At 44.8% G+C, this 72,089-nt stretch overlaps 1 long non-coding RNA gene across 1 annotated transcript; it reads right to left on the bottom strand.

The window, feature by feature from the left end:
- Positions 1-49,338: 49,338 nt before the first annotated feature.
- Positions 49,339-55,845, bottom strand: LOC119087612. The gene is made up of 2 exons (XR_005091092.1): positions 55,102-55,845; positions 49,339-53,068 (listed from the first exon to the last, which is right to left on the bottom strand). It is a non-coding gene; the product is annotated as an uncharacterized LOC119087612 (long non-coding RNA).
- Positions 55,846-72,089: the final 16,244 nt, after the last annotated feature.

The following is a 72,089-nucleotide window of genomic DNA, read 5'->3' as shown; positions in this document are numbered from 1 at the left end:
ATAGTTATTATCTGTCAATTAAAATTGTGCTTTTATGTACATGGACTCTTTCCTCACCATCTTGGATTCCTACCTGATAACACTGCTTCTAAGTGAAAATTTATTAAATAAAAAGTATTTTTCTTGTATTTGTAGATTTGCTTTCCCTTGGTTTCAATTAAAAGATTTTAATATTTGTGTACATACGTTTCTGTGCATGACTTAGCTGACATGCATGGTGGGGGTAGAGGACAACATTTTCTTTGAAGAAAAATTAGTCTATTTCTTTAGGAATAACTTGTATTTCATTTTTAAAAATTATTTATTTTATTATTGAGATTATAATTACATCATTTCCCCTTTCTCTCTCCTCCCTCCAAGTCCTCCCATATACCCCTCCTTGTGCTCTTTCAAATTCACGGCCTCTGCTTTCATTAGTTGTTGTTACATGCATATATGTATATGTACACCCTTAGAGAATCCTAAATACAACCCGCTCAGTCTGCATAATGTTATGTCTGTGTATAGTTCCAGGGCTGACCATTTGGTACTGGATAAACAATTGGTGTTTCTCCTGTTCTCAGCATTTCTTAGTTCGTTGTGTAGGAATGAGGGCCCACGGGCTCCTCCCCACCCCCATCCTATCCACCTTAGGATGTCTGTTGGTGTCATCTTTGTCCGGCTCATGGTTAGGCAGTCATGTCGGTGAGACTTTATGGGTGTAGCTTCTGATACTCCTAGAAGACTCAATCTCCCAGTAAACTCTCTGATCCTTTGGCTCTTACAGTCTTTCCTCCCTTCTGAAATGATCCCTGACCTTTAGGTGCCAGAGTTGTTTTGTAGATGTATCCACAGGACTGGGTTCCACAGCTCTTCGTTTGATTGGTTGTGCTTTTCTGTAACGGTCTCTGTCTGAGGCAAAGAGAGGTTTCCTTGATGTGGCATGAAGACCACGTCTACTATGGGTATAAGGACAAATATTTAGAATGTAGCAGGGATTATGCTGCTTTGGTAAAGTGGTGGTGGTAGGCTTTCCTCCAAGACCCATGACTTCTCTAGCCCTGGAGAATTGGCTAGGTTTCTAGTACAAGTGTGGTTTCTCCTCTTCCCGAGTGGGTCTTAAGTTTGATTAGAGAGCCTTGGCGGTGCCAGGGCAGGCATGTCCCTATTGCACCCTTAGGCTTATCTTGCCATGCTTGCCATTGTTGTGGTTCATAATCATCAGAGCTGGGTAGAGCTGTTGGTGGCTTTCTTCATCTGGAAGCTTACATGGCGGCTCCTGGGACCATGGAAACTAGTCCAGAAGCTAACTTTGGGGAGACAGTTCTCTCCTCCTTTCCTGTGGGTTTCAAGGCTGGAACTCAGGCCGCCAGACTTGGTGGCAAACACTTCAATCCCCTGAGCGATCTCACTCAGCCTGTTTTAGTCTGCTTTGTTGTGTTTTGAGATGTGGTCTCACTGGCTAACCCAGGCTAACTGAAATTGGAGATCCTCCTGCCTCTGTTTCTGGAGTGCTGGGACTACAGGAATAAGCCACCACACTGTGCTTCATCCAATTTTAGTGAAATATAAGATTAATTTAGCCTCAATTCAAGATATCTAACCAATGTCCACAGATGAAAACACGTCAGTTGGATGCTTAAGGAAGATTTATTTAAGTGATACACAATTGGAAAATTATAAATGCAATTTGTCGATAAAAAGAGACAACAGGAAGGGGAAGGGCTCTCGGAAGGTAGTGTAGGTAGGAGGGGCCGCGGTGTAAAAAGTGGGGACAGTGAGTGGTTGACTCGGAAAGTGATGCTTCTGGGCTCATGAGTGCATTCAAACCACACTGAACAGTGAAGAAGAAACACAGGAAACCCTCTTTGGGGAGTTCAAAGATGGTTCTGGAAAACATGCAAAAACTTCACATGCACATCTCAAATTGAGAAGCCAATGCCTGCACTGCCTGTCTGTTCCAGCACCATGGGTTTGCACACAGGCAAATATTTGGGGTCCATCCAAAGGGCACAGTTCAAATCCGTGACATATGGCATTTGCTGACTGACTAGAAACTGTTGCATCAAGTGAACAGAGTGAGCCCTCAGATAGATACCAGAGCATCAGCATAGGATTTCTCATGGAGTGCTTCATTGCTGTTGTTATTATTATTATTATTACTATTACTATTATTATTTTTATTATTAGCAAAAACCATTAGGCCAAAAATTAAATAAAGACGTGCCACTGTCTGAAAAACAAGTTGAACTTTCCAAGACATTATGGGGAACTATAATTCATTAACTGGAAGTCTCTCTGTCATGTTAGCCTGCACAAATATGCCAGCGTCTGGAATGTGGTATGAGTTGTTCGGAAATGAGGAATGTGGTTTGGGATGTGTCATTTGTATGGGTCATTTCACTTTCCTGGATAAAGTCCAGGATTTTTTCATAATGAGCCTGCTTTTTAATTTTTCTAATTTTAATTTCCATTAAAGAGACAATTTACCGGTAGCTAAAAGATTTATGTGAGCACAGGATGGGTTTAAGATAATTGTGGAATGTGGAGTGAATACACAAAAAGGTTACAGAGAAACAGTGCGGCCATGGCACGTTCTCAGGACCAGAGGAGTCTGAGGATGCAGCAGTCATCCGCCGGTGTGCAGTCCCTTTGTGCATAAGAGCTCGGTTGTATTCACAGGCATTTACATATCTGCAGGCATTCAGCATTCCATTTTGTTAGAGCATGGGAAACTTTTGACATTAGGAAATGAAAATGCCTTAGATGTGACTTGCTAATTGCTTGGCCTTAGCTGTTAAGCACTCAGCAGCATCTTCTGAGAGGGAATGAGGGAGAAGGCTGAATGCTGGGCTTCCCCAACTCTCAGTAGACCAGACTACCTCTGCCAGAGAGCAAACACTGGGTGCTCTCGTTTCTGAGTGACATTGCTGTACGCTTAGCATCTCAGCCAAGTCGGAGTGAAGTGGCAAAGCATAATTTTAATTTTTGCCATCAAGTATGTGGGAAATAGGAAACAATACATTTAAGAAAATATCTGACTAGAAAACAGCAGAGAGGCTCTAAAAATAAAGCACTCTTTTTGGAGTTCTTTAAACAGCCCACTGACTGAACCCAGAGCTCAAAGGGGAAGAAACCTTCGGTGATTTGTTTGATTTCTTTTCTTTTCTTTTTTTTTTTTGGCTGGCAAAGGTGGGGGCTAGAGGAGAGCATAAGGCAGGCCTGTCTCCCTCCTCTGCAGTTCTACTGTGGATTTATCGGCGGGGTGCTTGCCTCTCCGTCATACATTATGCACTCCCTCTAGTGTCAGAGTTTGTATATGATCCCAAACCCAGTTTGACAAAGTGCTGCTGTAGACATTAGAGCAGGGTTCAGGCTCCTAATTATGCCATATTTCAAAGATATTAAAGGCCACCCAATAACACAAAGAACAGCCCTGTGTGAAGTCTCCCGGGCTCAGAAAGGATGCATATTTTAACCTGTGCTAGAGAGAGACTCTCCATAGTTCTTCCTTCCTCCTCCACCCAAGTGACTTATAAATAAGCGTAGCGCTTTATTAAGGTTTTAGAGTCCTTTAATAAACTGAAGTATTTATTAAATCCTAAATTCTCCGACAAAAAGAAACCCCTGCACAAAATCAAATAACCCACCACACATGAAAGAAAGTCTCAGTTAGGAAGTCAAGCCTGTGGAAATGTGAAATGCGTTGTCAAGATTTTGTACATGTGCCGGGCGTTGGTGGCGCACGCCTTTAATCCCAGCACTCGGGAGGCAGAGCCAGGCGGATCTCTGTGAGTTCGAGGCCAGCCTGGGCTACCAAGTGAGCTCCAGGAAAGGCGCAAAGCTACACAGAGAAACCCTGTCTCGAAAAACCAAAAAAAAAAAAAAAAAAAAAAAAAAAAGATTTTGTACATGTTCATTACCCAGCTGTTTCCCAGGCCTTTCAGGAACCAGGAATGAAGCTGCACATCACACAAACACTGCTGCTGGTTGCCTGTCCACTCTAGGTCCTCTCTTTCTTCTCCCTGGCTCTTCCAGCTTTTTCCATCCAATGCAGAGGCCTGTAGGAAGGCTGATATCAAGTCTCAGCTGCAGGGTGGCCCTGAGTGACCTCCAGGGAGTCCCACTGTCCTTCCTCCTGGGGCTTAGGAAGAGACATGTGGCCCAATTCTGACCAATGTCATGCATCAAGGAAAGTCTTCATTCTGGGCAAGCCTCCAGAAGTGACACTTTCAGACACGAGTGGAGCTTGGACTTCGACAGAAATCCTGTCACTCAGTATGAGGATGAGATGGGCACTGTGTTTGTGTGGGTGGAAGAGGCTGCTGGGCTAGAAGCTTCTAGAAAAAATCATTTTAGAGCTCACCTTATGGCTAGGGTTATAGGTATGGGGCTAACACATGTTCAGGCCAGCCTGAGACTTTTTATTGCTTGTAGTTAAAATTAGTGCCATATTGTTATCATATTTAAGTAAGCCATCTTCTGATATTGAAGACCCAATTACATATAAACACAATTGCACATTCCCCCTCATGCTGTTTCAGAAAATACAGTAGAATACAATGGTTAGTTAGGGCAGGTTGTGTCCATTATGTACTATTATTTATGAATTACCCAAACTCAATAGCTTAAATTGTTGTAATTAACATTTATTCTCTCACAGTATTTATGTGGATCTAGGACTCAGGAGCTGCCTGGCTTGTGTGGTTTCTGTGAAAACATCCACAGGGGATGGGTTTATCTGACAGCTTGTCACTGCTGTTGGGGGGTCCCCAGGACATGACAACTGGCTGCCCGCAGAGTTGAGTGATCCATCCAGACAGGAGCCATTCTCTTCTGGTCCAGTCTTCAGAAACCACATGGCCTTGTTCTTTACTATATTCCACTCACTAGAAGAGAGTTTCTGAATTTGGAGAGGAGAAGAATATATTTTTTGTTAGTAAAATTTTAATGTAATTAATAATTTAAAATTATTTTTAATTATCAAATTTTATTTTGGAAGCATATTTAGGTTTACAGAAAAGTTAATCACATGGCACACAGCCTCCATGAACCCTCTGTTCTCACACATAGTCTCTCCTACCACCAGCATCCGTACCTGGGCAGCTTATTTACTGTAATTGATGAACCTTTCCTGATGCATCATTATCATCCAAAGCCTATGGTTCACATTGGGTTTGTCCTGTAGAGTCCATGGCTTTTGATGAGTGTATGACATTTAGTCACCATTTGCCATTGTAATATGATACAAAATAGGTTCGTTGCCCTAGAAACATCAACTCTGCCTCAGTATCCCTTTACATCCCATAACCCTTTTTGATCTTTTTACTGAGTCATCGTTTACACCTTCCCAGATGGTTGGCTGGCTGGCTGATATTAAACCATTACTATTCTTCTTCTCATGTTGGCTTCTCTAGCTTAATAATATGCATCTGAGTTTCTGCTGCATCTTTTTCCTATATATGAGGTCATTCCTTTATATGAGAAACACTATCCATTGGATGAATGCACCACAGTTTATTTATCTATATATCTACTGAGGAGGCACATCTGGGTTGCTTCTTAGGGACTATGTTAATTTTGTAAGAAAGAGCCAAATTGTCTTTCAAAGTGGCTGTGTCTTCATTTGGAGTTGAAAGTGGTTTAGATTTGGACATTTTTAATAGTGCCTAGCTGTATTTCATTCTTTTAATTTGCAATTTTCTCATTGCACATTATGTTATAGTTGCCTCATTTGCTTACTTGTTGGCTGTGCATATTTCCTGGGGTATCTGTTGAGGTGCTTTTATGGGTTTTTAATTGGTTTTAAATTTTTCCTATTATTGAATTTTAGGTATTTTCTGAATATTATGGAAAACATTTTTAGTTAGTTCTTTTATTTGTTGCTTTTGGAGGCAAGAGTCACTGTGTAGTCCAGTTAGCTCCAAACTCAAGCTCCAAACTGTAGCTGTTGGGGTTCCCCAGTATGGGCACTAGAGTGGTCTAATGCCATTCACAGCTTTGGAATATGTCAGATGTGTTCTTTCAAGAAAGTGTCTCTCGCAGCCTGACCCTTGTTTTCTCATTGTTTTGACACTGCCATTTCCAAAACAGAACTTTTCAAGGAAGTTTAGCTTCTCACTTCTTTAATAGAAGTCATTTCTGCATCCACGGCCATTTAGGATTTCTGCAATATCTCCTAGCATTTTTACAGTTCTGCCCTTATATTGAGGTCGATGATGCTTTCATGTTCATTGTCCAGATTTATCTCTGTGTTTATTTAACCATGGGTGCTTGGCTGTTTCAGCACCATTTCCTGAAGAGGCATCTTTTCTTCATGGTATTGGTAGTTTCAGATATCAAATACAGACTCTCTTTACCCAAGAGATCTACTAGTCTCTTCTTTTACTAACTTTGAGACAAAAGAGTCCTGTTTGGTTCTAAGATAAGGTCTGAGTAACAGGAAGCTCTGCATTTTTGATAACTGAGATGTGGAGGGCAGTAGAAAATAATAATAATAATTAATAATAATAATAATAATAATAAAACCCATGTGTTTATTTTGGAATGGGTTAAATTTGAGATAGCTAGCTGGGTGGTGGTGGAACACAACTTTAATCCCAGCACTCAGGAGGCAGAGGCAAGTTGATCTCCATGAATTTGAGGCTAGGCTGGTCTACAGAGTGAGTTCCAGGACAACAAGAGCTACAAAGAGAAACCCTGTCTCAAAAAAACATAAACTAACAAACAAAGAAATGAATGTATAAATAAATAAATTTGAGATAGCTGCTATATATCCAAGTAGAGATGTGTCAATGACTGTTGGCTACAAGCCTGGAGTTGGGCTATAGAAATGTTGTTTTGGTACAGTGCTGTGCATATGATATTGAAAGCCTGAGGACAAGACAACCTATTGGGAAAGTGAAGACAGGGAAGAGAAGACATATTATTAAAGAGGGGGAAACAGAAGAAATCTGAAAACAAGACCATGGAGTGGCTGAGGAAGAGAGTGATGTCATACAGGCTTTATCAACATACTTCACAGAATGTTTCTTTTAGGAGGCTGAGTTAGCAACTAGTTGACAGAAAGTAGTCATAGAGCATCAGAGGGCCTCTGGAAGAGACAGAGAGAGGCACCAGAAGTAGTAGTAGGGATTTGGAATAGGGTGGCTTTTTTTGTTTTGGTGGAGTGGAAGGATGCAATCTTTTACAGAGGCCAGCAAGGAGAGAAGGTCAGCTAGTTGCTACTCAACCTTTCTGAGCTAGCGGGTTTTCACCCCAGCCTTTGAATCGCGAGTCTTATTTATAAATAGAATAATAGAGATTCCATTAAAGCTAACTTTAGCAGCAGCAGCAGAGCCAGTGCCTGCAGGAGCAGAATTCATGCCAGGCTGTGGCCTAAGCCGCAGGGCTGCTGCCAGAGAAGCAGGTCTGTAACTGCAGAGTCACAGTTGCTGGCTGAAATAGCAATAGATTAAGTTACAGCCACTGTGCCAAAGACAAAGCAACCATTTTCAATGAGTTTGGTAAAATGGGGTTCCTTGGAGATCCCTGACGATTTGGTTTCAGTTGAGTGGAGAAGACAACAGCCTGATTGAAGTTAATTCAAGAAAGAAACAAGAAAATCTGAACACCACCCACCCCCACTCTGTGTGTGTGTGTATGTGTGTGTGTGTGTTGTTTGTATACATGTGGAGGGCAGAGGTTGATGTCATTATCTTCCTTAATCACCATTTTCTACCTTATTTTTTTTGAACAGGATCTTCCTCTGAAACTGGAGCTCATTGATTCTGCCTGACTGGACTGCTGGCCACTGAGTCCCTGGGGTTTACCTCCCACTCCTGAAAACACACACCAAGCTCTGGGCTTACAGATGCATGCTATGCCTCTGCTTTTATGTGAGTAATAGAGATTTGAACTCAGATCCTCACGCACTCATGATTTGAATCAGTCACTTTAACTGATGGTGGTACCTACATACCTCCAGGTCAGAGTTTTGTGGTCCTGTTTACAATGATGCTGATCAGCACAGTTGTGTGTGTTCCTTCAGCTATATCCAATGGCTTGGGTGCTAGTGAGAAGTGGGTTGAGGACCTGATTCAGCCAGGGTTGTATTTTCAAGGAATGAAACAGTAAGTATGAAGATGAGCCAACGAATGTAAGCTAGCAGAGAAAGAAACTGAGGGTATAATGATAAAGGCTAGGTGGGCAGTAAAAAGTAGTCAACAGAGTAGCGGTCTGATAGGACTGGAGAACTGAAACAGATGACCGTGGAGGAGATAAAAATATGGGAGATGATAGTTCAAGTGGTAGGAATAAAATGGAGATGATGATGAGAGTGTGTTCATCGAGGAAGATTCAGTCCAAACCACGTCCACAGCAATGGCTAGGCTGATGGTGGAGAGTATGGGCCAGTGGTTCTCAACCTTCCTAATGTTGTACCCCTTTAGTACAGTTCCTTATGCTGTGGTGATCCCCCACCATAAAATTATTTTCATTGCTACTTCGTAACTGTAATTTTACTACTGTTATGAATCATAATGTAAGTAGCTAATATGCAGGATATCTGATATATGACTCCTGTGAAAGGGTCATTTGACCTCCCAAAGCGCCATGACCCACAGGTTGAGAACCACTAGTATAGACAGTCCTGGCTGGTGTGGAAATCAAGGATGAGAAGTCAAGGTTTTTCAAGAATCGTCTATATGGATTCTGAAGCCACCAATATTAATAAGGAATCATGTTGAGGAGGAAAGAGTGGATCAGATGCTAAAATGGGATGAGAAGTGGCCTGAAGGTATGTGGTGACTGTGACAATTTTACCACAGTCTTTAAAGGCAACAGTACATGAAACGCGAGTCTCAGCGTAGAACTGTAGCTCACTTAACGTCTGCAGAGGCGGTGAGGGAGGTCATTTATCTTTGCTGGCAGATAAGCATAATAGCTCTTTTATAGATATAGTTAGTGCAGGGAACCATAATACCCTAGAATTTCCTGGAAGTGCCTGAGGGACTCAAACAGTAGGGGTGATGCAAGGAGGTTTGTCTTGTGAAATGGGGAATGAAAGATGGTCTCCAAGTCCACCCAACCCCCAAATCTCTGCTTTTAATTTTTCTCTTCAAGGCTAACATATATATATGTAATATATATATATACATATATATACATATATGTAAAAACTTTGATTATATTACAATTCTTCATATACAGATATACATACATCTAGTGTGTATGTATGTTTAGCATGTGTGTCTTGATGCTCACATGTGGAAGCCAGAGGAGGATGTTCTCTGTCATCCTGAACTGTGCTCTATCTCATTTTTTGAGACAGGTCTCTCACTGAAACTGAAACACACAGTTTTGGTCAGGTTGGCTAGTCAGTGAGCTCCTGGGATCTGCCTCCCCCAATGCTGGGGTTACAGACACTCATGGGTGCTGGGGATTTGAACTCAGATCCTTTTGTTTGTGTTGTATACAAGTGCTCTTATCTAATGAGTAATCCCTCCAGCCCCACACAACTCTTGCAAACTTTTCTGTTTGTAAGGTTAAGATACAAAGATGATTCCAGACATGTCCATTGCAGCTACATCCAGTTTCCTCTATGGGTTTTAATCTTGAAGAACAATTATGATAAGGTGCCTATGGCTTCAATCATGACCTATCTGTAACTGTGAAATAATGAGTTGGGCTATAAAAATATTCTAGTCTATTTCAAATAAACTTTTCATGAATTCCACTTTATTGGGAGCAATTTATCACTCCCATTTCATTTGCAAATGGAAGTTTCCTTTGGTTTCAGCAGAGGAAACTGAAGACGGAGGTGTGTAACACAGCCAGACAAATATAGCCACTGACTCCTTTTCCTTGTTTTTCGATGATTTAATTTTATTGTGGCATATGTTTTGTCAAGATGTTGTGACATTACCTCGGGGTAGGCTGACACATTATTCTGACTTTACAGTCTAAATGTTTTGACTCAGAGAATGTCTCCTTCAGGACAAACACTGAATGCTGGCAAATCCTTTTGCTAAAATGCCTCCTGGATTAGGTAACGTTCATCCCCAAAGACAAAGTCTGACCGCAGAAACCTTGGTTTTTGTTGGCTTTAAATCGTAGAGAAAGGCTTGCGTTTTATGATCGCCTCTCTGTGTGCGAGGTGAAAAGATCAATCTTGTTCTATGGACTTCTCCTGGGACTGTGAATCTTGTCTCTCTTAACAACAACTTCAAAAGTGTCCAGGAGAAGAAATTGATCGAATACCAACCTCCCTGCTCCAGCGAGCTGTGTGCAGGGAGCAAACAGGCTTGGTTTGCCCAATATTTGCGCAAATTTGCTTGGAGATAATGTTATTGGTCTGGCTCTCTGAAGTTCGAGCATGCCAGGGCGTCACATACTCCAGGGACCTTATGCTGACTGGATTTGACCTCCCTGTAGCTGGATATGCAGAGTGGCACATTGAAGATGAGCAGGCAGCTGATTTGATTCATGTGGCACTCTGGATCAGCTGTGTGCTGTTGATCCTTCCCTCTGTTTCCTGAAGAAGGTTCCAAAGAATCTTTGGTGCATTTGTGTGGGAGTTGGGCTCCATAGCCGAGAAGCTGGACAGTGGCTCAGGTCTCTCTTCCTCGGCTGGCATTAATGAGGCTTAGTTGCCAGCTCCCACCAATGCAGCTCGTAGTCTCCATCCCTGTGGGTCTCGTGGCCATTCTCTGAGCTTGTTGACCACTGTGACTAAGAAGGAGCTGAAGATGAAGAAGGATAGACATTTAGGCCCGAATACCCAGTCATCTTGCACAAACTACCTCACATAAGTGTATGTGTGGTGGGAGCTATCTTTATTCAAATAGGGCAGAGCAGAACTCCCCTTACTCCATATCCAATAAACACAAGCGTGACAGGCCACTTCATAGGCACAGAGCAGCTGGACACTGTATCTGGAATAGAAAGATTTCAAGACCTGGCTCGGCACTAACCGTGCGACATCAGACCAGCACTTAACTTACATGAGTTTCAACTTCCATCTCCCCACAGCAGGTGGGAAGTCTCAAGTGGAACGTTCGATGGCTGATCAGATGCAAAAGTTACTGATTATGAAGGCAATTGTGTGTACCGACAGACACTCGAAGATCACTGTTTTTACAGATGAACAGGTGCTGAGTGCTTCCTATGGGATGAGCTCACTTTGATGTGGGCCCTTTGTTTTCTTCTGAATTGGTTCTAAACATGCTCAAGGACAGTCATGGGTCTTGGTGTGCTGGGAATGCCAACCAGTGCTGGTGCTCACTTCGGTGAATGACTGAGAATGTTCTCTGAAGACATGTATAGCCATCAGTGTTCTCGCCACACTTGGGGAAAGAGGATTTACTTCAAGTTCAGCACCTCAAGTTCTTACTCCTAGGATATAGAAGGCCGGAGTGTCACCCCATCTAACAGATGAAACGTTTCATAACAACAAAGGCATAAGTGTTGAAGTCATTAGAAATGGACAACCTAATGGTCTGAAATCCAAAATGAGGCAAAGCCTTCTAGGGAGAAGTGGGAGGATAATTCCTGTTGGGCTGAGGAGAACCAGGAACACACAGTGAGCATGGAGTCACCTAAAACTTTGAACAATTACAAAGGCCAAATGTGGATTAGAGTGGCACAGGCAGATTGCTCCATATCACCCACCAGATACTCAATGAACCCAGGCACTGTGTAGAGACTGGTCTGGAGGAGGGAAGGATCGCCTTCTCTAGGAGGTAGAGTTCAACACCTTCCTGTGAGGGTGACTGGCTTTTGAAGGAACAGAGAAAGTAAAATTGCAAGCCACCATGGAGAAAACTTAGAAGTCATCGAGCTCACCATGACAATGTAGACGTGATGGTTTGATGCTATGGCAAGGACACCTCACCTCTGTGGCATTTATCCCCCAAGTACATAACCCCAATCTCATCATAAAAAAGGTAAGGAAAGCTCAGACTAACGGTAACACAGAATAGCTTGCTAGGAACCTCTATTACAAAGTTCAAAGGTCATGACAAAGGAAGATCCCATCATGGAAGCATGGTGACTAAATATCAGGTAGGATTTGTTGCTGGAACTGGACCAGAAAAGCTGTCATTAAGGAAAAGTTTGTGAAATGTGAATAACGTCTGCAGCTTACTTGATGGCGATTTTCTGACATCGATTTCTTAATTTTGTTACGTACACGGGCTTATGCACAATGCTAACCTTGGGAGAACGTGGTGAAGGATTTATGAGCCTCTCTCAACTACTTTTGCAAATTTTCTGAAAGCTCGAATTGTCCTCAAAAAGTCAAACAGAAGCAAAAATTTTGTGGTTATTGGAAACTGAGTGTGGGTGTGTAGAAGGTTTGATCCTAAAGGAGAGGGGATGATTTCAAAGAGATAGAAATGTGCCGTGTGACTAGATGAGTTTGTCAAAAGTTATTGGATTGCATCTTTAAAGATGAATGGTAATGCACAACTGATGCACTTTAAATTACATCTAAAAAACCTTGACTTTTAAACTGTTGTGTGTCAGGCTGGCAAGATGGTCATGGGCCAAATGTTTGCCTTGCAAGTGTGAAGACTGGAATTTGGGTTCCCAGATGCAGTGTGCTCCTATGGCAGGATGGGAGGTGGAGAATCCATGGAAGCTTGCAGGCCAGCCAGCCTGTTTTATGCATCTATGCATGCATGCATTCGTCATGGTCTGTGCATGCCGCACTAACACATACACAAAGATAAAAAATGCTATATATCATTATCAGGGACTTGACAGAGAACAGAAATGAAAGCCTACTAATGAAGTCACCATGCCCTTGTCCTCCTCTACCAACAACACTTCAACAGGGAAAAAAATCATATTTATTTCAAATTGGTTCTGTAACAAAATACAAAATATGAGAGATGACCAAATGTTCACACTTACTGATATAGTGGGGATATTTCTAGAATTCTCAGCAGTTTGGGCACAGCACACAGGGCCAGGGAGCTCACATGGCCACAGAGACTCAGTGGGGTGAAGGTGGGCCAGGTTCTTCTCAACACAGATGGTTCAAAAGCTTCGAAAACTTCTCCTGTGGATTCCACTTTGAAGAATATATCACAGTAAAAGCCATCACAGCCCCCTATTTTGTCTTTTTCACATCATACATACAGAGCACATCATACATACAGAGGCATCATACATACAGAGTGCATCATACATACAGAGCACATTGTACATACAGAGCGCATCATACATACAGAGTGCATCATACATACAGAGCAAATCAATACCCTATGCGAAGAACTGACTTATTTGGGGAATGTGGAATTGGTATTAGTCTGGGTCTTCAAAGAGCAATACAATATGACAAGGCAATACGACAGATAGATAAGTGGATAAAAGATAGTAGATAGATGATTAGATAGATGGCAGACCCATTAGATAGATAGGTAATTAGATAGATAAATATATTCATCTATTTATCTTATCTATATAGAGAGTGAGAGGGAAGAGAGAGAACTGGGTGGATGGGTGGATGGGTGGATGAGTGGATGGGTGGATGGGTGGATGGGTGGATGGTGGATGGGTGGATGGGTGGATGGATGGACAGATGAGGGGGCATTATTACGGAAGTTGACTCACATGTTATGGAGGTCACCTTCAAGCTGGAACCCCCAGAGTGCTGCTAGCCTGTTTCAGCCCAAGTCTCAGGCTCATAGCCAGGGAAGCTAGTGGTTTAGCTCTTAGTTTAAGCCAATGACCTGAGAACCTAGGATCTACTAATGTAGGTTCCTCAAATCTGCAGTTCAGGGATAGGAGGAAGAATAAATCCTAGTGTGGGAGGTAAATAAAGAGTTTCTGATTCATTCTCCTCGGCCTGGGTGATCGGATGGTGACCAATGGGCACAGTGAGCGTGGGCTTCCTTGGTCCTTCAGACTCACAGACTAGTCTGTTCCTGAAAAACTAACTTCTCAGATGCTCTCCAAAACATGCTGTGCTGGTGCTCCTTACTACAGGCAGGTTTTTTCACCCAACGTTGACCATCACAGAGGTCCTGACAACACACTGATGCTAGATCATGATTTATTTAATTTATCTCTTATAGCACCCACAGTGTTTCTCGGATTTTGCCTAGTAAATTCCTGCGAACATACTCCTTGGGAAATGAGTGGGGCTGTTGCTTATTTTGACAGATGTACAAAATTGTTCTTCCTAGTCAGTGTAACGGCGTTTACTTTGCACTTTGACACCTGGCATGGTTCTACTCTTTGATGTAGGAAAACAACTGCTGAGGGTGATGGGTTTTGTCCTTTGGACGCATGAGCAGTGAACGGTGCCTTTTCTACATCCGTCTGCTCCTGCTCTAGTACGCTTTTCTTCCATTGCTGATTTTTGGCTTCTTGGTTGTAGGAACCTTCATCTATTATCTTCTGTGCTATCTGTCATGTTTCTGTGGTATTTATCTTTAACTTATTAGCTTGGGCCCATTCAGAAAATTTTCATTTCCATGCAATAGCGCTTATTATAGTTCTGTTATAGAGTATGGATTTGGGATTGCATGTGGCAAGGCATTGCAGACTTCCAATGATCTTTACTGCTTTCTCTCATTCTTTTACATTTTGAATGGAATTTATTAAGTTTAAAACAGTAGGGACAGGCGTCCAATTTCTCCTCTTCCTGTAGCAGGTCAGGTATTGCATGAAGTGAGTGATCCTCCATGTCCCTCTGTTTAGAAGTGGCGACAGGCTATTTGGTGAACTGAAAGGATCCCAGAGGACCTTCAAATCTTCCTTTGCCACAGTTCTTACCTCAAACATGGCTTCCTGCACTGTGTGGAGTAGGAACCAGGCCTTCGGGTGAGAACTAGAAAAGTAAGTTTTGACCATTCTCACGACCCCAGGGAACCAGCCTGAGCATCCAAGACCTTGCCATGCTGGTGAAGAAGCTGTAGGCCTGTGTTCTCCTTAGAAGTTTCTAAACATACTGTTTATCCAGAAACAAACCCTTCTCTGGGATATTTCCACTAGAGGCGCTTCAGCTATGCATATTTACATACGGGTAAGTAAACAAGACTGTGAGGGCCGCACATGCATGCTAAACAGCTAGCTTGTCCATGAACTTCTGTGCCACAGACCTACAACTGACTTCTCTTTCCCTGCATTTCAAAGGACTGCCACAATATCCTTCCTCTCTCAAAACCAAGGGTGTGGGGCTGGAGCTCTAGCAGGATGGGAACACTAGGAATGCTGGGAAGCGGGGGCTTATGAGTTGGATTTGTGCTTGCTCTCTTCCCTGGAAGACACTTTTGGGGAAGCCTTGGGTTTCTCCAAGGATTCTAGGAAACACGGGAAAGCGATGGCTAAATCTCAATGAAGTACATATAGGGAAGGACTCGAAGTTCTAGCATTCCTATGTGTAGTCAGATGCAGCTGTGAGGGATGCTACTAAAGTGACCAAGTGTCCCTGGGCTGTGGGAAGTGGGGTGAAGGGATGGGAGTTGCTGAGTCAACCACTTTGTAATAGGAATCATGGGAGAGAAGCTGAAGGATTCAGATTCTAAGAGATGAGCAAAAGAATTGCAGAAATGAGTTTAAAAGATTGATTTTGTCCAGAAAACTCCAAGTAGAATAAATGACAATCCAGGAATCAGGGACTTGGTAATAAAGAGCCTGAAATAGTATGAGATAGTGATGGACACATCTTACAATATTTGAGATAAAGACAAAGCATAAATCTAATGAGGTAATAAGCGGCACTGTTACAACATTTTGCTGAGCAGACAGTCACAAAACTTCTGTTGTCTGGGGACAGGAACCATACATAAGCTTTTGGTTTGAAGTTTTCAGGTGCTTCTATTGCATAGCCAAGGTCAAAAGCCATGGCCTAGATCAATGGCTCTCAAACCTAAGCGGAGACCAGAATCACTTGAAGGACTTTGAGCCTATATTTGGGCCAGACCCCAAGTTTATGCTTCAAGGGTCTGGGTTGGGGCCCAACAGGGGCTGAAATGTGGTTAGTCTTCATTGAGATGTATGGTAGATGGTTTGAAATACACAACAGACTCAAAAACTGTGTGGAACACCTTTGTAAAGTTATCTCAGTATTTTATATTAATTGTATGCTAAATGACAGTATGCTGTCATTTTAGTGGCTGTAACAGTACTTTCTTGTTGAGACCACCAGCTCACAAATAACAACATGGAGACTTATTATCAATTATAAAAGCTTGGCCTTGCGGGCGGTGGTGGCGCATGCTTTAATCCCAGCACTCGGGAGGCAGAGCAGGCGGATCTCTGTGAGTTCGAGGCCAGCCTGGCTACCAAGTGAGTTCCAGGAAAGGCGCAAGCTACACAGAGAACCCTGTCTCAAAAAACAAACAAACAACAAACAAAAAAAAAACCAAAACCAAAACAAAACAAAAACAAAAAAGCTTGGCTTAGCTTGGGCTTTTTTTTTTTTTTTTTTTTTTTTTTCCTAACTAGCTATTACAACTTAATTAACTGTTTCTATAATCATGTTTTATCACATGGCTCAGTTACCTTCCCTCTATCTGTCTATATGTCTGACTTGTTCCACATCCCATTGGCTTCTCCGAGTGCCTAGTTTCACCCTCTGACTTCCTCTCTCTCTGCTAGAATCCCACCTATCCTTTCCTGCTTAGCTATTGGCCATTTAGCTCTTTATTACAGCAATCACAGCAATACATATTCATACAGTGTACAAATATCCACAACAGTGGGCTAAGCAAAATACATCATTTGAGTTTATTTCATCTAGTTCTTTTCACTGTCTAAAATGTAAGCACAAAGATTATAAATTACACGGGATTACACCGTATTCTAGCTACTTCACTAGTTCATTGACTGACTTTGTGACTTTGACCCATGCTAGGTGTGCACTCTACTGTGGTACTACACTCTCAGCTTCTGTATTGGTTCAGAAAAGGGTTTCACAAAAGACAACACACACACACACACACACACACACACACGCCACCTACACGAGAAATACCTGGAAGGCCTGTGTGTGTTTACTTGTGCATGTGTGTCTGTTGAGAGAGGTGATATGTGCGTGTCTGTGCACATACATGCATGCATGGAGGTCATAGGTTGATATTGGGGTGTTCCTTGATTATTCTCTCTTTCTCTTTCTCCTCTCAGAGTCTCTCATAGAACTTGGGATCAATTTGGCTAGACTGGCCAGCTCTAAACTCTGGGAGTCTACCTGTCTCTGTTTCCCCAGCATCCAACTGGCAGCTTAACATTCACACAGGTACTGGCAGTCTGACCCAGGTCCTCATGCGTGTGGAAGCAGGCTTGCCTGGGTAGCTTGTTAAGGAGACAGATGTCCTGGCAAGGACTCACTACTCAGACTATCCTGTGAGTTAAAGAATCTGCATAGTAAACAGCCTCTCTGGTAACTTGAAACTCTAAAATCTTACCTAACAGGAAAATAAAGAAAGAATGGGGAAACCAAAGGTTTCTTTTAGGATTTGATACAATTGTAAGGTCAGGGCATGGAAATAATAATCAAAGCATGGCACTTTGCCATAGTTAGCATTTTGAATAACAACAACAACAACAAAAAACCCAGATGTTTATCATCAAAGTCTCTCTGATCTTTTCCTGCCCAGCTTCACTCTAAGCTTAGATAGATAGATAGATAGATAGATAGATAGATACATAGATAGATACATTAGATAGATACATAGATAGATACATAGATAGATAGATGATAGATAGACAGATGATCGATAGATCGATGATAGATAGGTAGGTAGATAGATAGATAGATAGATAGATAGATAGATAGATAGATAGATAGATAGATAGATAGACAGACAGACAGACAGACAGGCAGATAGATAGGCTCTAGGTCCCTGTCTCCTGCAGGCTGGACCTTCCGATTAACTGACAGGAAAGTAGACCAGCATCACACTCCATGCTCAGAGTTCAGGCCGTCTTTCTGCTCCTTAGGCTGTTCATCCTCTGTCAAATATTTACTCTTCTTCAAAATCACCTACAATACCACTTAGATCTTCTCTACGAAGAGGGTCAATAAACTTTCAAAATCTCACTGTGTTACTGATACCCAGGAACCCACTTTTCCTACGATGCCTTGTGCACGAGATAAGTTGTGTGTCTCCCCCAACTCTTAATTTACTATGAGTTTACTCCAGCAGATTCAGGCGTCAAACCTGAAGGGGTGGAAAGATATTCCCTCACTATTGCACTACTTGGCACAGTACAGGTGATGAATCAAGGAAGAGAGGGAGGGTCAGAAAGAGATATCATCAAGGAGCTCTCTTCTTTATTGCCTGGTTAAATAATTCATAAATCAGGAATTTGGAACACTGCTCTTGTTGCTACTCAAAATGTGGACTTGGAACCAACCACATCAGCATCATTTGGAAGTTCATTCAACGTGCATCTCAGGCCTCAACTCAAACCTCTAGAACCTAAGCCAAACAAATCCTTGCTTCTGTAATCACCTGGTCCTTTTAGTGTTATCTCCAATATACAAGGATCTAGGGCTTTGGCATCCAAGCTGGAGGAGAGGCATGTGGTCCCCTCACTAGCAGCCACAAGCCAGGAGGGAAGATTGAAAGCCCCTGCTTGGTGGGTGCAGTTATTCTTCTCCTCTGCCGGGGGAGGTAAAGGAAGAGCAAGGAGAAAGACCTGCCCTAAAGACAACTATGGTCCCGAGTTAGATGAGAGGAATGAAGCCCTCGTCGCTTTGTGTTCCCAGGGATAAACTGCCTATCGAGGAGAAAGGAAGAGAAAGAGTGGATATCACTTCATCCTAGCCACAACACAAAGGATGAACAGGAAAAAGCAGCCTTCTAACTCAGGCACAAACTGGGTTGCCATAACTGTGGCCATGATGGTGCCGTCATCTCTCAGCATTAGTGGGAGTATCAGGTGTATCAGATCTCTGTTGGGGCTTAATGACCACAGGAATCATCTCTCTCAATTCAGGAGGCGATTATTTATCTGGTGACCTTTTACAAAGTGACGATTTTTTTTTACAGTGACTAATATTTCCAATAGACTTGCCTCTCTCCCTCCCCCTAGTCCATTGTCGCTATTTTGAATGTCATGAAGCTAAAAACTGCAATTAAACCTGCTGTGCAAGCTATGACAATCAGGCACCCTAGAGGGGACCGTGGGTCCCCTCGTGTAATATCAGCACGTCATCATGACACACTTTATGAGAGACAGCACCAGGTGAGGGCGTAACGGGCCACTGTGAGGGCGACACTGCACACGGTCAAACAGGGCCGTTTGGGTGGAGGAGTCAGTGCCCGTTTCTCCAGTGTGGCCCAGCCTTGGATGCTGGCCTTGGGGGGGGGGGGCTTCTTTGGCGACTAGTTCCTCAACACCCGTGCCCATCGGCTGTTAGATATCAGGCAGTTTCCCTTAAAGTCGTATAAGTCTCAGGCTGACCAGACCTCGACCAGCCCATCACAACACACAGACTGTGCTGTGCAGATTGGCTTGTAATAGCTCTGACTTCTCAGCACACATGTTTGGTGGGACTGCACGCCCAGCTCTGTCTTTAGGACGGGTCTCAGGAACATCAGAAAGAAGTTCCACTCCCGCGTGAATGAGCATGGGGTGGGCCGGAATGTTTCCATGTAGGTTACATTGTGGTTGTTAAGTTACAGGCAGGCTGGCAGAACAGAGGAAAGCTGCCTGGGTGTGACTTCTGGAGAAACAGAAACAAGCATCTTATTCAGCTTAGACCGGACACCAATGGCAGACCAAGAAATGAGTCCACCGGTGGTTTAGCCTGGTGAGTCAGTGAGGTCAGAAAACCCATGTTAGGATGAGGTGTTTAATTTTAATTGGGCATGTTAATTAGGGTAACCAAAGGGGGGAGGCGTTAATTGCTGGACTTCAATACTTTGACAGCTGGACCTTGGTAGTCGGCCTCAGGAGGAGGAAGTGGCCAAGTAAGGAAATAGACCTTGGTGCTAGCTTTAGGAAAGTCATCTAATGGTTTTTTGGCAAGGTGGGCAGGGATGGGGGGATGGGAGCAAGGCCTGCCAGAGCCACATGCTCGAGTGGGTTAGAGTCCCTTCACTAATGAAGAGGAAGGTGGTTGGGGTGTGGCTCTGGACTTGCTGGCCAGCATGTGTGGGCTATCTCTAAGAACTGAATTAACCTCTCCAGGGTCAAGAGGCCCCGGGCACCAAGATAACAGAAGCACATGGTCCACACACAAAATGCATCAGAACTCAGGTAAAATGCAGAGGTTTCTTGTGTTCAAGAACAAAAACCATAGCTCTGTCTTGGGAAAGAGACACCAATCATCTTCCCTTTTATATTTATGAAGGAAACTGAAGCCTAAAGATACCAGAGGACCACACAAGGTCACTAAGTATTGTGACTTCTTCCCATCTGGTCTCTTCCTATGCCATCCAGGCTTGTCTGCTTCTTTCCAGTCTTACAAGCCGAGGTCTCTCTAGACCTTTCCCAGACACACATGCATACAGGAGCTTTGGAATTCTTTCAGCCAGTGTCTTTGACATGAGCAGTGACTGTTTCATTTTTGTTTTTCATGAAACTATAACATGGAGCTGTCGCTTCTACATAGACAATCCCGACGGGAGTCTCAGAGTCCTTCACAAGTTCATTGCCAGAGCCTGGTGTAATGTGGCCTCAACTGTAACTTTTCCTTTGATTCTGCCATGATTCCCAGCATCTAGAAACTTCTTTATGTACAAGTGAGAGAAGAGTGCCCCAGAATGTTACAATGTAACGGCTTTGTAACACATTACATTTCAGGGATGCTGCACAAGCTACTTCCCTCTGTCTCTGTGTGTTATGGAGGGACGCAGTGAGCAGATGTCAACATGAGATACCTCCTGGGACCACCTGGGGACCCCTGAAAAAACCAAATGCCCCAGCTCCTCTCCCTAAGACATTCAGATCTTACTGAGCTAGGGTGGGGGTCCAGGAATAGAAAAAAAAATTAATGCTCTGCAAAGATCCCGCAAAGCCAGGAATGAAAAGCAGTGAGCTGAAAGACAGGGCTAATGACAGAACCAACCAGCATGGTCGGGTTTGTGTGTGTGTGTGTGTGTGTGTGTGTGAGTGTGTGTGTGTGTGTGTATGTGTGTGTGTGTGTGTGTGTGTGTGTGTGTGTGTGTGTGTGTGTGTGTGTGTGATGCCTGAGATTCACCTACAAGGAGGATTCAGGGGCCATGCAGAAACACCAGCCAGCTGGCCCAATTTCACACACGGTCCCCTGGCACTGAGCCTCAGGTGGGGATAAAAGATTAGCCTGATTGTACTGGTTACTATCATATAACAGATCACTCCTAGATTTTAACTATTTTATCACACTTTGGGTTCTGTGAGTCAGGAATTGTGACAGGACATAGAGGGGATAACTTGTCTGTGCTTAAGCATCTGGGGTCTCATCTGGGAACACTCAAGAGTCACAGGTAGCTTAACAGCTAGCGGCTGGAATCATCTGGAAGCATTATTTTATGTCAGGAGGTTGACATGGCTGTCAACCTCAGCTGAGGCTGTTGGCTTCAGGACCAATACGTAGCCTTGGCTTATATAGCCTGAGCCACCTGAGTATGCTGACCCCAGGCTAGTGGGTGGAACTGGCCACTCAGCACAGCAGGTGTCCAAAGGACAGAGCAGTGGTGGCGTTGGCTCGTCTGACCTGACTTCAGCAGTCACATACACCACTTCACTGTACCCTATTTGTCAAGTCAGTCATTAGCCCTGAAGAGGAACCATGACCCCACCTAGATGGAGAAAACGTCATGCAAACTCACGTTGTCAAGGGCATTGCCTGTGGTGGGGTGGGGCACTGGCACTAAATACGGACCCAGGAGTGTGGCACAGTGGCAGCAGCATGTTGTCTTGTGACTGGTCAGGCTGAAGGGTTTCTGTTTCCAGAGGAGGAAACACAGATCCACGCCCATGTTCTTTCGTCTTTCCTTAGAATGTCCCTCTCCATCCCCACCCCAGGCCCAGCCTACCCTGTGGGGTTTGGCTCAAGCACTGCCTTGTCAGGGTGGTTTTTCTTGGTGGCCCTGGTGTGGCCCTGTGTGGCCATGCCTCTCTGATACCTCAGATGTAGACTCAGTACCCTTGTGCACTGTTTGGTGATTCACGGCTCCTTCGTCTTCCCTAATCTTCAAGTTTTCCTCTGAGGCAAGGGATCTTTGCTTTTTGTGTCCCAACACTGAGCAAGGTTTGATATAGTGTAAAAAAAATAGTAGCATTTATTACATAGTCATTATTACTATGAGATATACACACTTATAAAACTCAAATTGAAAAATTATACTTGCTTGCTAGGCTTGTGATAGCTCCTTAATGTCTGAGAAGTTGTGGAATCAACCCACTTGTGATAGAGAGTTGTTGCTTTGTGCCACAGAAAGACTTGGCGCTCAGCCTTGGGCAGCCATTTAAATCTCTCTTGGCTTCTCATTCCAGTTATAAAAACAGCCCCCTTAGGTGTTGATGAATAAATTTATTAATGTTGTAAGGTGTGCAGAAGACTGAAGGAGCTGTTGGTGAACTAAATTTTATTATTAATAATGGTATAAGATTGATTATTCATTTCCACGGCACTTCCACTCAGTCTGTGCAAAACTGGAAATTGGTTGTGCTAAATTGGCTTACCTGCTCCATTTGGTCCTGTCAGGAAAATCAATGAGACATACATGAATATTCTCCTGTGTATAGCCATTTCCAAGGCTAGACACTCATCAATATTTATTGTAAGTGGTTATGGAGAAAATGGATGAATAGTTAATAGATGAGGGCATTTAGATATTATTAAATGTACTTGCTCGAGCAAATTTGAGGCTATATTTGAGGCTATATTTGGGCTTTAACTTAAAGCAGGAAAATCTATAGTTTTAAATTAGCTACATGGACCTATTTGAGAGGCTGTCCCTGGAAAGGTTTCAGAATCTGAAGGCAGAGACAACTTTTGAATGACAGGAGCTATATTTTATACCCAGCTGGAAATTCAGACAATGTAAAAATGACTCTTACTGAGTTCCTGGTTTGACTGACAGATCAGCGTTCTAAAGACCATTCAAGGAAACTCCCAGTTTAGCAGCACACAGTCTTCTAATGGCACTGGATGCCCATAGGAGGACAGGGGGCAATTTTTACAAGAAGGAGCAGTGGTGCCTACACAATTTGAAGGAGAAGATGCTCGTTCCAGAAGCACAGAAAGAGCGTGAGGCAGAGGCTGCAGGAAGAGCGTTGGGGTGAGAAGTGCAGACTAATCCAGCCGAGCTACTGACCTGTCCCTGAGCCCTAGGAACGAGTTCACTTCTGCAGGCCCCTAATTGCCTCATCTGCAGATCTCTGGTGTCTGTGTGGTCTTCCGTCACTCTGATAAATACCTACAGTAAACAGCTGACAAAAGGGGCCATTTGGGTCTTGTTTTGGGGAGTTGCAGTCCATGTTGGTTGCCCCTGTTCTGAGCCCAGCATGAGGCAGAGGAGTGCACAGTGGAACAAGATGCTCATTCCATGGCAGCAGGGAAGCGAAGGGGGAAAATAAAGGGACTCGGGGTTCTACCTGCCCTTTTTAGGGGTCTGTGATTATCAGAAGACTCTGGCTAAGTTCCTGAGTATTCAACTACCTCTGACAGTGCCGTAGACTGGGTACTGATGCTTTGCTCCATGGACATTTGAGGGACTCCTACTCAAACCACAGCCATTTCGTTTATGGAGCTCACCTCCAACCTGTGTAGATGCTGTGATGAGCTCGGTGTATCAAGGTTCCACATTTGCTCCACCCTACCTCATTTCTCCACCTCCAGACCGACTCGGTGAAAAGCCCCAGACTTTGGGCTCCTGTTTGGTATTTTTATAGGACTCAGATAATCCCTAGCTCCTAGATCTTACTCAATTGGGCCAGAGACTTTCACCCCTTTCATTAATTCTGGTCTCAGAGCACCAAACTGTAGGATTAGAAAATCTTTTCTGTAAAGGGGCCAGATAATGAACATTCTAGAAGGTCTCTGTTGTAACCACTCAACTCTGGCCATGAAGGAAACAACCAGAAGTACCCAAAGAGGTATGGCTATGTTCCAGCAAAGCTCAATGGTTGTAAATCTGATTCTTAAACAATTTTCATATCTCACAAATTATTATCCTCCTTTGTGTCTCCTCCCAGTCATTTAAAATAGAAAAGCCATTCTTAACAAAATCATGAGGGCTGGTACACTGTGCCTGAGAGGTCCAGCTGTCCTGAATTCACACTCCCCTTTGGGTCCACCTGTGTTTTCCACAGTGAAGGAGGTGAGCCAGGACATGTCCGGCAGGGCCTCTTTTCGGCTTGTTTACAGACACAGTCTGTTCCACAAGCAGCCTCTAGCTCCATCCTTTCATTGAGGTCTAAACAGAAGCAGCATCTCAGAGAAACATACTTCCCTGTGGAGTGGGTCATGTCACAAGTCTCACATCTTGCTCCCTGGGTACCCATCCACTGTGAACCCCCTAGAACAGTCCAGACAGGATGAGCCATGGAGGAGTCCTCTGTGTTGGCCAGGTCTGTCCAGAGCAACAAAAGCAACCATCTTACAAATTTATCACAAGGACCTGGATCTCACAATGATGGATACCAACGAGTCCCATAATCTTCTTTAGAGTAGATAGCTATGTCCCAGTTTCCGGGCAAAGAAGAGTACAGCCTTTCTTATCACTTTCGTCCCAGTCAACCTTTCTATTGTGTGGATGGTGCCCGCCCACATCAGGGAAGGCAGTTGGCTTTACTCAGTCTGTGGATTTAGTGCTTGTCTCACAGGCACACCCAGGAAAATATTGGATATTGGACTATGTGTCTGGGCAGACCATCCTTAGCCAAGTTCACGTGTAAAAGTAGATGTTCTATGGTCCTGGCAGCCTGGGGAACCTGTCTGGATCGCCTTCCCTTCAGTCTTACCTAATGTAAACCCAATAGAGATGTTCTGTCTGGCAACCACACGGAAACCGGTGACAGCCATTGACTGGGGATTGCTCAGTTCATTCCCTGGCATGAAAAAGGAATTGAATCACTGAGAAAGACAGAAAGCCAAGCTGTGGAGAAGGGGGAAATAACAGCGTTATTCATTCGGGGTGGAAGAAGCCTCCGGCTGGCTGTCCGTTAAGCAGATGCTGCCTTGATTGTTTTACAGGTCCCCGTTTCCTGTGCCCCTCCTTCCTACGGTTTCTCCTTGCAATGCCTTCTGGGAACAAGAAGCAGCCACCTCAGAGAGCCTGTTTTCTCTTTCCCTGTCTATCGATGCCCCCCCAACTCTGCTTCAACGGGACATACTAAGGTGCTCGCATGTGTGTCTCCTTCCTCTAAATGACAACAGTGTTTTTTTCATTTACCCATAAGCCCCTGGTACTGTCTTCCCACTTCCCTTACCTACCCATAAGCCCCTGGTACTGTCTTCCCGCTTCCCTCAGCCAATGACATTGCTTACCACTTCCCGGAGAAAGCTGAAGCACCAGAGTTCCCAGCATCGGGGCCCTGCTTCCCAGTGTCTGCGCATGCTCTCTGCTCCCTCCCAGTCCTGTAGAGGAAGCTCTTCTGCTCCCTCCCATGGTCGCAGTCTACGTGTGACCTGACATTTCAATGCCTGTCATCTATTTAAGGGTACCACTTTGTCAACTCTCCCCTACTTTGCTTTCAAGAGGAATTCTCCTCTCTTCTGGATTATTCCCAAATGCATATAAATACAGTGCTGGTTTCCATCTTCAACGCCTGCACACTTTGCCCCCACACAAACATCTCTCAAACCGTTAGCACCCGCAGCCGCTGCTCAATGTCTTTGCCTCCTTTATAAAAAAGGCTATCGTCAATATCGCCAGCGTCTTACCTCCTAATCCTTCTTTAACCTACTCAGCCTTCCCCACTCCTAGCCCATGAGAATTACTAAGTCCCCTACGTTGCTAACAACAGTGGTCAGTTGGTCACTGGGATGTGGGACATAGCTGTTCTCACCATCTTTTCTAGCCCCTTTCCTTCCGTTGCTGGGGCTCATGTGTTCTTGTGTTCCATCACTTTGCCTGTGACTCCTTCGCTGGTCCTTTCCCCTACTTGGGCATTGAACCCCTCTTTCTCAGATCTCTTTTTGTATCTGTTTGCACTTAGCATTGCCTTTTTGTTTGTGTTTGTTTTTTTAAAGTTATGGTTGGAAATAAAACCCACAGCCTACAGAAGGCACATTAGGCAAGGACTCCGCCACTGAGGCCCAGCCCTGCTAGCTCTCACCCCTAAGTCTCTAGACCTTGCCTTTTTCCTGGCTTTAAATACTCTGAGGACGTTCACACCTCCTAAACCTCTAGTCTGAGCCTCCTTTGTGGATCTGCATGTTTGACCTGGAGCTGCCTACTGCACACCTGCCCTTACATAATTCAGCAGGCACCTCATCCTGAGAGAGGCTCAACCTAAAGCCTCCCGAATCTCTCCGGGACGTTCCGCTGGCTTCCACTAGCTTGTTGGCAGTCCATGATAGTCCTTAATATACGGGTCTCTTTCTCCATCTTTACATGCTGTTCTGCTAACGTGTCTGTCTACAACCCTTCACTCCATTTAGAAAGACGTTCTTCCTATTAAATTAGAGGCCAAGCCTGTTCTGGAATGACTTCACATCAGTTAATTACATCCGCAATAGATTCTATTTCCGAAGTGATAAGTACTGGAGTTAGGACTTTCCTGTGGATCTTGGGAACACTTTCCATGCCATCTGTCTCCCTTCACTCAATGTCAGCTCCACCCTTCCAATTGTGTGGACCCAAACAAATCATTTTGTCTCTACTCCTAAGCCTGTCAAGATATTGTTACTTTGCCTTTCAGATGAACTTTCCAACCATCTCTCACCAACCCACTGCTGTGTCTGGCCTAGGCAGCTTTTTCCTCTGCTTGGTGGCAGCATCTCCTATCTAGTTTTCTGGATTCCTTTGCCACCATAGTCTAGAGAGCAACTCTCACTGAAACAGTGGCAAGAGTGATTCGCGTGTAGCAGGAGCTAGACTGTGCCACCACTTTGCTCTGAACACACCAAATGGTGTCGCATTCACTTAGATGGGGAGCTGAAGTCCCAACAAAGGCCCTGACTGTCTGGCATCCTGTGAGCACTCTGACTCCCAGTCACCCGGTCCGCTCTCCCTGGCTGCCTTTTTCCTCAAACACTTCAGGAATTCTCCTCTCTGGAATACTTCTACCCATGTTTCATTTCTTCTCCTTTCCAGTGTTTGCTGGAACATTCCCTTCAAGTGAAGCTTTCCCAAAGCATAAAATGGCAATCTTTCTTTGGTTTTTTTCTTCATGGAGTTTATGGCAAAATTAGATAAGAAAAAAATTTGTGATTAACATATTTTGTTTTCAAGCACAATTAACCTTCTATGTGCAAATATTTGGAACAGCACCTACCTGGTGTGTCAACAGACACACACGTCAGATGGATTTCAGAATGCCATCATTTTTCTTCCTTTTGAAGTGAGCAAGCTCAGATCTGCCAAAATGTATGGCCGTGAATTGGCAGCAGCCAGCGTTGCAGGAGATCATAAATCTTGCTCAAGGGCAATGTAGATGGCTCTGTAGACTCATACAACATTCATGGAATCCCAGTTATTTTCAGCCTGGATGGTCTTACAGCCGGGGGACTTGAGACTTGGTCTCAAAGGAATTAAATTAATGTTTTCATACCCTGATCTCATAAACAATCAAATCTTTGGAATGAGTTTAATTGAAAAACATGGAATGCTTCTTATAGAGTGCATTTCATATAGCTTGGCATTGACCGGGTCCCTGAAATGCTAAATGTTCCTCTAACCCTGGAGATAGAGGAGATTCAGGGCTCTCTTCCCTGCGGCTTTTCCTTCAGGGCCCTTTGTACTGCCTTGGCATTGAGGTCAGCAAATGCCTTCCCGTTGGCTGCTGGCTTCCATTGGCCTGCTATGCTTTGTAGGCAACGATCTTACTTCCTTGGTTCTCCTGTGTTCATTTCTCGGACACACAGATGTTTTCCTCTCTCATCCCCAGGTGCCCTCCACTGTCCAGCAGTGTGTGGCACTGGCGTGGCTTCCCTGTTTTTATTTCGGGAGTTAAGAAGGACCTGTTCAATGGTTTTGATTTAAGTGTTGTCCCCAAAGGCCGATAGTCTCTATTCTAGCCCCACCTTTTCAAACATTATGGAAGGATTTATTACCCAAAAGATAATGATATAAACATAAAGAGAATAAGGGATTTTTCCAGTGGCCCACAGCCTGCACATAAGCTTTGAACCCCAGATGGTTTGACTCTGGTCTTTTTCTTTTCACGTTCTGCAGTGTGTGCCTCTGACGTAGTCAATATTGATAATGGCATGCATTTTGGGCCATTTTCTGTTTCTATAATGGAAATATTTGAGATTCAATACTTTATCAAGGAAAGAAGTTGACTTGGCTTATGTTTCTGGAAACTGAGGAACCCAAGAGCATGGTGATGCCTGGGGACTGGTGTCACATGAGGCAGAAGAACCAGCAGGAACACACAAAAGGTGTGAGGTTCCAAAGCAGACTCACTTCACAGCAGGGCTCTCCAGGAAACGAGCTCACTTCCCCTGAGAACCAAGCCACAAACAGGAAAGCCATCCATCTTTCTTCAGGACCTCACCTCTCAGCACCAGGGACCATATTTCAACCAGTGTCTTGGAGGGGACGGTCCACAGCCACCCCACCGCCGCATCTCATGAGCCATTCATTCTCTCCAGGATGGCCGCATTTCTTTCTCTGTATCATTTCATCCTTAACTCAGTGCCTTCCTGCTGTTCTCTACCTACATTTGCTTTTTGGAGAGACCCTGCATCCCACTGATAGCCCTATCACTTCGCATGCTGATTCTAAGTGCTCTCCAAGCCCACAACGATCTTTCCTTCAGCCTTGTCTTAGGTTTTACATCACCTCTGGGACCACTAGGCATAAGAACTTGAGCACAGCCTGCTTTAGATTCAAACCATCAGACAAAACGAGATGCCGTGGTCAGCCGGCACCTTCCTGTGCTCCCAGAGCATTTCCGCTTGCCTGCTTGATTTCACACCATCTGCTCCATTAAGAGGCGGTTCTCAGTAGAGTTGTCGCAGGCATTACAAAGCGTTAGCAACAGCTGGTTAAGCATATTTATGCTACAGTAGAAACATGAGGGTTGGATACAATAGTACAATATGGGCTTTTCTGGCAAGCAGGAGTAATGGGAGACAGATGTGCTGCATGATGCTTCTGTGCTAGACACCGGCATGACCCGGGCAGATCTCAGAGGCAGTGTAAATCCAGCTCAGTCGTGTAGAAATAAAAGTCAGCGCTGGGCAGCCCCAGGTCTGGAAATAAAGCTGGCTGGTATACTCTGGGGCCTGGTCAAAATGATGGCTTGAGATGGGAGACGTTCAGAAAGCCACTGAATTTGTCTGTGCGTCAGTTTCCTGGCCTGAAAGTGGCTGACTGTAAAAGCTACCTCATAGGGTGTTAATAGGATTTGGATGAAGTAATGAATACAACGTTCTTCATTGTAGCACACAGGAAAGCAAGCCCAGCAAGTATTAGCAATGCCGTTTTCATCTTCCTCTCATGAGAGACATGTCACACAAGGTGGGCTGTGCCCACTGAAGCTCTGTGACACTTGATGTGGGAGAGAAGTTACAGAGCATTAAGGAAGGCTTGATTCACTTTCCCACTCATCAAGAACTGTTTTCCAAAAGCCCCGGAGCGTGAGCTGGACAGTCAAGAAATCTGGCAGAGTGCCTGTCCTCATGAACACCTTGTCTCCGTGAAATGACAAGCAACTAAGGAAGAATCAAAGGAAATACGCAAAACAGAATATGAGAATGAGGGTGGGCCGGTGGCTCGGCAGGTGAGGGTGTTTGCCCTCAAGCCTGAAGATCTGAGTTCAGTCTCCAAAACCCACACAGTGACTCTTGCAAGTTTTCCCCTATGCCGCATCAGCTCCCTTACCAACCCCACCCACGCCAAAAATAAGGATATGTGAAGAATTTCAAAAGCATTAAAATGTGACATGCATTCTGCAAATGATCAATGGCTGTACTGGCTGGGTAGTTTGGACTATCTTGAATGATTCGTGGGAGACAGAACGTAAAGGACCCAAGACCCAGACAGAAAGCACAGCAGGGCCAAGGCCTGTGGCTAGAAGTAGCTTGGGTCTAAGGTCTGGAGGGTTAGGAAGGGAGCAGTGATGGACAGATTCAGAGGAGGGAGGGGCCGGAGGAGATGGACAAGAGGCTTGGGCTTTAGTATGGAGCTCTCTATGGAGCCCTTGGTGTGTGGTTAATCCTGATGCTTAGTCTTCACTTCTGATGTGAGTGGATTCAGAGACTCCTGGGAGATTATGGAAACACATCTCGAGGTGTGTCTGCCACTGTCTTCCGAGAGTGCTGCTCTAGTCAGTGGTTTGCTTAGAGGGATTTGACTATGGAGGGATAGTGGAAACTGTTGAAAGTGGGTCTAGTTGGAGGAGCCAGGTGTATCTTGGAAGGAAATATTCTTGACCTAAAATACATCCTTTCTTGCTTAAGTTGCTGTCTCAGATAAGTGGTCACAGCATGAAAAAGGCTGACTAATACAGTCCTCTAGTGACTAACTGCTATGTATCTGGGAAATACAGGAAACAATGGCTATCAGAACACTGGATAAAAGGCAGAATAAACCAGTGATCCCCGAGATAAAGGAACCCCATGGAGTGGGTCTGCTCCTCTCCATGGCTGTGTGGGCTCTTCTGGAACATTGTGCAGGAACTGGAGCCAAAGCTTGGCAAAGTCAACCCGCTGAGCTGAGCAGCAGGGGGTGCAGATCCGAGGCCACTGGCTTCACAGGGCAGTGTGCTGACATCCACTGCTAGAAGGGAAGGGGTAGACACTAGACAGATCAGTAAGCCAGTAAGTGCTGGGTAGTGTGGTAAGTGTGGTAAGAGTGATGAGAGAAAGGGCCTTGGTAACATACGTCACTTCTATGTGGGAAGGAAGGGTAGGTGGTTGATTGGAAGGGTTACAAAGAGGCTAATAAAGTGTGTGTGTGTGTGTGTGTGTGTGTGTGTGTGTGTGTGTGTGTGCATGCACATGTGTTGGAAGGAGACAGACAAGCTGAAAAGAGGCTGCAGAAACAGAAAGCTCCAGGTGGTGGAGTTTTTCTTAGGAACAGTAAGTTAGTAGGCATTCAATATAAAGCTATAGGTTTTAAGTAACACAGTTCAAGATGGCCTCAGAGATGGGTCTCTGGGAGCCTAGCTTTTGCTGTGACCAAAGTCTGAAATGCATTTATCCTGGCTTTAAGATTCAGGAAGAATTGGCAGAGTCCCAATTGGGTGGCCCTGGCAGAGACAGGTTTGGCACTGGGCTTTGGATGAATCTTCCAAATATTCCTATGTTTTAGGGGAGCCCCAGACCCAGTGTCTCAGGTGCTGAAGGAACCACCTGGATCAGACTCCACTACTTGGGAACACAGCATCCTCTACCATTCAGAAAATGTCTGAATTTGAAAGGGGGCTTCAAGATAAATGGCAGTTTTTAACATTAATCACTACCTAATGATGGCAAGCCTGGGAGGTGTCAGGTTTTATTTGATAGATTTATCTTGAAAGTGATATGTGTACTGACAGTTGAGGAAATGAACGGTTTGATTTTATGGAGGACCGACGGGATAAACGGATGCTGACATGTTAAATTAAGACAAGGCTGTTACAGAAGGTAAAAGAGCAACTTCATGTTTCCAGTGTAATGTTTCAGAGGTCTGGATACCTACATCTAAGGCTGGCAAATGTGTGTAAGCAGCTGGAAATTTAGAAGATGCTGTTTTAAAGAGATGGCATTCTATCAGAGTGACAAATCATTTGTAAGTGGCATCTTCATGTGCATGTTTAAAATTTATAGAATTATAAACAGAACTAAGTAGGGCAACCTTAAACAAGCTGATTTTGGGCAGGGGTCTGAAGTTTCAGTGTATATACAGTTCCTTGAGGGCAGTCTCTGATGTCTCATGGGCCTCTCTATTCCTAACGTTTGCATAGTGAGAGGCATACAGCTGGCACTCCATAAATGCTAACTGCAGAAACCTGTGGTCTATAAACCAGTATTCATGATTGACACCAGGTAATAAACACTCATCATCTCATGATTTATCTAGTGCTGCATGTTAAACACACAAACTGTTCACTGCAAGCATGGCTTCCAGGGAAGACACAATTGACTGCCTTTCCTAACCACTAAGAAGATTTGAAAAATGTTTTAATCGGAATGATACAGTATCTTTCAGAAAAAAAACCCCACTGAAGTAATTTAATTACCTTCTTAATTTCCTGTATAAAGTACACGCTATCTTTATTGTTCTCTGTTTTCAATTCTTCCATTTGAAAAATTTTCACATTGAAAATAATGTGATGGATTCCTTTGTAAAGAGAAGACTGCCCAGAGCAGGTGGACCTGGGTTCCTATCAAACAAATGACTCTCAGGCATTCCCTTCAGAGGCTATTATTTGTACCAACTCCAACTTACTTGCCTCAAATTTTCCAGAAGGACTTTTGATATGATTTTCCATCAATTTTTTAGTAACACAGATTCTACTATATGTGGTTTTAACTACTATGAATTGTATCTTCTGATTTATCTTCTAAAAATGATCTTTATGGTTTGAAGAAAGCTCTATTAGGAAATCGTGGAATATAGAAATGGAGAGAGAGACCAGGGGAGCTGGAGACAGGACTGGTTTGGATGAATATGAGATGAGACCTGAGATGGGAGAGAGACAGGACATCACTCTCACCCCATGCTTAGCAAACTTCTGATGATTGGTAATGGAAACATTTCCCATTGGTTGAGTTCCTGTTTTCATCCTTGAATGTCCTTATGAACAGTTACCCACATTTTCACTGGCAAGAACTTTCCTGAGTATGGAATTACAATCTCCTTGTAGATTTTTCACAAGTCCCTTATCATGAGCAGGTTCCCTCTTCTGAATCTTCAAGACGTAGATGCTCACACATGCATGGCTGAGGTGGAAGACTCGGTCCTGAAGGGCAGGAGCAGTTAATGAGCTCAGCCTGAGAACCCTGTGTGCTGCTGCTGTCTGGCCTCATCCAAACGTTCATTGTCTGGGTGAACAATACAAAGCAGTCCTTTTTCTGTCCATGTTGACCCCGCCCTTTTGTAATGTCTGCTGCAATCCCTCTCCCCATCTCACAGTGGGTTATCTGCCATTTTTGAATGAATGTGCAGGTGCTCTTTACATTTGTGAACATTAGTCTCTTGTTCATTACATGGGCTGCACATGTCTCCTGAGCCGTGAGGGGTCTTTCCTCTCTTTATGGGATCCATTGATGAACAGAACTAGATCATTCTGATGCACTTGAGTTTAACCACTTCCTTTCACATATCATCACTTTTATTCCCACATTTTTATTAATTAAATTTGTTCTTTGACAATTTCACACATGTGCATCATGCATCCTGACCACTGTCACCACCCCCCCCACCTTCTCCCTGAGGCCCATCTGTCCACCTGTTCCCTATTTCCCTCTTTCTCATATTCATGTCTATTTGTTTGATGTCTCACAGAGTTTACCCAGGGCTATACAGACGCTTCTTCAAAAAATACTTTTCTTACCCGAAGTCTTGAAACCACATTCCTATAATGCAATCTAAAGGCATGATTGTTTTGGCTTTCCATTTAAGAATTTAATCTACTTAGAATCAATTTTGCATGCTTTGTATGTTATTCAGTAGAGGTCCAATTTAATTCTTACTCACAAACCAATTTTCTCATATTCGTATGTTGAAAGGAATCATTTTCCTCCCTGGTTATCATGGCTTCGTCACATAGGATTTCTCTGTAGAAATCTTACTTTCGCTGCTTTTTTCTTATTCTCAGAACCATTTGTCCCTGTCTCCCTCCCTCAAGTAAATTATTTAGAATTCCTGGCGATGAAATAAAAATGTCAGTATTGCCTGAAAATGTTTTTTACTCTTATTATTTGAAGAGGATATTTTTCCTGCTTGGCTGTGAAGTCCTAAGCCTATAATTGTTTTTTTTGTTTTTTTCTCTCAGCCTGTTACTGCATTTGGCTGTAATACTGTTATTACAAATGAAGCTATAGATCTCATCGCTTCTTTGTAGACAACCTATTCCATCCAGCTACCCTGCCTGGCTGATTTTAGGATCTTCTCCTTGTCTTTGGTGTTCCATGGGTTCCAGTTTGTATAGTTATCTTGGGGTCATTAGGGCTCTCCCACTAACAGAAGTTTTATCAAAGTAGAGAGTTTTCATCCCCCTTTTCTTTTAGAACTTGGAAGACAAGTGTGTGTGTGTGTGTGTGTGTGTGTGTATGTGTGTGTGTGTGTGTGTGTAAGGAGAAAGAGAGAGAGAGAGAGAGAGAGAGAGAGAGAGAGAGAGAGAGAGAATTGATGATGGCTGAGAAGAATTGAAGATGTAGAGAGAGGTTAATGATGGATGGAATAAGGTTGTCAAGAAAGAGGCCAAGCTCAGGATCCATAGCAGCTCAGGAAGGTGATGATGCCTCAGGTGGAGGAGAAAGGTTGGTGTGGAGATGCTTCCTATTTGCTGCTGGGGAGTGCTCAGAAAGGTAACTAATGCCTTGGTTGGCAGGCTCTGTACTGTCTGTGAGGAAGGGGAGCAATGACTTGTCATTTGGTAACTGTGTCAGCCATATTTTTTAAAACCACTATCACAAGTATCTGAGAGAAACCATTTAGAAAGGGAAAGATTCACTGGTTGGAACTCTCGTTTTTAGAGGCTTCAGTCCATGATGGACTGATTCAGGTGTTGTTGGTGGTATTGAAGAAGAGGATAATGATAGAGGGATGGGTGGGGTAGAGGTGATGTATGGGGTAGAGCTTCTCAACTCATGCCAGGAAGCAGCAGAGACACACAGGGGCCATCCCCCAAGGACATGTCCCCATGGTCCCCTTCCTCTAATGAGGCCCCAATTTTCCATCACCCCCCACAATTGTTTCTCCATTGGTGGAGCACCCATTAACTAGCCCTGATACCTCATGACTATCAATAATTGATTTACCAGCTGGAGACCAAGTCTTTAAGACAAGAGAGATTTTAGAGGACATTTCAGAAGTGAGCAGTAACCACATCATATTATTGCTAAGAGCAGGCAGGATAAAATAAACATACTCTTTACCTTCCGGGAATCTTATATTCAGAAAGGGGAAACTGATAGCATGTGTCAGGAACTGTGTTAGTTCCTTCCAGCATTTCTGGGACAGACCTGCTGGGATGTCTCTCTGTATGCTGTGAATGTGTTGCTCTGATTGATTGATAAATAAAATGCCGATTGATTGGCCAATAGCCAGGCAGGAAGCATAGTATAGGTGGGATAAGAGAGAGGAGAATTCTGGGAAGTGGAAGGCTGAGTCAGGAGACACTGCCAGCCGCTGCTGCCGTGAGAAGCAAGATGTGAAGGCAGAACTGAGAAAAGCCACCAAGCCACGTGGCTAAACATAAATTAGAATTATGAGTTAATTTAAGTGTAAGATCTAGCTAGCAAGAAGCCTGAGCCATTAGGGCAAACTGTTTTAATTAATATAAGTATCTGTGTGTTTATTTGGGTCTGAGCTACTGTGAGCTGGGTGGGACCAGGAAAACTTCCAGCTACACAGACCACCTGATGAGCAACTTAAGGAAGGAAGGTCTGTGCTAGTCCATGTCTGAGGGCAACCATGATGACTGGGACATCATGGTAACAGGAGCTGGGCGAGGGTGATGACATTGTGTCTGCAGAGGGAAGGCAGAGGGATGGAAGCTGTTCTTCAGTTCCTTTTCTACTTTTTATTCAGACTAGGACCCTAACCCGGTACTTTTCATAACTGTTCTTGGGCATTTATCTTTCCATTTAGGAGATTTCATTTGCTGCCTGCCTCTCTAAAAGACCACCCTCCAAAAAAAAAAAAAAAAAAAAAAAAAAAAAAAAAAAAAAAAAAAAAAAAGCTAAACAATAAACAAAATCAAACAAACAAATAAAAGACTCTAGCAATAGTTTTGTTTTAAAAACCACAGGGTGACTGAAGTTTCCGGGTCTAGATCTCAGGATTTCCACTGTCTGAGCTGAGCCAGTCCCAGCCCAGACAGGTCAAGGCTTGTCTGGAGTAGGCCTAAGCCTGAAGGCAGCTGTTTCACGTCCAAAGCACCTGAGGTGTCTTCCTCCACTCTGCTCTTTAGAGCACCACATCTGTTGATCAGGGGCTCATGGGGCAGGAACCAGCGCCTCCACGACAGGCTGCTGCTGTGCATCCAGGCTGCTCTGACTTCCGTCTATTTTCTTCAGCAGGCTTTAATTGCATTACCCAAGGGCCACTGCTCTCTGTCAATCCATGCCCATTTCAAGTGTTTGTCAATACAGAGGAAGGCCATAAAAGATCAGAGATGCTTCTCCCGGTACTGACCTCCTGCATCTCACTGAGTTCCTCCAGCCTGGAATTCCACGGTACCACTTCCACTTTCTTTCCCTTTGCTACTGCCTTGAGTTTCTACACCCCAGACTTTATTTTCAAATATCCTGATGTGTTTGCAAAGCACTTTTTACCTCATCCACTGCATCACTAAGTCTCCTAAATGCACCTTGAATGGCTGCTTCTCTCTGCATCTTCCCTACCTCTTTAGCCAAAACAAACACTTGAGGTTCCTGCGGTACAGAAGCCCCTTTATCTGCCAAGCTGTTACTATTGGGTTTCCATTCTCATTCCCCACTCTGCATAGGTCCAGGACTTGGCCTTCCAGTTCCCCCGCACATGACACTAAATGAACTCTGCTTATGTCCAGGATTTGGCCTTCCAGCTCCCCTGCACATGACACTCAAATGAAGAGCTCTAGGCCATGAAGGTTTACAAAAGCCCCAGACTCGCTGAGTGCTTCCAGAACCTATGTGATTGTGGAGCAGATGGCGATTTCCCATGTAGACAGCAAAGGGCATGAAAAACTCAAGGAAATTTACTTCCAAACAAATGGAGGAGGAGAAGCCCTTAGCAGAAGATGGCTTAGGGCAGCCTCATTAGCCATCAGGGTATCAAATGTGGATTAAAACAGGAGCGGCCAATTTCCACTGTAAATCCAGACTGGGTATTTTGAAACTTTCTCATCTTCAAAAGAAAATTACTGGATAAAATCTTCATAACACCCTTTCAATGTGATCTAAGCTGCAACAAAATGAAAGAAATTCTTCCGAGGTATGTAGTTAATAATCATCAAATCCAGGGTCACAGTGGGAAATGTGGGCAGGATCTGTGGGAACAGCCTGGAAATAGACACCTCCAAGGCCTGTGAGAGGGTCACTGACAGCAGGAGAAGAATGGCAGGTTTGTAGACAGGAGCAGACAGGAAATTATCCTTCAGAATGAGGTTATTTGGAGAGAGACAGTGGAGATTGTGGACAGTCATAGTTACGTCTTGAAATGGGAGAGCAATGGAAGAGATGGCCACCATGTATAGCAGGAGAATTCTGCAGGGGAGGCAGACCCTCCAGTTCCAGAGAGAAAGGAAAGTTTCTAACTCTGTGTGATTTAGTTTAGCCTTCCGGACTCACATGGCAAGAAGACATTGATCAAGTGGGAGATGTGGGACACCTTCCCTCACGTTATCGGTCCAGGGTATCCAGAGACCCCTAAAACAATACAGACTATAGCCATTGCTCTTGACAGTTGTGGAATATTATTTTAAGATGTGTTACATTCCTCTATGCTATGGAATATTTGTTTAATGAGGCAAAGATGTGTTACATTCTTTTATGTTGCATTTGTTTAAGTCTGTGAAACTGTGTTACTTTGCTTGTATAAAACACCTCATGGTATAATAAAGAGCTGAATGGTCAATAGCTAGGCAAGAGAGGGATATATGGGGCTACCAGGCAGAGACAATAAATAGGAGAAGAAATCTAGGCTATAGAAAAAAAGAGAGGAGAGAAAGGAGTGAGAAAAGGAGAAGGAGAAGAGGATGCCAGGGGCCAGCCACCCAGCCACCCAGCCACACAGCCACACAGCCACACAGCCACACAGCCACACAGCCATTATTCACAATGCGTATACTGTTCTAATATTGTTCACTCTCTTTATAATTTGCTTACGTATAGGATACTCATACATCAAATGACAAATCTATCTATAACATTTCAAATCCACACCACTCTGGATATCCTGCATTTAAAAAATAATCAAGGGGAGATGTCAGAACACTGTCCAGGAATGGAGTCCTTTGATGAGATTTCTGAGTGTTTGTGAGAAAACTCCAAGTAACCAAGGCAAGAGTCCTGTGACTCAGTTTCTTCAAAACTGCAGAATTGTTCTTGGCTTATTCTCTTGTGTTCCACCCAGGTGTGGTGGATAGGAGTGAGTTTAATGCAGAATATTTACAAAGGTGTCCATTGTTACTTGATTCTGTGCCTCTATGGAAAAATGTTTTCGCCCAATGTGGCTTGTCTGCCACATGTGACTTGTTCTTGTGATTGGAAACTTCACTCACGTGACTCTTCTTAACTTTCAGAGCATAAACTCTCTGATGCAGTAAATAACCTTGACTACTGCATGAGACTTTTAGTCTGCCTCATTTATAGGCTCCATTATCCCAGGTCCCACCACCTCAAGAGCAGTAAACAGTCCTGAAGAGATGTTTTTCCATGATGACTGGCTTTTATAGTGCAGAAATATGTTGTACAGGTGGCTGGAGGGGTCCACTAGCAGTCTCTTCCCTGTGTACCTGTGGACTATAAATGACAACCAGCGTGGCAAGGTACACCATTGGTGCGATAGTGGCGTGCATGTCATGGGAAGGGACTGTCTTAGTCACGGTGCTTTGGCTGGGAAGAGACACCGGGACCGGGGAAACTTGCAGAAGGAGGAGTTTATTGGGGCTTACAGATTCAGACGATGAGTCCAGGGCCACCATGGTAGAGATCAGGGCAGCAGACTGGCAGGCATGGTGCTGGAGCAGCAGTTGAGAGCTCAGAGTGTGAGACAACAGTGGAGCAGAGGGAAACCTCACAGCCTCCCTCTAGTGAGGCACCTCTTCCTACAGTGCCACACTTTTTAACACCTGCAAATAGCTGCCCCAGCTGGGGCCTCAGTCTCCAAGCACATGAGCCTCTGTGGTCATTCTCACTACAACCACCACAGTGACAAAGCACTCTCTGCCTGGAATTCAGATCCGAGTCACAAGAGGAAAACCATGCCCCCCTCTGTACATCTGGAGAAGAGCAGTGGCTGGCAAACTCACAGGTCCCCAGGGTGACTTTATCACAATTACTGTGGTCCGTGGTCACACCCAACTGCCCTCTGAATTTCCCTCTCTGCACTCAGAGGTTGGTGAGCTCTCAGACCTCATCAGAGGAGTTTCTTATCCCAGAGAGCTGTGTTAACATTGGAAACAGTCAAAATGTAGATAGTGTCTGTGGAGTTCTCAGGCATATATGTGAGATTTATAGTACACCTCCATCTAAGTCTCAGAGATGTTTCTACAAGAGGATGTGTAAAGATTTTAAGATCCAGAGGTCAGGGAGGATTGAAATATAAGTGTCTTCTGTTTTGTGCAAGGTGATAGATATGGATCTATTTGCATAGTTCTACTTGTCAACATCCATTTATGCCAGTGCCATTTGTTGAAGATGCTCCCCCCCCCCCCATTCTATAATTTTAGCTTCTTTGTCAAAAATCAGGTACATGGGAATTTACATCTGGCTCTTCAATTCAATTCCATTGATCCACCTGTCTGTTTTTATGCCAATACCATGCTGTTTTCATTACTATACCTCTGTAGTATAGCTTGAAATTAGGGATGGTGATACCTCTGGAAATTCTTTTATTGTACAATTTTTTTTTTTAGCTATTTTTTGGTTTTGTTATTCCACATGAAATTGAGTACTATTCTTTTAAGGCCTGTAAAGAATTGTGTGGGGATTTTAATGGGATTGCATTGCATCTGTAGATTGCTTTGGATAAGATGGCCATTTTTACTGTTAATCCCATCGATCCATGAGCATGGAAAATCTTGCTATCTTCTGATATCTTCTTCAATTTCCTTCTTCAAAGACTTGAAGTTCTTGTCATACAGGTCTTTCACTGTTTGACTAGAGTTACCCCAAGATATTTATATAGTTGTGGCTATCATGAAGAGTGGTGTTTCCCCAATTTGTTTCTCAGCCCATTTGTCATTTGTATATAAGGGGGCTACTGATTTTAATGAATTAATCTTGTATCCAACCACTTTGCTGGGGGTGTTTATCAGCTGTAGGAGTTCCCCAGTGGAATTTTTAGGGTCACTTATGTATACTATCATAATATTTGCATATAAAGATATTTCGACTTTTACTTTTTCTATTTGTATCCCCTAGGTCTCCTTCAGTTGTCTTATTGCTCTAAGATTTCAATCACTATATTAAATAGATATGGAGAGAGAGAACAGCCTTGGGTTGTTCCTGATTTCAGTGGAATTGTTTTGAATTTTTCTCCATTGAATTTGATATTGACTATTGGCTTGCTGTATATTGTCTTTATTATTTTAGGTATGTTCTTATATCCCTGATCTCACCAAGAATCTTTATCATGAAGGGGTATTGGATTTTGTCAAAGACTTTTTCAGCATTTAATGATATGATCATGTGGTTTTTTTTCTTTCAGTTTGTTTATATGGTGGATTACACCGACAGATTTTCATATGCTGAACTATCCCTGCATCTCTAGGATGAAGCCTATTTGATCAATTATGGATGATCTTTTGAATGTGTTTTTCGATTCCATTTGTGAGTATTTTTGCATCAATGTTCAGGAGGAAAAGTGGTCTGTAATTCTCTTTCTTTGTTAGATCTTTATGTTGTTTGGTTATCAGGGTAACTTTAGCATCATAAGGTGAATTGGACAATGCTCCTTCTGTTTCTATTTTATGAAACAGTTTGAGGAGTATTGGCATTAATTCTTCCTTGAAAGTTTGGTAGAATTTTCCCCAAAACCATCGGCCCTTTTTGTTTGGGAAATTTTAATGTCTGCTTCTGTTTCACTAGGGGTTATAGGTCTGTTTAAATTGTTTGTCTGGTCTTGATTTAACTTTAGTAAGGTGGTACCTATCAAGAAAATTTTTCACTTCTTTGAGTTTTTTTCAATTTTGTGGAGTATAGGTTATTGAAATATGGCTTAATGATTCTTTGGATTTCCTCAGTGCCTGCTTTTCTGATTTTGTTCACTTGGATATTTTCTGACTTTTAGTTCATTTGCATAAGGGTCTGCCTATCTTGTTGATTTGCTCAACAAATTGACTCTTTGTTTCATTGACTCTTGTATTAGTTCTCTTTGTTTCTGTTTCATTGATTTCAGCCCTGAGTTTGATTATTTCTTGATGTCTACTCCTCTTGGATGTGATTACTTTTTCTTGTTCTAGAGTTCTCAGCTGTGTTGTTCAGTTGCTAGTATGGGACCACTCCAGTTTTTTTTTCATGTAGGCACTTAGTGCCGTGAACTTTCCTTTCATGATCACTTCCATTGTGTCCCATATGTCTGACTATGTTGTGTATTCCTTTTCCTTGGATTCTAGGAAGTCTTTATTTCTGTCTCAACCCATTTTCATTCAGTAGAGAGCTGTTTGTTTTCCATGACTTTGTGAGCTTTCTGTTGTTGATGTTATCTAGGTTTATCCATGATGTTCTGATAGGATGCAGGGAGTTATTTTAATTTTCTTGTATCTGTTGAGATGTGCTTTGTATTTGAGTATAGGGTCAATATTGGAGAAAGTTCTGTTAGGTGCAGAGAAGAAGGTGTATTCTTTTGTGTTTGGTTAAAATGTTCTAAAAATATCTATTCGGTCTATTTGTTTTATAACTTCTGATAGCTCCAGGATTCCTCTGTTTAGTCTTTGTGTGGATGGCATGTCCATTGGTTGAGAGTTGGGGTATTAAAGTATCCCACTGTGAGTTTGTGAGGTTCAGTGTGTGATTAAATAGTATATTTCTTATACAAATGTGGGTGCCCTTTTGTTTGGGGCATGAATAGGTTTTAAGAACAGGAATGTCATCTTGGTTGAATTTTTCCTTTCATGAGTATGTAATGTCTTTCTCTATCTCTTTTGATTAGTTTTAAAGTCTGTTTTGTTAGATATTAAAATTAAAGCAGATGCAGAGATCCACAGCCAAGCACTGGGCTGAGCTCTAGGGGTACAGTTAAGAGAAAGAGGACAGATTATATGAGCAAGGGGAGGGGGCATCAAGATCATGATGGGGAAACCCACACAGACAGAAGACCAGAGCTCCTGAGAGTACATGGACTCCAGACCAACAGCTAGGGAGCTGCATGAGACTGACCTAGGCCCTCTGTAGGTGGGTGACAGTTGTGTAGCTTGGTCTGTTTGTGGGGCACCTCGCAATGGGACCAGGATCTGTCTCTGGCATATGAGCTGGCTTGTTGGAGCCTATTCCCTATGGTGGGATGCCTTGCTCAGCCTTGAAACAGGGGGGAGGAACTTGGTCCTGCCTCAACTTGATATGCTTTGCTTTGTTGACTGCCATGGGAGACCTTACCCTTTCTGAGGAGTGGATGTGGGGGTAGAAAGGAGCTGGAAAGAGGGACCGGCAAGAGAGGAGAGAGGGAAAATTGTGGTTGGTATGTAAAATAAATTTTAAAATTAATAAAAAAGATATTAAAATGGCTACATTAGGTCCATTTGCTTGGAATATTTTTTTTCCAACTTTTCACCTTGAGGTAATGTTGATTCTTGATATGAGGTGTGTTCCTTAAATGTAGCAGAAGGATGGATCCTGTTTTCACATCCATTCTGTTAGCCTGTGTCTATTTATTGGGGAATTGAGTCCATTGATATTGAGAGTTATCAGTGACAATGATCATTGATTCTATTACTTGTTGGTGGTCCTGGTGGTGTGTGTGGATGTGTGTGTGCTTCCTTTCTTTTGATTGTGTTGGTCTGAGATTATTAATTCCCTGTGTTTTCTTGGGTATGGTGAACTGTAATACGCAGATCGCAGGGATCCCCAAAAGACCACCACAGAGACCGAATCCCATAGGTAAAAGCTACGAGCCTTTATTTGAAGCCCAGAACTTGGTCTCTCTGTCCAACACAGTGGTGAGAGCAGAGAGCCCTAAGGCCAGGTGGGGAAGGGTTTTTATCATAGCAGAGGTTGGATGAGGGGATTTCCAGGGCTCAGGACCCTGATTGGCTGACATTTGTCTAGGAGTACAGGGAGTGTTTGGAATGCCAGCTACTCCCCCTTAGATGCAGGCCCTCCCTGGGTGTGGTCAGCTCCTGGCTTCTCCTGGATCTGGGTGCTGCCTGCCAGTAAGCCGGTCACAGAAGCTGTGTCTGAGCTTCTCAGCCTGTCATGGCAGTAGTGTGGTCAAGGTGTTCTGAGCTCCCCCCCCCCCCCACAGAACCTCCTTAGGTTGGAGTTTCCCTTCTAGCACCTTCTGTAGGACTGGATTTGTAGATAGATATATAAGGTAGTCTTTACCATGGAAGTTTATTTTCTCCATCTATGATGACTGAAGTTTTGCTAGGTATAATATTCTGGGCTGTCATCTGGGATGTTTTAGAGTCTGCAGCACATCTGTTCAGGTCCTTCTGGTTTCAGAGTCTCCATTGTGAAGTCAGATACAATTCTAATAGGTCTGCCTTAATAAGTTACTTGCTCTTTTCTCCTTTCAGCTTTTAAAATTATTTGTTCTCCATGATTAGTGTTTTATTATATGCTGAGGGACTTTCTTTTCTGGTCCAATCTGCTTGGTGTTCTGTATGTTTCTTGTACCTTTATAGGCATTTCCTTCTTTAGGTTAGGAAAATATATGATTTTGTTGAAAATATTTTCTGGCCCTGAGCTGGTATTCTTCTCCTTCCTCTATTCCCATTATTCTTAGGTTTTGCCTTTTCATAATGTCCCAGCTTTCCTGGATGTTCTGTGTCAGCAGGTTTTTATATTTAATGTTGTCTATGTCCATTTCTTCTATTAAACCTTCAATGCCTGAGATTTTATCTCCCATCTCTTGTATTCTGTTGGTGAGGCTTATATCTGTAGTTCCTGTTTACATTTCAAAATTTTTATATCTCCACAATTCCCTCAGTTTCCTTCTATTTCCATTTCTAGGTCTTGAACAGTTTTATTTCCTTCTACTGTTTGTATTCTACTGGATTTCTTTAAGGATTTATTCATTTCCTCACATTGTTTTTTCCTGGATTTTTTGAGGTATTTATTCATATCCTTGAACTCTTTGAATTTTCCTGAATTTCTTGAAAGGATTTATTAAATTCTTTAAGTACTCCACCATTATCATATAAATGGCTTAAGGAATTTTTCTTGTGCTCCTGCTATATTGGAATATTCTGGACCTATTGTGGTATGCTAGCTGGGCTCCAGTGGGGACATGTTGCCCTGGATGTCTTGATTGTATTTTTATGCTGCATATAGGCATCTGGGATTGGGATGATTGTAGATCTAGGAGTTGATTTCTGAATTTGTCTTTGTTGGGTGGTTGTTTTATGGTTTCTTTTTTCTCTCTGGATGTTTGGAGAGTGTGATGGCTGAATGTTGACTACTAGGACAATTTCTTCTTATCTGATAATTGTGGCCGCCGAGGATTCCAGGTAAAATGTGTTTCTTGGTATTGGGAGCTGACACTTTGGAATGGGGATAGGCTAGGGATTGAAGCGGTTCACAGGAGTGAGAAGAGCAGAGTGTCCAACCAGGGCTTGCTTATTTTGTTTCTGTTTATTATGCTTATTTCCATATCCTTGGAGTGGGAGGGGTAGACAATGAAGAGAGGTCACCCCAGAGGGTCTGCTATAGCCCTGGGTCTGAGACTGGGGGATTGGATCTAGAGAAGCAGAGGGGAAGGGAAGATCTACAAACAGCCCACCTGCTTCCATGACAGGAGTGGTCTGTGGGTTAGCAGGAGGGTCCTCATGGAGTTGGGGCTGGGGCAAAGCATAAGTGGGGAGAGGGAGCTTAGGAGGGGAAGGGCAAAGGGGGAAGGAAGGTTGCAGCAGGTGTTCTGTTCCTGTGATGGAGATGAAACTGGGGTTTTTGGTTTGGAGGAGAGTGGGGAGAGGTGCAGGTCTTCCGTCAGCTTACCTGTTTCCCTGGCCTGCTCAGCAGGTGTGTTCATAGGGAATGCCTGCTGGTGTCGGAGACTGGGATAGTGGGATGTGTTGGGGGAAGGGAGATGGAGATCTTGGTGATCCAATGTGGGTGGGGTCAGAGAGGGAAGGGAACCCAAAGCAGGTGTTCTGATATAGATTCTAAAAAGAGACTTGGAGATTGGGACAGGAAGAGCAGGAGGAGAGGAGAAAATCTGCTGTCAGCCTCTCTGCTTCTCCAGGAGGAGTGGCCTATGGGTTGTCAGGGTTACCTGCTGAAGTTGGGGCTGGGATAAAGAAACAAGTGGGGGAAATCAGGTGAGAGGAGAGAGCTGTGAGAAGCAGAGTAGATGAGGGCATGGGACAGGGAAAAAGGGAAGCACGTGTTTTGTAGCAGAGCTGTGGGGATGAGACTGAGATATTGGGTCTGGAGGAACACAGGGAGAGATGAAGATCTGTAGTTTGCCTACCCGATTCCCTGTCAGGAGTCCATTCTAAAGAGTGCTTTTTGGAGCTATTCCATGTGTAAGATGGAGACTTATAAGCTATTAATTTGAATTAACTTTTAAATGAAATTGTATTGAGTATTCTTGCTGTTTGACCTCTCACTTCTTTAGTGTCCAACACAAGTAACACTCATCAGTGTAACCTTTTGGGAGGCAGGCAGGCGTCCTTGGTTTCTGATGCACATTCTGTTTGTTCTTGATCCTCCCTGTCAATGCAGAACATTGAGGTGTGGTGTCAAGGACGCATGCCTTGCATGTCAGTGTGCTCCCGTCTATAGATGTGGCTCTTATTGCAGATGTCAGGAATGGAGCCAGGCGTGGTGGTCCCTGAATCTCATCACTTGACAGACAGAGACAAGAGGAGCAATGTGAGTTGAAGGCCAGGATGGCCTGTGTACCAAAACCTGGTCTCAAAAACCAAACCAGATATTACAAATGGACAAAATACTGATCGATTGAACAGCTATATGTGACAAATATTGAAAACAACATGTTAAGTCTGCTGTTGTTTGAGCATTCCAGGTCCCAGTTGGCACATAAGGTGCAATAATACAGGCATTTTGATCTAGTCAGATCATTTCACCAATGAAAGGAGACACAGTGAATTACATACATCTCCAAAGCTTGCTTTCTGATGTGGACCAAGTATCCACATGATTTGCATAAAAAGTGGAAAATGCTTTATTAAGTATGTAGATAACACAAAAGCACTGTATGTGCATTTGAGTTGTGGGAAAATAGTTGTGTGTATATCTAAATATAAATAGGAAATTTTACAAAACATATTCATAGGATAGTTGTTGACTTTCTGGGGTCTGACACTCTCAGGTACCTGTATAAATCTGAAACAAAAGGCCGACCAGGGTTCTGCTGCTCCGGTGAGAAGTGAGCATGCTTACCATCCTCTCTTCTGTGTTTCTCTCCTTCCAGATGAGGGCAGCACAGTAGGGACGGATTTAATATGAGAGACAGGGCTTGGGAAACGTGTGGGTGGAACGGGGTTGTAAGACAGGACAGAGCATTATACCCTGGGATGTCAGCTGATTTAAAGGTTCAAGATATGGACTCCATGTCACCATGGACATGTCCAACATGATGCTGTAATGTCTGTGATTGTGACTCCTTGTGAGAAGAGAGATCTAGGGGGCAGGCAGAAGTGCCCAACTAAAACAGGGATACATGAAATATGTGTCATTGCATAAACATTATAATATTGAGTCTTAAACCCAGCCTAAGATTTCCATTAAATAATTCTAAAAATTTTATTTTACCATTTTTAAATGAAAATAAAATCACACCATTTTATTACTCCTTTTCTCTCTTACCATTTTAATTCTTTCACTCCCTCTCAAACTCATGGCCTCTTTTTATTTATAATTGATATTTCTCAATCAAAAATTGCATAAATGTATGCCAGCAATGTGCTGAGTCTGCTCAGTAATGCTTGTATGTGTATGTTTTCAGGTCTGCGCACTAGGTATTGGCTAGTCTATTATGGGGCTCCTCGTCTCCTGGAAAGACCAATTATTCCTCTCTCAGGAGTGCTTAGCTGCCTGTAGCTCTTGGTCTTAGGATGAGTCCCCATGAGGTTTCCCCCATCCACATTAACATATCCAATGGATTTGTCCTTGTGTAGGTCTCCTTTAGGCAGCCATATTGTTGTGGTTTCTTGGGTCCATGTTCCATACTATTTCTAGGAGACACTCACCCTGTGACTATTTGGATAAATATGGAGAATACAGTCAGGAATTACAGTGGTTTAGTAGAGTGACAATAATAGGTTCTGCCATAAGATCCATGACCGAAGTAGCCATGGGTAATTGGCTAGGATTTCTGTAGCGGGAAGTATATCCCTCCTGTTGAACAAGCCTTAATTTAAGTCCTATCATACAGACAAGAATCTGTCATACATGGGTGCCAGTGCTGCACCCTTTGGGACACACTGCCATGTGGGTCATTTTGTGTTGAATGCTTCTGGTCCTTGGCAGTTACCATAGCACCTGGCAGGATTAAGAAAGCTTGTCCTCATGGAGGTTTTAGTGGGACATCATTCCAAATTATCTAGAGTCCCATGTCCCAAGACATCGGCATTTTCAGAAATAGGGCCTTGCCTTCAGTTTCTGGGAAGTGACCAAGGGAAGCAGCATTACCTTATTTTGTTTTGGGAGTCTCCTAAACTCCCATCCCAGCAATCCAAAAGAGTTTTCTTATGCCAGGGTCTTTGTGTTTGAGCGTTTGGCTTGGGGGTTTTTGGTTTCAGGATACAATGTTGTCTCTTATGGGGACTTGGTTTGTTTGGGGATTATGGAGACAGAGTTTGATCCCTGACTCCTGAGATTTAGAGTGTGTCCTTGTCTGCTATGGGTTCATATTTTGACAGTTCTTTTTCCTATCAGCCTTTGTCCTGGGGTTCTCTCATTTAGGTTTCATCCAGGTTTCTTTGATTTCACGGTTTAGCCAGGTGCACTTTTGTGTTAACTTTGAGCCTATACTTAAAATACACATGTTTAGTGGTACGACCAATATATACAGTCACCAAGGACCCCTGATGGTCTTTCTCACCATTTTTGAATTCCCAAATTGATCCATCAAAGGTGAATGAACAAGCAATGATATAAAACCTTGGTTAAGGTGACCCACTTATCCTTAGGAAAGATTCTGCCATCCCTGAAAGGGTGGTTCTATTTCTAACTCACTGATGTTTAAACACCTTCCCTTTGATGCTGCCCCAAGTGTATTGCATTCAGAGTCTTCTAGCTTCTTTCCAGGAGTGGAAGCAGAAGGTTCAGACCTCCTTAGAATGTCACATGATAGTTACTGCAAGAGCCAGCGAAATGTAAGATCCATGGCCTTATTTTGTCATATGGTCTGATGGACCTTGAACATATCTTGAAGGGAAAGGATGTGTGCGTGGGAAACAGTGAATCTGACCTGGATGGGAGGGAGGAGCCCTGTGACCATGGATGTCCAACAGTAGGGAAGGGACATTGATGGACAAGACAGTGAAAGTCATAGGATGTTTTCCACAGAAATCCTACAAAGTCCCTGGGGCAATGGGAAGAATGTACATTGACCAAAGACCACTGGAAGGGAGGCAGAGGTATATATGGCTGGATAGTGAACATGCCAACAAGAATGCCACCTAAACTTCACCAGATCATCAGGGACAAGTCTAGAGTTGCAGCATGCCAGCCTCTAGTTCCTCTAACTGAAGGAGCACAGCACATTTCACTGTTCCTTTAACAGGAATCTGGACCTGACTGTGTTTAGGGTCCATGTATGGGATTTCACTGGGAGTGCATTTATCCTCATGTGGAGTCTCACTGGAAAACACTTTCCAGATTCTTGGTGCCCTGTGACCCACACAGAATCTTTGTTCCTTCTCTGCCTTGCAGCCCGTCATCAGCAACTCTCTAGAAATTGGTGCTAATCTGATTTTGGAGCTGGGAGTGGGTAGCAGCCCCTCCCATCAGGAAATTTTATCACAGTGATTTCATGACTAGAGAAGCACTCCTGCCTACTTGGACCTTTTCTTTAGTTTTCCTTGGGAGACTCCAGCTTAAAGATATAAAGCATGGATAGGGGTGCAGTGATCTTCAGGATGAGGTCTGAGTATTCAGATATGTGTTGTCTACATGGACACAGCAGGTGAGAAAGAGATGTGCTAGCTACCCACACTTGCTGTTTGTCAATGACCGTCACACCCTGGTCTTTAAATCTTCAATCCAAAGTCTGAAAATCTTCTGTTAGAAGTATAGGGAAAGGGCCAAAAAGAGCATTCCAGGATAAACCATGGTTGCAGATGAACCTCATGTTTATTGAATACTATATATACAATTCTAGGGCATGAAATGCACAATAAAGAATAATATAACACTACACTGCTTCTGAACTGTTTTGTATACAGAAGATGAAGACAGAGATTTGTAGAAATCACTATATAATTCCATCTTCCTTTAGGTAGGCTCTGTTGAGAGTTTGAGGAATCCTCAGTAACTACTTCTAGACAGTGAACAAGCCAAAAACATGCCTCCAGAGGAGGGCCTTCAAGATTTCCCATTACTCATTAGCATTCAAGTTGTCTGTACTCCTGGTCCATCACCTTCTTAACCCAATGGGTTACTTGATGTTTCTAATCAGGTCAGGTTGAGGACAAAGGTCAACAGGGAGTGGGGAGGGAACCTGGGATGTCAGGCTAAGAGGGTTTGGACCACAGTCTTGTGAGGCTTGTGAAGTTTATGAGGCTGATGTCACATAGCAGACCACTAATGCTGGTTGTTGTGGTGGTTCCAATTGCCTGTGAGGTCTTGGTGTTGCCTAAGTCACACATGAGATCATCTTGTCCTGGGTCTCTTGTAGACAAGATAGTACCTGGACAAATAATGACACTTGGGTGCGGCCCACACACCCATCATGGCAAAGTCTGCCCAGGTTGCTTCTCTGGTGTGACCCAGACATCATGAAGGCCATGTTTTGTGGTCCTGGGTCCTCCTAGTTAAGTTTATTTCTTGAATTTGATGAAGAGAGGTGAGGTCCACAACCCTCAAAGTTAATTTTGACCCAGGCTTCATGGTGGTAAGTTAGCCCCCAACTCACACTGACATTGATTGGCTGGCAGGATCCCATTGATGTGACTTCATGGTCTTTTTCCATGATGTCATTCTGCAGACCACCACCCCATGGTGTTAAAATGTGTCCAACCTTCCTGGAGTCGTGTGTGCACTAGATCACACTTGAGATCAAAGTGCTGTCCTTGATCTGTTGTAGTCTTAATAAAACCTTGGCACAGGGATTCCTGGGTGCGGCCCACACACCCTCTATCCAATGTATGCCTATGTTATTTGATATTCATATGTGACCCAGATGGTCATGAAGGCTGTGAGGTAGTCCTGACTCCCTGATTTGAGCATGGTTGCCTGAGCTGGGTGAAAGGTGTGGGTAGTCTACACATCTCGAAGACAATATATGGAAATTCAATGATTAAACCACCAATAGTTTTGTCTGTTTGGAGTCCAGATAGCATGTAGTCAGACTTGAAATGAGGGTGCGGCCCACACACCCCTAAGTACAAGGTCTGCCCATGTTGGTTGATGGTCATTTGTGGCTTGGACACAGTCTAGGATGTTATTTGGTCCTGGCTCTCCTGTATTGTTAATGGAGCCTGGGTTGGAAGAAGAGAGGGTGTGGCCCAAAGACACTTGGAATTTGACCCAAGGTTCTTGGTGGTCAAACAGCTCCCAACTTCCATTGATGTCCTACAAAATCAACTAGCATGAAGGTACTGCCTGGTGGTCAGACCAGGTCAGGACTAAGGAAATGTCCATTTCCTTTGGTCATTAAGGTGAGGTTTGGTCCCTTTAAGGCATCACTCCTTTGTGGTGGGATTTTGTCCTGGATTGCATCCACACCCTTGATGATGATATTAGCCCAGGCTCTTGGGGTTCAAGGAGCAGCTGGGTTCCTTTGAGGTCTGTGTAAGTCCTTGCACCTGTATTAATCATCAGGTTACCATCAAGATCTGGATCTTGAAGAATATGTGTCCAAATGTTAGTCAGAACAAGACCAACTATGATTAGTCCAAGGTTCTTGGTTACAGGCCGTGGCCTGAGGTACATTCAAGAAATACTTCTATCTGAAACAATCAGTCTAAGTCAAGATAAGTCCTTGTGTCAGACAGCCACAGGGTGCAGCATAACACAGTTTTAGGTATTGCATGTCTACACTGATAGCTATTTAGTGAGCCCTTGTCGTATTATGGTGAGGGTATCATCCTTGCTCACATGTGTTGAGGATGTTGCCTGGATTGAATGAAGTTTCTGTGTAAGAAGCACATATTTGATACTCAGGTTGTCCATATCAGTCATTAATATAGGCAGTATTGTGGGTGAGTCCAAGGTTATCAATGTTCAAGCTGGCATATGTCTGCATTAATACCTGGTTGGTTGTATTATACCAATTGAAACTAAGGCCTTGGATTAGAGAGCCTCATGGTATATGCTCTAACCACATGTTTTTCACTTTAGATTTGGTGTGGGCACACTGCTCTTTGTTTGGGCACAGGTCTCTTTGGTGAGGAGTTAATCCAGAATGATTTTACTTTAGTAATTGTACAGGGAGTCAGGGGTTGAATTTGGTTACCCTCACTCCTTTTCGTGGTTTCCCTAGCCTCTGTCATTTCAGGTGCTGGCCCAGGCCCACAACTCTTCTTGATTTGGGCCCGGGCTTCTCAAGGGTAAGTTATTTGCCTAGGCTCATATCTCTTCTGGCTTTGGGCTGGGGCTTCTTCAGCGTTAGGGTTTGGTCAAGACATACGCCTTTTGTGGTTTAACCTGGGCCTCTTCCATATTTAGGATTGTCCCAGGCCCATATATCATCTCTTTTTGGGCCCAGGCATCATAAGGTTCAGGGACTGGCCCAGGCCCACATCTCTCCTTGATTTGGGCCCAGGCTTCTCAAGGATAAAGTTTTAGCTCAGGCCCATATCTCTTCTTGCCTTGGGCCCAGGCTTCTTTGGGGATAGGGTTTGGCTCAGGCATACTCCTTTTGTGGCTTAACCTGGGCCTCTTTATTTTGGGGATTGTCCCAGGCCCTTATATCATCTCTTTCTGGGCCCAGGCTTCTTAAGGTTCAGGGACTGGCCCAGGCCCACATCTCTTCTTGTTTTGGGCCTGGGCTTCTAAAGGGTAAGGTATTAGCCCAGGCCCACATCTCCTCTTGCTTTGGGCCTGGGCTTCTAAAGGGTAAGTAAGGTATTAGCCCAGGCCCATATCTTCTTGCTTTAGGCCTGGGCTTCTTTGGGTTATGGTTTGGCCCAGGCATATCCCTTTTATGTTTTAATATGGGCCTCTTTCCCTTTTTTGGATTGTCCAGGCCTGTCTTTCTTTTGATCCAGGTATCTTAAGGTTCAGGGACTGACCCAGGCCCACATCTCTTCTTGCTTTGGGCCCGGGCTTCTACAGGATCAGAGTTTGGCTTAGGCACACCCCTCTTCTTGGATTGGCCTGAGCCTCTATAATTTGAATAATTTACCCATGTCAATATATTATCTGTCCATAGACCTGCCCTTTTCATTGCCAGGGGTTGGCCCAGGGCCCAGTCTATTCTAGATTTGGGTCTGGGCTTCATTAGGGTCCACTTTCAGCCCACTCAATACTTTTTTTTGGGGGGGGTGCAGGCCTCTTTCTCTGCAGGATTTGTCCCAGTCACACTTCTCTTCTGCATTGGGCCTTGGCAGGACAATGGTCCATGGTATAAACCAGGAAACGCCTCTTATTTGAGTTCCTGCATCTTTAGGTTTATGCCTATACCTGGGTGCTTTCATCTCAGACTTTAGCTCAGGATCCTAAGGGTCCATATTTGGCCTTCTCTACTTTTGGTAGGTATATATTGGCTTTTTAGTGTCCAGATTTTAGCCTGGTACATTGCCTCATTGGATCCTGTACCTGTTTCTCTTCAGGCTTCAAGCAGTGGAGTCCATGTGTGTCCAAAGCTACATTGTCATTAGCCTTTGTCAATGGTCAGCTTTTCTGAAAATAAAAATAGACAGGTTGGTATTGACAGAGGAAAATACTTGGTGTCCTTTTCTGTCATGTCAAATGTAATCAGAACATCTGTCCTTTAGGAACACAGAAACACATAGCACACAGTCCAAATGAAATAAATTACACATTATACAAATACATCAAATATGTACGAGAGAAGGTGGTTGGGAAGTCTTTCCTGATATATATCTGACTCTGCCTATAGGTGGAGAGGCTTGAAGAGCTCATGTGGGAAGGTTATTGCTTCTAACAGAGAGAGCTAAGAGAGTGCCAACAAGGGTCATGCAGTCTTTCATCCCATTCTGTGGTCAGATCCCATGACGGAATATCACAGGGAGTTCAAGGAAACAGCAGAGATTTGTCCCTTATATATCTAGAAGATGTCTTGCTAAGGCACTGGGGCTGTGCAGATCTTCACAAGGCCTCTTTCCTGTGTGGGGATGGTGTCCTCTCCCTGCATGCCATGCATAGTCATGCTCTGTGAGGTGTCTCTCTGCTCCTTTCTAATGCAACTCTTCTTAAGACCACATATGTCTTGTATATCAAAAACCCGTGACATGGAATTGTGACTTAGTCACCCTTTTTCTATAATACCCCCTACATGTATATGCACAGATGTGAGATCACATTCACCCAAAGAATTTTCTGTAGTCACTTACCCTAAATGGATCCCTGCCCACCTTCTCCTGTATTTAAATCTGGTCCACTATAATGGACTCTACTGCCCTCAGAACTAGATCATACCCATGATCATGGCAGTGACCCTTATGTGAGTTCAGAGAGGCCAGGCCTCACTCTCTTTGGGAAATCTCAAAGGCTGTCCAAGCCCATGGGTGTCTTTTGGACTGGTACTTAGGGAAAGTACCTGAAGACTTCCCTTAAGATCATTGCTTGGGAACAAGCTCACAGCCAATCTTCCTCCCCTGCAGGGATCACCACCCCTGGGAAGAGCAAGGCCAGTGGGGACAAGTCATACTCAGTCCCAGAGTGCAAAGTTCAAATCTTGGTCTATCATTTCTGCTGAGGTTTTTTTTTTTTTTTTTTTTTTTTTTTTTTGGTTTTTCGAGACAGGGTTTCTCTGTGTAGCTTTGCACCTCTCCTGGAACTCACTTGGTAGCCCAGGCTGGCTTCAAACTCACAGAGATCCGCCTGGCTCTACCTCCCAAGTGCTGGGATTAAAGGTGTGCGCCACCACCGCCCAGCGCTCTGCTGAGTTTTTTATCAGCAGATTTCTCTTGTCATGAGGCTTGGAGTGTGCCATCTGCAGGATCCTGGGTACCTAGCTGATTGATAAATTTGGCCTTCAACCTGCCCCTTCACCACCATTCGATTCAGCTTGAAGGAGGAGGGCACTGAAAGCAGAATGTCCTGAAATTTCCCAACCTGGCTCTCCCATGGTAGTCAATGGCCTCTGAGAATGTCATGAGATTTCCCACACTGGCTCTCCCATAGTAGTCAATGGCCTCTGAGAATGTCATGAGATTTCCCACACTGGCTCTCCCATAGTAGTCAATGGCCTCTGAGAATGTCATGAGATTTCCCACACTGGCTCTCCCATAGTCAATGGCCTCTGAGAATGTCATGAGATTTCCCACACTGGCTCTCCCATGGTAGTCAATGGCCTCTGAGAATGTCATGAGATTTCCCACACTGGCTCTCCCATGGTAGTCAATGGCCTCTGAGAATGTCATGAGATTTCCCACACTGGCTCTCCATAGTAGTCAATGGCCTCTGAGAATGTCATGAGATTTCCCACACTGGCTCTCCCATGGTAGTCAATGGCCTCTGAGAATGTCATGAGATTTCCCACACTGGCTCTCCCATGGTAATCAATGGCCTCTGAGAATGTCATGAGATTTCCCACACTGGCTCTCCCATGGTAGTCAATGGCCTCTGAGAATGTCATGAGATTTCCCACACTGGCTCTCCCATGGTAGTCAATGGCCTCTGAGAATGTCATGAGATTTCCCACACTGGCTCTCCCATGGTAGTCAATGGCCTCTGAGAATGTCACTCACCAGAGAACAGTGTGACAGCAGAGCTCCATCCCATCATAGTTTGGAAACTGGATCCTGACATGGGTGCTGACTCTGCCTCAGCTGCTGTCACCTTTTCTGACAAATACAGGTGGGGGTTAGTAGAAGAAAAGAACTGACGTGCCTGCACACTATGGCTGTCGTAGAGGACCGCTGTCCCTGGCTTGGGGCACAACAACAGAGCTTTATCCTGCCCTGGTCTGTAACCTAAAGTCTTTTCACATAGTACAGACTGGGGTCATCCTGTGACCTCATTCTCTGGTGAATAGTGGCTGTGATCTCCTTGAGTCCTTGTTTGGCTAGTCCTTGGAGCATGTCTGCTGATACTTACCACAACTTTTCCTAGTGCTGTAGCTGAGGTCCTGCTAACGGTCACTTCAAGGACCACATTGTGTCTCACACCCTTTATCAGCCCCGCTTCTCTGAGTAGCATAAGGAGTTTAAATTAGGCCTTCATCCCAAGAATCCTATGTGGATTCCTCCCACCACTTAGCCTCAACTTTCTTTCACACCTGCAGTTCCGTCTGAACCCCACAGCGCACCCCAGTAGATACTGTGCTCCCTCCCATGAAGACCACAGCCGTTACCATGGCAGTGAGCTATTATTATGAGGTAACAGAGGCCTGACCACACCTCTCTCCAGCTTTTGCCTATGTGCCTGAGTGTAGCATGAGATGCGACCACGCTTTCCCACATTGTGCCGAGCACCCTGTCCAGCAAGTAAGCTATAGTACATGTGATGATGTGATTTTATCAACAAAGGCTGAGCATAAATTTACCCTCTGTCATATATGTTGGTAGAGGAAGACATGTGACATTATTCAGTATCATCTACAAGCACTTTCACACATGGATGTGAACCTGCAGACAGGAGCACACACCAATAACACACACACCAAGTGAAAATGTGTATGTAAGTACAGAATTAGAGGGGAGAGTGCAGCCATGGTGTTCCTGTGACAGTGACATTGAGTTTGTTCCCATATTTGTCCGCTATCTGAGTACAAATGAAAAGATTGCTACACCAGGGTAGCTCAGATGTCAGCACCCCAGAGACTTCCTCTACCATCCCTGGACACACTATGAATGATGGTCATTGTTGGGCATGCAAACAGGAACCCTCCATCCTTCCTTACCTAGGCTGGAGATTGGAGTCCTGGTCCAGACACATCGATGTGGCTTTGTTCCAAGGCTCCTCTCCCTGGTGAGTCCAGCAGTTTCTCTCCCTGGGTTCTTGAGTGGCCAGTCCCACTGCTATGGGAACCCTGATTCCTGCTGTTTCTAGCTCTTCTTAGGATGAGCTATCCTAAGTAAGGGACATTTGAAGTCCCTCACTATGTCTCAGTCTCCCCATGTAAAGCCCCAATGTAGAAGTGCCTCCCACTGAGTCAGTCACTCACATGATGAATGTCAGGTAGTGTCCATCCCAGAAAACAACCCAAACTTACCGAGACACTTGGGCCTGCTTTGACTGCCAGCTGTCCTTGCTGGACTCTGTGTTGCCCTCAGACCAAGACCACTGCTGTCACTAGGACAGGGACTCACCCTGTGAGGTCACAGAGGGAGGCCTCACCTCATTCTGAGAATCACAAAGGACATCCAGGCCTCAGTCCTCTCCCAGCACGGCCCATCTTGTTCTCTGCTGTGCAAGCATCCCCAGAAGCACTAGCTTTGGGGAATTACGTAGAGGCATTTCTCATAGACCGTTCTTTCCCTGGGAATCATCCACATGTGTCTCCTGTCAGCCCTCCATTTTCCCACGTGTACCATCAGCCTTGAGAGGAGGAACACAGTTGACTATTTTGTTTCCTTATCTCAAATCTCTGAACTTCACACTCTGCCTCATCACCTCCGACTCTCTACAGCCGGATGGTTCATGGCTGTCACTCAGCCTGCAAGGTGCCATCTAGTGCCCCTTGTATCTGGCTCCAAATGTAACCATACACACCTTGTTTCCTAACTTGACCTCTGGGCACCATTCGTCTCTTGGCTTAGTTGGGTTATTAGCTGAATGCTTGCCTGGAATCCTGTGGTCCTGGGTTTTAGAGTGAATAGTATGTAAGTACATAGATGAGTAGTGAATTACTATACACTGTGTGCAGGAATCACCATAGATGGTGATGCAGCAGGCCAGCTTGTAAGATAGACTCCTGGGAGCACCTGCTTTTCTTTGTGCCATCCTCAGCCAACCTTCCACCCAGGTAACTGTGTGGGTGGGTGATGATGCTGTACAGAGTTGTGCCAAGCTCTGTCCCCAAGCACTTTCAGATCATGCAGTGGTGGGCTGGTTCTGTTAGCCTGCTCTGAACTGGAATCTCAGTCAAGTCCATGCTTCCCCTGTGATGGAAATGCAGTCTCTCAACCACCAGTTTCCAGGGTTTCTCATGAAGGGAAGGTGGATGTAAAATGACTGACATCCAGTACTCAGGATCGCTGGCCACTCATGGCCATGGACCACCATGAATTCTCAGAATGTTGCAAGAGTCTACCATTGATTGTGAAAAGTGTGAAACCTTTGGCTTAGTCAGCCTGCCTCTGTCCTTGGAGATAGAAAGTGTAGCTTCTGGCACGAGGATGTTTAAAGTGAGTCACGTTGTATGTTTTTGCATTCAGATAGCCTCCCATGTAACATGACTCATGAGCATGAGGACCCCATGGGTGTTCTTGGAGATGTGGGGAGTTAGAGTGCCTGGTGGAAGGACAGGCTTTCACAGCAGGTGAAGGAATGGACACTGTTGTGTCCTGAGCCCAGCCGTGTCCTGTCCTCCCCCTGGGCTCACTGCGGCTGTTGCTGGCTGTCCACTGTGGAACACAGTTTACATGTGGCAATGTTTGGACACAGACAGGCAGACAGGCTTGTATCACTTACAGTTGACCTCTCTACCCAAGGCACCACACTCTGCATGGGGTCAAATTTGGTCCAAATCTGATTAAAACCGTGGAATGAGAGCTTGAAGTGGAGTTCATTTTCAGGTTACCTGCTCTAGCATCAAATGGTACACTGGTGTGTCAGTTCTGTGTTGAAACTCACAGTTACATGTGGTTCCGGTTAAGTTCCCCCGGGAGTTTGCCTCTCAGTGAGCTGAACATTTGTGCCACTATTCAGCCAGCCTGATCTCTCCCAGGATCTGTAGCTTCAAGTCACTGCAGTAGAAATAGTGTGAGCCTAGCTGCCAACCAGTTCCTCGTGGGGATTCCGCTGCCCTTCCCCATGTCATAAAGAACCCAAATTATGTTTTAGAAAGCTCACTTTCTAGAAGAAACCTTGTTACTAGTGTGCAGTTAGATCTGGTCTGCGCACCCTTCCATCCTGCAGGGCCTCTTCTCATGGATGTTTGTTGTGGACTCTTAAGGGCAGCGGGACCCTTTGGGCCCTCTGTATGTACATGCACCCTGAGCTACACCAAGCCTCAATGGTCTATTTACCTGGGTACTGTTTTATCCTCACCTTCTTGGGCCACCTCTTCCAGCCCATATTCAGACACAGTTCTGGCTGAGGGACATGTAGCCATCTGTTCTCCAGACAAAGAAGTTGTGGGTTCTTCGCTCTGTTGCAGGGGCCAAGAAGACCTCCCCAGCTGGTCACCGTGAAGGTCAATGACTAAGTCAGAGTCTAAATTCAGATCACCTGCTGCTTCACCTGGGAGTCCTTTACGCAGGCACGGGAAGCCTGCCTCCTCTGAACTCACTTTCAGGAGCTGTCTCTCCAGCCACAGTTGACCTGCTATTCTGACTCTCCATATGTACTCTGGCTGGTTTTTCCTATTCTTTCCTCCCCTGGAGCATCGTTCTAGTCTCCCAGGACCCCCTAAAAATATCCATGATCAAGAGTTAGGGTCAGAGAGCAAGATGTGATCAGAAACCAGGAGACCACAGCCCTGGTTCAGTTTTGTCTTAACCTTGCTGTCTCTGTGGCCTTAGAAAAGTCAGGTGACTTCTCTGGGCCACAGTTTAATCACAGATGGCTTAAAGTCCAGTACTGTTATTGTCAGCGTCTCCGTTCTCACCTGAGTACGAAATAAGCATGGGTGAGGAAATATTTTGCAATATGACAAGCATCATTCCAACCACTATCACCATTAGTATCGCTGTGTGAGTGGAGCCCTTCTGCACATCCAGGTCTGAAAGTCCCGGCCAGCTTATGAGATCTGGAGAGATCTACTTTGCTAGCATGTGTGAGTTTCTGGAAAGAGATCAAAAGACTGCACTGCCTTGCCACAGAAAGGGAATTCCTAGTTCCAGGCAAAACACTGAAAATGAGCAGTCTCTGCCCTAGAACTTGCCCAGGAAAGACACAAATCTCATAAAGATCATGACTGAGGCAGAACCGTTAACCCCAGTTCCCTGCTGGGGACAAAGTTCTCACTGGCCCCCAATGAACACAAAATGCCAGTTAAAATCAGTCTGTGTGAGCGCTTAGGCAAAAATTTGGCCGCAGCCTTTTGGGGGTCAAGCTTCCAGCTTTGGTAGTTTCTAAACTCCACATTGGGTTGTAGAGACTCAGGACCCACCCCGGCCTTATAGCTCAAAACCAGAAAGATCTTGATTAGAAGTAGGGCTCTTGGGTGTATTGCTGACCCCTCCAGAATAGTGATCTGAGTCTTTCTCAACCAGGGATGGGAGCTGCTGTGCAACTGAGGGTCAAATGGAGCTGGATTTTCACTGTTGTCCTGAGGGTGATCAGCTTTTACATGATAGATGGAGGGAGCCTGCCCAGCTTCCTGGAGGTAGGTTCAAAGTCGTCAAGTGCCGCATCACGTTAGTGCAGTCATTTCATGAGTGAGTTCAGCATTGGTTTGGAGAAGTAATGCTCTCTGGGTACATCAGTTATTAGTATTGTGTATCCCTGATGCAGTGTGGGTGTGTCCCACCAAAATCGTGTCATATGCCTTCATTAACACCTTCCCAGGTGGGCATTTTATCCAGCGCCCATCTTATGAATAAGAAAACAGAACATGGAGGAGCTTGACATTTTCAGCTGTGTGTCTGCATGTATGTGTTCACGTGAATGTGTGAGCATGTGCATATGAATATGTGTGGAGGCTAGAAATCAACATTCCATGTCTTTCTCGATCGCTTTCACCTTATTGAGACAGGGTCTCTTACTGAACTAGGAGCTCACTGACTGGCTCCATGGATCCACTTGCCTGTGCCTTCCCAGAGCTGGGACTGTACGTGTTCCACACCATAATTGGCTTTTCGGGAGCTGGGGATGCAAACCCATGTCTTCACGCTTTAATTGCTCTACTGACTTAGCCAACTCTCCATCCCCTTAAATAATTTTTTTTTCCCTGAGACAGGGTTTCTCTGTGTAGCTTTGTGCCTTTTTCCTGGAACTCACTCTGTACACCAGGCTGGCCTCGAACTCACAGAGATCCGCCTGCCTCTGCCTCCCGAGTGCTGGGATTAAAGGCGTGCGCCACTACTGCCCAGCTCCCTTAAATAATTCTTGAAGCTACAGAGCTACTAGGAGATAGTTTCAGAACAGCACCGAAGCCTGTCCTCATCCAGCAGTTGCCTAGACCTTGGCAGTGCTCTGACGCCGTGGGAGTGAAAGCCCCTGCCTCCTAACCTCCCCTTTGCACTTGGCACGCCCTGAGCTTCCAGGAGTGTTTTGGATTGACTCACCAGTGTGGCATCAAGGTGGAAGCAGAGCATCTGTGGCCCAGCATGAAAGGGAAATGAGCTGGAGCAGAGCCTCAGGAAGGGACAGTGGTCCTGAAGCTGACCCAGGGAAGGATGGGGAAATGGGAGCCACAGCAGGCTAAAGAAGAGATGGTGGAGAGAGGTGGAGAAGGACGGTGCAGCCAGGATAAAAGGAGAGAAGGAGCAGAAATGAGTGCCAGGCCTTAGAAAAGCCTTTCATGAACCTGGGGTAGACATCTTATCCCAGGCAATGGCTCATTGGTGTCTCCATACTGAGGTGTAACTTTGGGTCAGGCACCCTGGCTGACTGGATGCTCGGTGGGCAAGCTGCCTGCTCATTTTTCTAGCCTTGTCCACCCACCTCTTGGCCCTCTTTCCATGTGAGAAAGGAAGTTCTTCTGTGGCCAAGAGGATATGGGCCTCCAGCAGATGACACTCAGGTAGCAAGAGCCCAGCAGACCCAGGGTGATTTGTTCCTTATGAAACAGGAGAAGGTGTCAAGGACCCCCATTCCTTCATGGACTCAACCACCACATCAGAATCCTCAGCTGATCCTCCCACTTCATTCCACACTCAGGTGGCAAGACCTTATAGGGAGATCCAGACACAGGACCCCCGGACACAGCAACTTTCTCACAAACAATTGCATTTTATAAATTTTCCCACCTGGCCAAGGGAAATGGCTTATCTCATTCAGTAGGCAGGAGGTGGAGAAGGAGGGTGGGGGAACCCCCAGGCCCAAAGCAGCTGAACTTTCAGGAAGTTACCACATGGCAAAACAGAACCAGCCCCAGAGCCTCCTTGTCATAGGGCCACTAATGCCAATGTAGGGACCCCATATCCTCATGACATCATCTGGTCCCCACTTCTTCCCAAATTCTGTTTCTGAAGACCTTAGAGATGGAGTTTGAGAATGGATTTGTCGGAAGACAAACACCCAGATCTCAGGAGCCTGTGCCTTCAGTCCAGGAGGGTAAGGCTTTCCTGGAAAAGGGATGTGGTAAAAACAGAGAGCCTGGGATGGATTCAGTCCCCATGGAAAGGCAAGTGCTGGTGAGGACAGATTGGCTGTGAATGTGAGGGGTGCGAGAGGAGGAAGAGGGTGGAGTTTGAGCAGTCTCTTCTCGGAGAAGACAAGAAAGGAGCGAGAATAGGTGAGCTGAACCAAGGTCCCCACCCCCTCACTATGCCACCAGCAGAGCTTGGCAGATAACACAACAAACCAACCCAACCCAACCCAAACCTACGGGCACTGCTGAGAATGAGAACAGACTCAGAGTTTAGGGAATTAGTATTCATGTCTTATATATGAAAGTATCTTAGTAAGGGAAATATGTACACCTTTATAAAAGTGAAAGTTTTGGTCTTTGGTAAATCTACTAGGGACATCTCTCTAATGGGATGGTGTATTTGGAAATAACTCTTCTGCAATTACCAGTAGATGGGTATATGTATGTGGCTTTTCAGAATTCAGAAAAGCCCCAAATTGAGCTAGTCATTTGCCCACAGTGCAGCCTGTGAATATTGAGAGAATGATTCTGTTAGCAGTTTGACCTAACCATCAAGTTAATAGGAAACTGACCTATTAGGTTACCAGTCAGGAATCTGACCTAACTGCTACTTAGAAGCAAATTAAACTTCTGAAACAGTGCAGTATTCAGTAAGGGGAAAAGTGCAAACGTACAAGCTCTCCATCACACATTGTTTGATGCAAGTGTGAAGACTGTACAAGTCTGATTTAAGAAAGACAGGCCTGTGAGGCTGGCGGGCCTACTGCTGTGTGCTGTGATATTATTCCCAATGTACCTACTTGGCATGTATGCAAATGTTTACAGTGTAAAGTACCAGTTCTTATTTTGATAGTATTATATTAAGTGTTTTTAAAGTGTGTGTGTGTGTGTGTGTGTGTGTGTGTGTGTGTGTGTGTGTACATGTTACTGCAGTTCCTGCAGGAACCAGAAGGCTGTTTTGGATAGACTCTGGAACTAGAGTTATAGGCAGTTGTGAGCTGCCCAGTGTGGGCACTGGGAACTGAACTCAGGTCTTAAAGAACAGTAAGAGCTTTTAACCACTAAACCATCCACTGCGTCACCTCTCCAATTTAATGCCTAGTATTATCATATTTAAGGTGGAGGAGCCTAAGAGGGGAAGGCAGTCATTCTGTCTTGAAAATGAACTGATTTAATCATCATTTTTTGTTCCTGTCTGCATTTGAGAAGTGTTTACGTCAGTTGGCCAAGGAGACAGGATTTTAGAGACCAGGAAAGAGACACTGTGTGCTTGGAGGTGGTTAGGAAGAGCAGGTTTGTGCCCAGGAGAAAGAGAACAAAAGGGGCACCTTTGCATATTCTTTAAAAATGAAAATGTCTTCCTTGTAGACGCCTTTGCATCTACGGTATTCAGCAGAGCAAATCTACATGCTTAGGAAGTATTGATTGAATTGAAGCGCACACACAGATGGAGATGAGGTTGTAATTTTGCTAAGTTGGTCTGGAAGTGCAGAGGCCCAGACAATGGACTCCTTCCTGGCTGTTTCTGGTGGCTGCCCTGTGAGCTTCTGAGCCCCTCCATGCCTTGGAAGAAACCCCAGTCAGAAAAACTGCACAGTCATGACTAACTGGACACTAGGGACTTCCTGTGCCTGGGGAGCTGAGGTGGAGGAAGATCCACCCACTCTCTCCTGACCAAGTAGAAGAGCAGGTGTTGAGCCAGCTGGTCAACTAGGTCTGGATGGTTTCTTAGGTCTGGGGATGGCAGGAGCACCCCCCAATGAATTAGAACAGATGATGTTCTAGAAGCCCCAACAAGGAGAGTGGAGAACACCTGCTTCACCCCCAGCCTATTGGTTTGAGGGTTTTGAAGGGGATGCAGTGTCTTCAAGTGAGAGCCAGGCTTCATTCAGGGGAGAAGGCAGAGAGGTGTTCAGAGAAGAGACAGGTGTGGAGAAGGCTGGGGTGGTGACAGATGGAAGGATCTGAGGTGTCTGGAGGCTCAGGAGGTACAAAGTTAAGTGGGCAAGCTTCCATTTGATAAGGGATGGTTTGGGAGTCAGTGGCTGAGGCACACAGGTTGACGGACAGGGAATGAATCTTTTGCATGTTGGAGTGGTGAGACCACGGCAATGGGGAACACAGCTTCTCCAGAAGCCAGCAGGAGCCATCACATCTTCAGTCCCATCGGAGGAGTCATCACATCTTCCGTCCCATCGCAGGAGTCATGGCATCTCCAGTCCCATCCCAGGGGTCATGGAATCTCCGGTCTCATCGCAAGAGTCATGGCATCTCCAGTCCCATCGCAGGCATCATGGCATCTCCACTCTCATCGCAGGAGTCATGGCACCTCCAGTCCCGTCACAGGAGTCATGGCATCTCCAGTCCCATCGGAGTCGTCGCATCTCCAGTCCCGTCGCAGGCGTCATCGCATCTCCAGCCCCATAGCAGGAGCCGTCGCATCTCCAGTCCCGTCGCAGGAGTCGTTGCATCTCCACTCTCATCGCAGGAGCCATCACATCTTCCGTCCCATCGCAGGAATCATCGAATCTCCAGTCCCACCGCAGGAGGGCAGTTTGGAGGCTGGGGAGCTGTGACACACTGAACTTTGACATCCTCTGACAGCCTGGCCAAATAGGGCTTCCTTGGTTGTGCATGTTGAACAGGGACACATCCAGGGGAAGCTCTTGACATGCGTTCACTATGAATGGTGTCCTGCACGAAGAAAGCTCTTTACTTGTAGACAAGAGCTCCAGGAGCACACAGTGCTTAGAGTTTCCACTTTTCTGCTGAGAAAACTGAGGAGCACCAAAGTCCAGCACCTTCTGGATTTCAGTCCTATTATTAATGGGATCAGGTTTTGATCCCAGCCTTTGAAGATGCCATGGGTCTTAGCTCTGCATCTTGAATGTGAGGTCTTCTGTCCTTGTACAGTTAGAACACTTTAGAAAGAACCAAGCATCAGGGTGCTTCTGAAGGGAAGAAGGTGTCTTAGGGATACAAGAGCAACATTGGAGAGTGACCTCCGTCCTTAGATGCAGCTTAGCCTCTAATTTGGCCTCTACCAATAGAGAAAGAAGAGTGGAGGGCAAAGGTGACTGGAGACTCGCTGAGTGCAAGGGTTATACTCGGCTGTTGGACTGGGAGCCGGTCACCGTGTTGGTGAGGCCACATATATTGGAGTTTGAGGATCTTTCATCTTGTGCTAGCCTGTTTCTCTTGGAAGGCCTTCCAGTGGTCTTCCTGGGGTAAATATCCGGCCACCAGCGTCCTCAGAGGGAAGCAGAGAAGTATACTGAGGTGTTCGTTTATTTTCCCCCAGCATTGACATTTTAGAAAAGCACTTGCTTTGGTCCCCTTTGAAATGTCTTCCACTCTGCTGGGTTCCCTGAGTCCACAGCTTCAGCTCTGTAACCACATTAGAGACTCGGTTGTCCTGTATTTCTCCTCTCAGGAGACCCTTGCCCTTGGGCAGAAAAGATGACCTGGAGTCCTAGTCACATAATATTCTTGGAGGCACCCACATCCTGGCCACTATGGTAGTGCCTCTGTCTGTGGCTCCCTACCCCCCACGTTTTCATTGCTTAGACCCCTTTACCTCTTCTTGGTTGGGTTGTATTCCCAGGTAAACTGCTCGTCTGTGACCTCATCTCAGGCCCTGCCTCCAAAGTACCTTAGGAAGTTACATGTCTGGGGATTTGGAGCTTGGAGAGTGGGCTGGCCACCTGGCCAAGCTAGAAGAGGTTCTAAGTCTTCCTTATACAAACTGTTCCCCGGTCCCCTGTTTTCAGCCCGCCTTTCAGTCCTACTTTCTGTGGATTCTGGGGTGTTCAACTCCTGAGGCTTTTTCAGAGCTCAGTGGTGTGAAATGCCTGGCTTTTTATTGCTTTCTTTCTCTGAAGGATATTGGGTTTTAGCATTTTCCTCTCTGATGTATTATTTAGCACCCATGCATCTAGTTTGAATCCATATGCAAAAACAAAGAGTCTTTATTCAAGCTTGAACTTGGACCTCCATCTGTCCAACACAGCAGTGAGGTCAGAGAACCCTGAGCCCAGTCGGGGTAGGGTTTTTATCACAGCAGAGGTTGGGATGAGAGAATAGGTGCATGCTGCGCCAAGGAACACTTGGTGATATCTATAATAGTTGGAATGTTCGATATTCCCTTGGGACATTAGGTATTTCCTTTAGAAAATTAGGTATTTCTCCCTTTGGATGCTGATTGGCCCATTCGCGGGTGGTGCCTGGGTGATGTCAGTTTACGGTTTTTCCTGGAACCTGTTGTTGTCTTACAGTCAACAGAAACTCAGGCCTATTTTCTGACTGGCTCTCTTAAGCCTGTCATGGCAGACGTGTAGCCAAGCTGCCCTGGGACCCACGCCTTCCTTAAATCACTTTCTTATGTCTTTACAACTTGCATTTACACACTTTGAATCACTCACTTAGACCCTCACAACTTAATAAACTTTAAACCTTTTCTTTCTTCCTTTTTTTGTTCTGTTTTACTTTGTTTTTCTGTAGTTTTGGTGCCTGTTCTGGATTTTGCGCTGTAGACCAGGCTGGCCTTGAACTCACAGAGATCTGCCTGGCCCTGGCTCCCGAGTACTGGGATTAAAGGCATGTGCCACTACCACCAGGCCAATGTTTTCTTCTATCCAATCATTTACCATGAGACTCAAGTGGTTGATTACTGAGAGCAGTCATTACAAAGCAAGTTCCTTCAAATAAAGAAATAGTAAAAAGTTACATTGAAACAATTAGTTTATCTTTTTCAGAGTCCACAGGGAAGATAAATTGTCCTAGCCCTTTTTCATCAGGAGAGCTGGCAGCTCTAAAAAAAATGAGTCCTGATTTTTACAAGTGAAATGAACTGACCAGACAGCAGCAGCTTTGGGGAGGAGCTGGTTTGCTTACTGCTGTTAATATAAAGCTACTGTTCGCTGTTGATATCGTCAGAGATCTGAGAAAGCTAAATATAACAGGAAGCATAATCCAAATGACCTACGTATTCATTAAAATGACAGGGACTTACTGCTACCTGGACAGTTACCCTAAGGATCCTCCTGATCATCCTGGGATCCTGTGGCCTCCATGCTTCGTTGGGGGTGCAGAGGTTGTAAGTCTTTGGCTCTTACACATAGGACATCGTTGTGTCTTCAGCTGCTACACAGGACAGCATCAGCCTTTGTCTGCTAGACCCCAGAGGTCTGAGAGATTTTCCTGTGGAGGAAGAACCTAGGAAAACTGACCTGCTGTGGCAAGGCAGAATAGGACAGTAAACCCAACGGTGTTCACCATGGGGGCAGAGCCCTGGTGGCAGAAGAGACATGAAGTGGTTTTGCCCAGTGGTCAGCATCACCACAGTCTAGGTGGAGGCATCTGTGCCCCATCATCTCCTTTGGATACCTTAGGACCTCTGCCAGGATCTGCTATTTCTGTCTATCCCAGGAAGCTTTCTCATTGACTATTAAATCCCACATTCAGCAGATCTCTGAAGAGTGTGAGGACCATTATCTACTAAGGATACCCGATCTTCAACAAACTTTGTTTGTTTTTTAGTTACTAGCTTTAGGCTTAACCTTGAAAATACACAGAGGAAGCTAAATAAAGCTTGCCACTGTAAATGAGTTACATTGTACTTAGCATGACTATGAGCCTAATTCTGAGCACATTAAATAATTTGATTATTTGTAAGAAGAAAAAGCATTAACTTGCATGTCTTAATTATCTTTAAACAAAATTAAATCCGTGTAAGATTGCCTATGTATAGGTTTTCTTTAACCACAAGCCTTTTATAAGTTAAAAGTTTTAAGCTAAAATTTTATTACAGAGGTTTTAACCATACTCAATGATCTTAAAAATCCCAAGATAAGGGGTGTTTACATAATAGCTTAGGTGATTTCTTCGGAGCATCATAGTGATAGGAGACTTTGGGAGTGTAGAGCAGAGAATGTTTAGATATAACAGATTTGGAGATCATTTGTTTGTACAGTGGCAGTGGTTGCTACGATTTCAGAGAATTTGAAAACCAAATGTGTTGGTTTTTGGTCATTGAGCTGTACTGAAGCCAAGCCATTTTCAGTAAGACAGTGAGGTTTTCATAAAATCTCTGAGTACTGGGAGGAAAAGAGGAAGGGCCATATAAGGCCCAGGAAGGTATGAGGGAGACACAGAGGGTGGCTGTGAGGGGAAGGGAAGGAAAGGGGTGAAATATAGGCTCAGGGGGGTGCAAAGAAGCTGGGGGGCTTCCCAGAGGGAGCCGAGAGGAAACAGGGTCGCAAAGTCTAAGGATTCCACCCGAAGGAGGATTCCAATATCTTAGAAGCCTAGGAGGGCTTAGGGAAGAGTCAGAGCAGGCGGCTCTGAAGAGGAGATGAGAGGGCCCCAGGAAGGGGCTGAGAACTATGGGGGCAGAGGAGGGCTGAGTGTCCTGGTGACAGAATTTTATTGTGGGGCATCCCCAAGTGGACCGAAAGACTTGTTCCAAACCACAGAGGAGGGACATCCCTTTCCGTGTGACAGGGGCCCAGAAGAGTGAGGAGAGCATCCTGGCACACAGTGTCTTGACAAAGCAGGCAGTTCCAGGGTGACTCTTACCCCGCAGAGGAGGACAGGAGAAGCAGGTGAGGGAGCAGACCGGGAGAAGCTTTTGGAAAAAGGGGAGCGTTCCAGCAGAGGTGGGGGAGCAAGTGTCTTAGTAAGTAGACAGTTGTCCATGTAGTGGGGTCCCAGAGGGCTCAGGAGGCTTGAGATACCCACATGGTGGGCACTCTGGAGGGCGTGGGAGGCTCTAGGAGCCAGAGAGAGGACGTTTACAGGTGAGGAGAGGAGAGGTGGATAGCGAGGGTGGGTGGAGGGAGAAACAGCTAAAATATCGGATTCTAGAATTTGGAGCCAGATATGGTGGTGGGTGGCAGAAGCCAGAAGAAGCAAAAGATCCCCACATACCTTAGGAAAGTCAGAGCAGCAGCCTGGCTCGGAGAGGTCAAGTCCCTTGGAAGGAATTCCTATATGCTACTACTGTGGTTTTGGTACCAGATGAATGAAAAAAAAATGAGGCCATGGCTGCTCCAAGGTATGGTTAAGGAGAAGGTTTATTGTGGATATGAGGGAGAGAACAGACAGAGGCTTTCTGGAAGAGTCCAGAATGAACACAGCCAGCCGACTAAACCAGGCCATGGGGGTTGGGAGTGGGGCAGGCAGACCAAGAGATATCAGAAAGCAGAGCCCGTCAGAAGCCAAGAGACCAAGATGAAGTGTAGCCACATTATGTGTGACTTAGTTATCTGGGGATCAGAGGCTGGGGGAAGAGAAGGGGATCCCAGATCCTGGGTTGGAGAGGTTTAGGGTAGGGACAGGGGTGAGAAGGGCTGGGGGGAGCCACAGCATTCTGAGAGGATAGACAGTTTTGATAATTAAAACTAGGCAAGGGAAAAGCAAGGAGGGAAAGATGGGGTGATCATCTCATGAACACAGATGCAATAGTCTCTAGTGAAACATTAGCAAACTAAGCCTGGTGATGTATGGAAATCTAACCTATCATAACCGGATAGGATTTATTCTAAAAAGTGATCTTCCATGACAAAGCCCATGGTTCTCCTCACCACGTTAACAGAGTCAGGAAAACAATGTGATTATCCGAATGAAGTAGAAACTGGTCCACACATCATAACATCTGCCATGCATTTGTTAAAATTAATAGATACAGAAAACATACAGTGAAACTGTGAACAAGTCACACCTTAAAAAAGAAGAAGAAAGTTAACAACTGGGATTGAAGGATGTTTCTATAACATTTTGCTGGTGTCTGTGAGAAACTGATGTTCTGTTTGCTTTATTTGTAAAACTAAAGACACCTTCACCACCACATCCACTTTGCTCTCCCACACACAATTAAGTAGAGATTCTGGAATTATGTATGAGAATGCTCTAAGCAGTGCTTTCTTTGCAATGGAAACAATTCAAGTGTAAACTAGTAAATTAATCAATAAATTTTGGTGCTTCCATGTAAGAAATAGCACAGAGTAGTCCAAGATAAATGTATATCAACACAGACAACATAAATGGGGAGAGGAAATGTCACAAGCTGAGTTGAGTTATCACCAGGGTGACATGATGTTCCAACAGTCAATAGTCAGAATGGTGTCTTTAAGGTTAGGGGTTTCATTTGCATGGGCCTTCTTCTAATATGACCGGTGGCCTTTTAAGAGGCAGGTAAGATATGGACACACAGGCCGAGAGTCAGCACATAAACACACAGGGTTGAAAGTGGCCTCAGGAGAGGGCTCAGAGGAAGCAAACCTTCGGGCCCCTTGACCTGTCCTCCCAGCTTGCAGACTAGGAGAAAACAAATCTCTTGCTCAGGCCGCCAAGTCTATGGCACTGGCTACAGCAGTAGCCCTGGCAAATTAGTGCAGGTTTCAAAATCTCTAAGTCGATAAAGCAAATTACAAAAATTAGTTTGATACTCTTCGAAATTGAAAACAAAACTCGTTTGAAGGCTACTCACTGAAAAAATACATGTGTGGCTTAAGAAACTGTAGAAGTAAGTAAGGGATAGAGAGATTTCTATGTTCGGTCAGTGTTGGCTCCTTTCTGACAAATCAGGGGTGGAGCAGGCCAGGCACCTGCCGCCAAGCCTGGACATGCCACACTCAGGTCAAGCTCAGTCCAGAAGTCACCTCTCCCTGCCTCTGAATTTGGTGCCTCACTCACAAGGGCCTGTACAGATGCTCCTCCTTGGGACTGCTAGAACTTTAGACTCAGACACAGCCAGCTGTCCATCGGCCCCTGTCGACCTGGCCGACTGGCAGGTGTGTTAGTGCTGGAAGGAAGCAGGAATTGGCCCTGCATGGGTAGCTACTGTCCCAGATCCTTAGCCATTGTGGGGACTGGCCAGATGTTTCAGTGGGGGAAGGCAGTTGCCGCCAAGCCAAATGAGCTGACACGGTGAAGGGAGAGAACCAACTCGTACAAAACCAGCTCCTCTACATTTTCCTCTGACTTCCATACACAAGTGGTGGAACATATAACCACCCCCCCACACACACACACACATACAAAGTTCACTGTGACTGTTGATCACTCGTGTGACTTCACCCTGAAGTTTTGTAATGCATGTTCCCTGATAGCAATACGACACTAGGAATAGAGGGCCCGTGGAAGCTGAACCCTTGTCTTTGTGGAGCATCATGTCTAGCAGGAGAAACAGACCTCACTGGGAATCCAATTGAGGCAGCCGTGGCAAGTGGGACAGGAGAGGGGTCTACGCCATGAAGGTTTAATCAGGGAGGCTTGAGGAGGCGCTGCTAACGGCGCAGATCCCATGCAGAGCTGTAGAGGATGCACTGGAGCTTTGATTAGCAGAAGAGGAAAGAGAAGGCCTCTGCAGGCTTGGTGAATGACCTTTGTGCTGCCCCGGTGGTGGGGGAAGAGGTCAGACAAGAACCTGGGAGACGGAGTCAGGAACACACAGCAAGGAGCCTAGGGAGACATGCAAGACCACGGAAGGAGCTTTGTGCTTACCTTAAACCTAATGAGAGGTCATTGACTAATGAGAAGATGTGGAGATAGGAGGTAAGAAGCCATTGGATTGTACTGTGAAGAGGCCATTGTGTCCTGGACATGAAAAGAATATTTGGTGGCCATGTTAGGACAGAAGGGACAGGGTGGGTGGCTTAGGAGTTTCAACCGTATAGGATCTCAAGGGAGTTCTATCATCCCAAGGAGATGATGTCATGAACTAGTGTGGCCAGAACGAAGCTCAAGAGAAATGAATGGATTTAAAAATTCATTTAGGAGACGAAATGGGTCAGTTTGGGATCCATTAGTGCTCAGAGCACCCCTGTGAGGTGGCTTCTATTATGAGACCAAGCCTCAGCTGAGAAGATAAAGACAAAGACGTGAGCCAGTCACCTAGGCCAGGAAAGGTTTCCCTCACTTGCAGCTGAACTGATATTGGGCAAGAAGGTGAAGATGAGCAAGAGGGAGGTATTAGGGTGACTCCAGAGTTCTGGCTTGTGCAAACTGGAGGCACTATGGGCTGTCACTGTGGGCCATGCCCTGTGGGCATGCATGCATTATGGGCTTTGCATTAGGCAAAGTGACTTTGGAAGAGGTCCAGGAGTAGGGAAGGGATTTAATCTTAGTTCAGTTTTGAACTTTGAACATGATGAATTTAAAATACTTATGAGACATCCAAGAAATGTCAAGAAGGCGGCTGTGTATGTATGTCTAGGCTCAAAGGAGATTTCTAGGCTGGGGGTGTAAATGTTAGTCACCAGCATAGTCATCAACATCACTGATGTTGTGGGCACTAATGAGATCATGGGGAAC

The sequence above is a fragment of the Peromyscus leucopus genome, chromosome 3 (assembly GCF_004664715.2).
Source record: "Peromyscus leucopus breed LL Stock chromosome 3, UCI_PerLeu_2.1, whole genome shotgun sequence".
Taxonomy (NCBI): domain Eukaryota; kingdom Metazoa; phylum Chordata; class Mammalia; order Rodentia; family Cricetidae; genus Peromyscus; species Peromyscus leucopus.
Note: the sequence above shows the minus strand (reverse complement) of the source record. Positions and strands in the feature narration are given on the sequence as shown.